Raw genomic sequence first — 67,654 nt, 5'->3', positions numbered from 1 at the left:
AAATTAGTTGCTAGCAACCAATATTTATACTCATCTAACAGGAATCCTGTGAACTCTAAGGCTCCTCAGAAGAAGGGTGTCATGGAAGTAGAAGCTCTTAATGCTATTCTTGCTCAGAACAAGCTTATGTCTCAGCAAATAAGTCTACTTACTCAACACATGGGTGGCATGCAAGTCTCAACTATCAACACCCAAAATCCACCTCAAGAGGTCTCCTATGACATGGCAGGAAATTTAGTGCAAAATGATAACTATGATTATGCTCAATCCTCTTCCGAACAGGTCAATTACATGGGGAGTGGTTCTAGAAATCCCAATAATGACCCCTATTCTTAGACATACAATCAAGGATGGAGAAATAACCCAAATTTTGGGTGGAGAGACCAACCTCAGAGACCTCAAAATTTCAACAATAATTCTCAGGGCGGCTTCCAACAGAACAATTACAATAACCGCCAATCTCAGCCTCAGCATGCTGACCCTAAATCCAAGGAAGATTCTAATTGGGAGATGATGAGGAGTTTTATGTAGGAAACCAGAGCCTCCAATAGAAACTTAGAAGTACAAATGGGCTAGCTGAGCAAGCAAATACCTGAGAGGTCTGTAAGTACATTTCCAAGTGATACAGTGGTAAACCCAAGAGAAGACTGCAAGGTTATTCAATTGAGAAGTGGTAAAACAGCTGGCTCTGAGACAAGGGTAAATGAAGAGCTAGTTAAAAAGAAAGCTCCAGAGGAAAAAAAAGAAAAAAGTGGAGCACGCCCCTCCAAAGCGTGCAGACAACCTATTCCATGACTCTCTAAACACGTATCCTACACTGTCAAAGGCTCCTGAATACAAGAAAAAAATGTCATATCCTCAGAGACTTCAAAAGGCTTCCAAAGAAAAGCAGTTCTCTAAATTTTTAGATGTCTTCAAGAAGCTACAGATCAACATTCCCTTTGCAGAGGCTCTTGAGCAAATGCCTCTCTATGCTAAATTTATGAAAGAACTGTTGACCCACAAGAGGAATTGGAAGGAACAAGAAACAGTGGTGTTAACCAAGGAATGCAGTGCCATTATTCAACACAACCTTCCTGAGAAGATACTAGATCCAGGGAGCATTGTAATTCCTTGCACCATTGGAGATGTCACCATTCAGAGAACTTTATGTGACCTTGGAGCTAGCATCAATCTCATGCCACTTTCAGTGATGAAAAAGCTTCAAATTGAGGAGGTAAAACCCACTCATATTTCTCTTCAACTTGCTGATCTTTCTATTAAATTACCTGTGGGTGTTGTTGAGGATTTACTTGTTAAAGTAGGACCATTCATCTTTCCTATTTATTTTGTTATATTAGACATGGAAGAAGAGGTAAAATCCTCTATTATACTTGGTAGACCTTTTTTAGCTACAGGTAGAGCTCTAATTGATGTACAAAATGGTGAATTGACCCTGAGGGTCAATGAAGGACAGGTGGTCCTTCATGTTTTTGAAGCTCTCAAGCACCCTAATGATTCTGAAGGGTGTATGAAAATGGATGTTATTGAACCACTTGTTCAAGAGGTACTGAAAGCTGAGGTGCTTGATGACATTCTAGATCCTATCTCTGAGTATGAATTAGTTGAAATTGATAATTCATTACCCCAGAAGTCTATGGTTCACACGCCTAAAGCAGAGAAGGAAGCCCCCAAGCTTGAGCTCAAATCCTTACCTCCTTCTCTGAAATATGTGTTCTTGGGTGAGAATGACTCATATCCAGTGATTATTAGCTCTTCCCTGAAGCCTGAAGAGGAAGAGGCGCTTAGTGACTTGAAGGGGTTTAGTCCAACCAAGTGTATGCAAAAGATCCTCCTTGAAGATGATGCTAAACCAGTTGTGCAACCACAAAGGAGACTCAATCCAACCATGAAAGAGGTGGTCCAAAAAGAGGTAATGAAACCATGGGAAGCAAGAATTATTTACCCTATTTCTGACAGTCCTTGGGTAAGTCCTGTGCAGGTAGTTCCCAAGAAAGGAGGGACGATAGTGATCAAGAATGAAAAAGATGAGCTTATTCCCACAAGAACAGTCACAGGTTGGAGGATGTGTATAGACTACAAGAGGCTCAACACTGCTATAAGGAAGGATCATTTCCCCCTGTCTTTCATTGATCAGATGCTTGAGAGGTTAGCTGGTCATGCATTTTATTATTTTCTAGATGGATATTCTGGATATAATTAAATTGCAGTGGACCCTCAAGATCAAGAGAAGACAGCATTCACATGCCCCTTTGGAGTATTTGCCTACAGAAGAATGCCTTTTGGACTTTGCAATGCTCCAGCAACTTTTCAGAGGTGTATGCTTTCAATTTTTTCTGATATGGTTGAAAAGTTTATTGAGGTATTTATGGATGACTTTTCTGTTTTTGGTAATTCTTTTGAATTCTGCCTTAAGCATTTATCTCTTGTCTTAAAACGGTGTCAAGAATCAAACCTTGTTTTAAATTGGGAAAAATGTCATTTTATGGTTACAGAAGGTATTGTTCTTGGACATCGGATTTCAAGTAAGGGAATTGAGGTTGATAGAGCAAAGGTGGAGGTAATTGAAAAATTACCACCACCAACTAGTGTTAAGGCAGTCAGGAGTTTCTTAGGTCATGCAAGATTTTATAGAAGATTTATAAAGGATTTTCTAAAATTGCTAAACCTCTAAGCAACCTGTTGGTTGCTGATATTCCTTTTGTCTTTGATTCTGATTGTTTGCATGATTTTGAAACTCTGAAAGCAAACTTTACCTCTGCTCCCATTATTGCTCCCCCTGACTGGGATCTACCATTTGAATTAATGTGTAATGCTAGTGACTTTGCTATAGGAGCTGTTTTAGGACAGAGGCATGGTAAGCTTGTACATGTCATTTACTATGCCAGTCGTGTGTTAAATGATGCCCAAAAGAATTACACAACTACAGAAAAGGAATTATTAGCTGTCGTGTATGCTGTTGATAAGTTTACATCCTATTTACTTGGTTCTAAGGTTATTATTTATACTAATCATGCTGCTTTGAAGTACCTTCTAACCAAACAGGATTCTAAACCAAGATTAATCAGATGGGTGTTGCTCTTTCAGGAGTTTGATATTGAGATAAAAGACAGGAAAGGGTCAGAGAATCAAGTAGCTGACCATCTTTTCAGAATTGAGCCTGAAGCAGGAGTACAATCACCCACAGTTGTGACTGAGATGTTTCTGGATGAGCAATTGTTCCTCATTCAGCAGGCTCCATGGTTTGCAGACATTGCAAATTATAAGGCCATGAATTTTATCTCAAGGGAGTACAGTAGGCAACAAGTGAAAAAGCTATTGACTGATGCAAAGTACTACATTTGGGAGGAACCATACCTTTTTAAAAGATGTTCAGATGGAATCATCCGGAGATGTGTCCCAGATGAAGAAAAACAGCAGATTCTTTGGCACTGTCATGGTTCTAAGTATGGAGGCCACTTTGGTGGTGAAAGGACAGCTACAAAGGTCCTTCAGAGCAGGTTTTACTGGCCGACTCTCTTCAGAGACTCAAGAGCATTTGTGAAACGCTGTGACAGATGTGAAAAAGCCACGAATCTCCCTGCCAACCATAAAATGCCACAGCAGGGGATCCTTGAGGTTGAGTTGTTTGATGTGTGGGGTATTGATTTCATAGGACCTTTCCCACCCTCACATTCAAACAACTATATTCTAGTGGCAGTTAATTATGTGTCCAAGTAGGTGGAAGCTGTGGCTCTACCTCCTAATAATGCCAAGGTGGTAATGAGCTTCCTTCAGAGATATATCTTTAGCCAGTTTGGTGTCCCAAGGACACTCATTAGTGATGGTGGAAACTACTTATGTAACAGACAGCTGGACTCTCTTCTGCAGAGATATGGAGTCTGTCATAAAGTGGCAACCCCATATCACCCTCAGACAAGTGGACATGTTGAAGTTTCCAATAGGGAACTCAAGAGGATTCTAGAGAAGACCGTCAGTGTTTCAAGAAAGGACTGGTCTAGGAAGCTTGATGATGCTCTCTGGGCATACCGGATAGCATACAAGACTCCCATTAGCATGTTCCCTTATCAGTTAGTCTATGGCAAAGCCTGTCACTTGCCAATTGAGTTGGAGCATAAATCTTACTGGGCAATCCGATATCTGAATCTTGATTCAGAAGCTGCAGGAATCAAGCGAATGCTTTAGTTGAATGAGCATGATGAATTCAGATATTCAGCCTATGAGAATGCCAAGCTCTATAAGGAGAGAACCAAGCTACTGCATGACAAGAAAATTGCCATCAGAGTTTTTGAGCCAGGACAAAGAGTGCTTCTATATAATTCAAGGCTCAAATTCTTTCCTAGGAAGCTAAAATCCCGGTGGTCAGGACCGTTTGTGGTTACCAGAGCTTCACCATATGGTCATGTGGAAATACAGGAAGAGAATTCTGACAGAAAATTTACAGTGAATGGCCAGAGGCTAAAGCACTATCTTGGAGGCGAGATTGATCGCCAGAGGTCCACTCATCTGCTAAACTAGCAGAACTGACCGTCAAGCTAGTGACGTTAAAGAAGCGCTTGTCACGAGGAAACCCGATAAATTTGTATCCTTAGCTATTTTTTGTAGTAGTAGTTTTCTTCCTTATTTGATTTTTACTAAGTTTACTGTTTTTCAGATCATGCAGCTATCTCAGAACAGGAGCCGGACAAAAAAAAAGCAATGATGCGTACACGTTAGATGGGTGTGCGTGAAAAATAAAAATAAACAGAGAGTTGCGCGGGAGTAGTGCCAGAATGAAGCCTTTCGCAGAAACAAGCTCACGCGTACATGTCCATGACGCGTGCGCGTCATTGGTGATTTTGGCACACCATGCGTATTCAAGGATTAAAATTGAGTTACAAAAGATCAGAGAATTCATAATATTATCCGGATTCTAATTCCAGATGACATAACATTCTTCTGATTCAAAGGAGAGTGAGATGCCAAAACTATTCAGGATTGCAGTTGTAAACCCCACTATAAGAAGAGACATGAGCTTAATCGAATTCTCATTCTCATGCAAATTCACATCCTAAGCTTATATTAGTTTTGGTTACTTGAGGACAAGCAACAATTTAAGTTTGGTGTTGTGATGCGTGAGCATCTTTCCTATTTTTTCTAGTGAATTTGCATCTAATTTGTTGAGTTTAATAAAGAATTAATTATCTTTTAGACAATATGGATGCTACTTTGAGTCTTTTGTAATTTTATTTATTTTAGGTAACATTCGGCTGGATTTGATGGAGTTTCTGCAGCACAAGAACAAAAGAAGATAGCAGTGAGGAGCAACGCGTACGCGTGATTGACGCGTGTGCGTGATTTGAAGATTTGCTCAACGACGCATGCGCGTGACTGACGCGTACGTGTGATTTGAAGATTTGCTCAGCGACGCGTGCGCGTGACCGACGTGTCCGCGTGACTTGCAAAAAAGACCATCGACGCGTACGCGTGACTGATGCATACGCATGACAAGCACCACGTGAAGAAAACACAGAAAAACGCTGGGCGATTTTTGGGCTATTATGACCCAGTTTTCAGTCCAGAAAACACAGATTTGAAGCTGCAGAATGGACAAAACATGTGGTTCCCACCCATCAACTTAAGACCTACTGATTATTCTGATTTAAATTCAAATATTATTTTTAGAAAAACATATTATTTTTAATTTTAGATAATTAGATTTTAAATTTATTAGGATTAGTTATAAAAAGGGGTTCCATTAGTTAACTTTAGGGGCCATCAGATTGGAACTCTGTACATTTTATGAGAATCCTATTTTTCTCTGAACCATGAGCAACTAATCCTCCATTGATAAGGTTAGGAGCTCTGTCTACTTGTATGGATTGATTTTATTACTTTTTCTATTCTAATTCATGTATGGATTTATAATTTAAGAATTATTTCGCTCTTTATTTTATGAATTTGGGTGGAATGGAAGTATGACCATCTTTCTATTTGAGTTCTTGTAAAACTTGGAAAATCTCTTTACTTGAACGACAGCTTGAAAACATATTCTCCTAAATTTTAATTATTTGGATTTAACAGAATACGTGACATATAATCCTCTTATTTTTGGGTAATTAGAATTTTTGTGGCATATAAATTGGAATTTGAACTTCACCCTCTAATTGGAATTAATTGACCAAGGCATTGGCAGTCGATGAATTTTAGAGGAGATTAGAAAGGTCTAAGGAATTAGGATCTAGTCACATATAGCTTGCCATAAATTAAATTCTACATGATTAAAATAGTTAGTAAGAAAAGTTAATCCGAAAAAATAGATAACTCTAAAGCCTTAACTGTTTCTCCAATATTTTATTTTCAACGTATTTACTTGCATGCCTGCCTTCTGATATTTTCAATTTAAACCTTTTGAATATCTCAAAACCCTTTTCTGTCTGCCTAACTGAGCCAATCACTTAATCATTGTTGCTTAGTCCATCAATCTTCGTGTGATCGACTCTCACTCACCTGAGGTATTACTTAGTACGATGTGGTGTATTTACCGATTAGTCTGTGGTTGTTAAATCACCACGCACCATATGTGCCCTAAAAACACATGATAAGTTTATCATTAGTAAAAAATTCTAAATGTTTTCATTTAATAAAGACATATAAAAGCATTGAAATCTTAAATTTTTTATATTTTTAATAAAAAATATTTTACTAAAGATAAACTTATCATGTGTGCTAAGACACATGTTAGGACACATGTTACCTAAACCCTTTAATTAATGGTCAAAATAGTCATTTATTAGCCAATCAAGTTTTCACCATCTAATCATAGAAATGTCAATTTGATTCTCTGTTTTAGAAACATCTTTAAAGCGTCTATCTTTTGAGGTTCGAATTGACACATTTTTTTATAGATGAAATGAATATTACCGCTCTCGAATTAATGATGATACTTTCATTTAAAAGATTTTATTTTCAATAGAATAAAGTTCTACATCCAAGTCATAATTTTAACTAAGTTTAATTAAGTATTTTAAATTTGCACATGCACATTTCTTTCTCTTTTATTATTGTCATCACCAACAGTAATATTTTTCTAACATCTTTATTAGTTTTAATTTTTTCTGGTGTCATTATTAAATAATTTTGGTTCCTTTTTAGTTTATTTGAAGTTTATTTGGATCTAGAAATGAATTCAATGTGTTTTTGTTGATGATTGAGTTTTTTTACTGCTTATTCAAATTTGAACTAATTTCAGTTCGTTTGTGAATTAACTGAGATTCACTTGATGCTACTATTAAGTATTAACCAAATTTTTTATTCCTTAAAAGATTTCGATTCATTTCTTAGTTTAATTAGGTTTATTTGGTTTCTTTTCGTTTGAATTTTCTGAACTTGTTCATGTGTGGTTGTTTAATTAGTTTTTGTTTAAACCTGAACTAATTTCTGTTCATTTGTAAATTAACTAAGGTTCACTTGATGCTGCTGTTAAGTATTGACTAAATTTTTTATTCCTTAAGAAATTATGGTTCATTTATTATTTAATTTAGGTTCATTTGGTTTCGTTTTACTTGAATTTGCTAAACTTGTTTATGTGTAGTTGTTTTGTTAGTTTTTGTTCAAATCTGAACTAATTTCAGTTCATTTATGAATCAATTGAGATCTACTTGATGCTGCTATTAATTATTGACCAAATTTTTTATTTCTTAAGAAATTTCGGTTCATTTCTTAGTTTAATTTAAGTTCACTTGGTTTCATTTCACTTGAATTTCTCCTCCTCATCTTCCGCTTTGTCTTCTTCTTTTTCTTCTTTTTTTTACTTTATCTTCTTCTTCTTATTTCATTTTCTCAAAATTCTTTTTGATTTATTCCCTTTAGAGGAATAAAACTAAGAAAAAAAGAAAAAATATTAAACAAAAGAGAAGAATAAATGACTGTAAAAACATGAAAAAGAAGAGGAGAAGAAAAAACAAAAACAAAATGCAGCAACAACATCACTAATAGAAGAAGGAAGAGGAGGCGCGCAAAGAACAAACGCAAAGTGAAGCGTAGTTTTGTTTGTGTTAGTGAAGCGCGTGTGTACATGTTACGCTACGAATAATAAAAGTAGTTTTTGTTGAGTTTAAACCAATTTAGTTAGACTTGGTTGACAAAATTACTTGGATGTGTAGCAACTCTCGTATTGATAGGATTTTCACATTCACATCTTAATGTTACCATAACGACCCTAGTAAGGAAAAGAAAGTCACAAAGACCTTTTGGTAATTTTATTGGATGAAATATGTGGTATTTTCTAGAGCAACAAGGTAATGATGGACATTCTTTGAATTCTAGTTTGGAGTTTTAGCAATTCAAAATTTTCAATTGGTGATGCCTTGATAACCAAGAATTTACCTACCTTTGTGAATCCAAAAGCATGGAAACCAAGATCCCAATGATTCATCGTCACTAATATATTTGTGCTTTTTTGTCACTATCAAGAACCCTAAGGAAAAGAAAAGAGAAAAACACTGAATATTGTGAATTTGAGTACTAGCTAAATAGAATCATCTATAAAGAGATGTACAGAGCTCTGGAAAGAAGAGAGATTACAATAAAGAGATAATCTACCATGATCTATAGCATAGTAAGCTAGAATTTCTAGTAGAAATTTAAAGCCTAGGAAGAATGAAGCATAGAAACTGTTTAAAATCAGGGAATATGCATGCTTTTTGACAAGGACTTAAATGCAAGATTAAGTGGTTCTTATCTTGTCCCACGTCCAAGTTAGAGTGCATTAGAAGGAAGGTAGAAACTGTTTAAAAGATTTTCCAAATACATATTCCCTTTCTCTTTAATGTTGCTATGAATCAAAGAACCACTACAACATTTTGGGTCTATGGTCACGGTTATCCTTTATGGTCACGGTTTTTTAGGGTGACCAAAAAAAAAAACTATGGTCACGGTTTTTTTGGAAATGGTGACCATAGAGTACCTATGGTCACGGTTTTTTAAAAAAGGGTGGCCTAAAAGGGTCTATGGTCACGGTTTTTTAAAAAAGGGTGACCTAAAAGGGTCTATGGTCACGGTTTTGGGGGGTGACCTAAAGGGGTCTATGGTCACGGTTTTGGGGGGTGGCCTAAAAGGGTCTATGGTCACGGTTTTGGGGGTGACCTAAAGGGGTCTATGGTCACGGTTTTTTACAGTGACCAAAAAGGGGCTATGGTCACGGTTTTTCAAAAAAGGGTGACCTAAAAGGGTCTATGGTCACGGTTTTGGGAGGTGACCTAAAGGGGTCTATGGTCACGGTTTTGGGAGTGGCTTAAAAAGGTCTATGGTCACGGTTTTGGGAAGTGGCCTAAAGGGGTCTATGGTCACGGTTTTGGGGGGTGGCCAAAAAGGGTCTATGGTCACGGTTTTAGGGGTGACCTAAAGAGTCTATGGTCACGGTTTTTTACAGTGACCAAAAAGGGGCTATGGTCACGGTTTTTAAAAAAAGGGTGACCTAAAAGAGTCTATGGTCACGGTTTTGGGGGGTGACCTAAAGGGGTCTATGGTCACGATTTTTGGGGTGGCCTAAAAGGGTCTATGGTCACGGTTTTGGGGGTGACTTAAAGGTCTCTATGGTCACGGTTTTTTACAGTGACCAAAAAGGGTTTATGGTCACGATTTTTCAGAAGGGTGACCTAAAAGGGTCTATGGTCATGGTTTTGAGGGTGACCTAAAGAGGTCTATGGTCACAGTTTTTTACGGTGACCAAAAAGTGTCTATGGTCACAGTTTTTCAAAAGAGTGACCTAAAAGGATCTATGGTCACGGTTTTAGAGGGTGACCTAAAGAGATCTATGGTCACAATTTTAATCATTTGAGTTTAAATTAATGAAGATTTTTATATACTTTTTTATAATTTTAAATATTTTATCTTTTAAAAATTTTAATAATTAAAAACTAATAATAATTTATATGATTTATTTTAAATTTAATTTTATAAATAAAAAATTAAGTTGAATATTATTAATCTTAAATTAAAAAAAAATTAAAACTTAATAATATAAAAAATGATTTAATAACTTAATAATGGAAGTGTTATATAATTAAATTTAAGAAATTTTTATTATAAATAAATTATGGTTTATTTATTAAATTGAATTCTTAGAGTTAGAGATTAATTTATTAGGAATGATTAAATAGATTTTTGTAAATACTTTAGATTTAAGTCAATTAATATTTATGTATAAGTTTTATTTTAATTAGTTATTTTATATAAATTGAAATTAAAGTTATGATAGAAAAATAATGAAAGGAAATATAATTTAATTTAGGTAATTGATATTTTAAATTTAACCGTATTTTATAAAATGTAATTAGTGTATTTACTTTATAATTTAAATTAAAAATAATTATTTAAACTCAATAATATTTTGATAAATGAAATTTTATGTGTTCCAAAAATAATCTTCACAATATTATATTTAAATTCTAAATTATTATTTTATCTCAAATATTTTATAAAATTGTTATATTTGTTATATATATTTTATCTTAATTCTAAAATTTTCTAATAAAAACCCTAATTTCCCAAATTTCTCAATGTAATACCCTAAATCCCTAAACACACGCACACAACACTCAGTGAGGGGGGGGGGAGGGAGAAAGGGGCAACAGTGAAGGGAGAAGGGGGAGCTCGAGGGAGAAGAGGGGAAGAGAGGAGGGGACGACGCGGCTGGGTCCTTCCCACCGTCGTCGTTGTCGTTGAGGCGCCGGAGGAGAGAGAGATTTGCTTTGCAGAGGCGTTGAGGGAGAGAGGGAGCCGCGCTCTGCTGCCGATCCGCCACCGAACTGCCGCACGCGGGGAGCCATTGCCATCGCGAGCTGTAGCGCCGCACAGTCCAGCCACCGTGACCTCCGTAGAGCCACCGTCGTTGCGCTGTTCCGCCGTCACCGCTGTTGCCCTAGAGCTCGCCGTCGTCATTGAGCAGGACGGAGATGAGAGAGAGCGCGAGCGAGAGAACAGAGAGTCTTATTGAAGACCTCCCTTTGAAGGTGTAAAGTGTACAACCTTTAGACTCTGGTATTTTACCTTAAACTTTTGATTTTCAGTGCTTCTATTTGCATTTACATTGTAGTTCACAATTAACAAAACTATTATTAGTATTTTTTTTCCAGCTTCTAATGAAAAATTTGAATCTCTGAGACTTAATAAGTATGTTCCATCGTGCATTGAACCTCTGGAAGTCATGATTCAGGTATGGATTTATTCTCCGGCAGAAAATTTTATTTCTGGAAATTACAGGAAATTTGTGTCTATGATTACAGAAAATCTTATTTCTGGAAATTATCTTTTGTTGTTTGAGTATATATTTGTTACTAACTTTATTATTGCTTCTTAATTTGTATGATCCAGTATGGTAAAGATTATGAATTTGATGCTCCAGTGAAGCTCCTAGAGAAACATCTACATGCTATGGCACAATCTGTTGATGAGCAACTTCTTGTTGTTTCTCAGGTCTTGGCTTCTTAATCAATGGTTGATTTGAAATGCTTACCCCTCCTCTTTTTGGATTCATATAGGTTATTGCTTTCAATGATAAGCCTGTGAAGAATTTGAAGGGCTTGGCCACCATGATTGAGAACTGTGATGATGAGTTTCTAAAGTTTGATCTGGAATACCAACAGGTTCTCTCTCATGGACTCAGTCGTGTGAATTTTTTTTTGACTTTCTAAAGTTTTCTGAATTAACATTTAATCTAACTTTCATGTATCAGTAAGCTGCCCATTCTTCTCTTTACCCATTCTTTACATATTTCGTTTAAGCATATATTTTTCTAGTTTCTTATGTGGAATTTGACTTGTCATATCAATTAGAAGTTGTTTCTTTCTCTATCTTTTACATAATTAAATTGAAAGTAAAACTACACTTTAGTACTAGGAAAATTTTCATTTAAAAACTTAGCCTGTAAAAGATTAAATGTACTCGCTTTAGTCCTTGTAATATTTATGTTTCAACACTTTAGTTTGTAAAAATATATCAGTTCTAATATTTACTTCATGATGTGATAGTTACTGCAATAGGCACTTAGCGCATGTGTATTTAGTATGTAATAATACTAATTTCTGTATTTTACTAATTTTCTATTTGTTAATGAAGTTTATCTAAAAGTAATAATACTGATTTTAATTTCTCAATCATTCATTTCATCTACAAAAATTGAATACATGAGTTCAAGCATTCAGGCTTCTATTTTGTTTAGATTCATTAATAAATAATTAAAGGCAATGACTAAGAATAATATCAGTTCTAATAATACATAGAGTCTAAGTTTGTGATACTGACTTATAGTTTGTGATATGACTTATAGTCTAATTAAAGGCAATGACTAAGAATAATACGTTGAGTATGCGAGGGGGTGGATCTAGCTTGATATTTTAAATTGATATTATTTGCGGTTGCTGAAATTCAACCTTTAATGCTTTGATTTGTTAATGCTAAAATTGGATCGTTTAGATTAGTATTCATTTGTTGTTATTATTGTCATTATTCGTCTGCTAATATTGATAGTGTCTTTTGGTGTCGGCTAATAGCTAAGTGTTGGAGGGTTGTTGTTTTAATTTGTCCTATTTTGTGTGTTGATTTTCATATAATGTGCTCCAATTCCAAGATCAACAGCAGTCTTGATCTTCACTAAGGGGGGGGGGGGGGTTTAAACTGAAAATAATATCAGTGCATTTATAATGAAATGCTTCTTGAAGTTTTGGTCATAGAATTTAACTAGCTTCTTTTTTTATTTACCGATGTCATTATTAATATCCTAATTCCTGCTCTCTATTAGGCATTCAGTTCACTGTTTTCACTATACAATCTGCTTTAACTAATTTACTTAAATTGCTGAGAAATTGAGATAAACTGATTTAGTTTTTTCATATTTACACGTTTCCAATATCCACTTGAAAGGCATAATTAATGATACCATTTATGGGTAAGCCACTTAAGGTTCTGTGGTTATAAGATTTGCAGGTAATTTCTATGTTATATGTTCTAGTGTTGGTATTGAATCTGCTTTAATTTTATTTCCCAGGATGTGACAGCAACTAAAAGAAATGAATTTGAGGATTATTTTTTGAAGCGAGAGTTGCTCATGGGAATATATGAGAAGGGTTTTGAAAGGCCTTCTCCTATCCAAGAAGAAAGCATTCCAATTGCTCTTACTGGTAGTGACATTCTTGCAAGGGCTAAAAATGGGACAGGCAAAACAGCTGCATTTTACATTCCTGCATTGGAAAAAATTGACCAGAAACAATCTATCCTGGCATAGTCCAAATTGTATTGCTCTCACGCCTGTGGAACAATTTTGTTAATAGTGTCTACTTAGTGTTAGTATATATATCATTGTATAAAACTAAGATTAAGACAAGTGTATTTACTCAACTATATTGATATGTTAGCTGGTTACTTTAATCACAACTTATCTTAATTGTTGATTATCATTTTTTATTTTTAGATTTATTTTGTAATCATCATCATTTTGGGATGTGATTATTCTTTAAAAAAAAAATTAAATCTCATAAAACAAAATAGATTTTGGTCACAGTAAAAACCGTGACCATAGATAAGGTTATGGTCACGGTTTTGTGGGGTGACCATAGATAATCTATGGTCACGGTGAAAAACCGTGACCATAGATAAGGCTATGGTCACGGTTTTAAGGTGGGGTGACTATAGAGGCTATGGCCACGGCGAAAAACCGTGACCATAGATAGGACTATGGTCACGGTTTTAAGGAGGGGTGACCAAAGAGTCTATGGTCACGGTGAAAACCGTGACTATAGATAAGGCTATGGTCACGGTTTTTACGCGTGACCATAGATTAACCTATGGTCACGGTGAAAAAACGTGGCCTAAAGTGTCAGAATTTGAAAATTGAAACCGTGACCATAGAAACCGTGACCATAGATAAAAAAACTGTGACCATAGACCTATGGCCACGAGAGAATAGACCACGGTAAAAAACCGTGACCATAGGTCCAAAACCGTGACCATAGATCTATGGTCACCCTTTTTACTAGCTATGGTCACGGTTTTTTACCGTGACCATAGGTCTTTTTTTTTGTAGTGAACTTGCTCGTGATTGGGGAGGCAATTAAATTAACATAAAGAGCAAGCACATGTTGATACTCAAGTGGCAAGAACGAATATAACAAATATTATAAATTAGATTTCTTTTAAATCTAAAACTGATATTAATTAATTGAAGGTTAGTTAGATTGCTTCTATATGCATATGAATAAAAAGAAACAAATTAAAAACCAAAGAAAGAAAAAAAAAAGATTTTTCTTATACAGATAATAGTTTACATATAATACATGCTGTAACGAGGGTTAATGCACTTTCTTCTCCTTATTTCTTGCTACGTATTGTTGAGAGATAAATAATTTGTCATGAATAACTAAAGCAACTGAACAATTGATCATCAGTTGTTAAATAATCTGCAAATGTTTTGGCCACCATGTCATCGATATAGATTTCCAAGTTTCGTCCTATCTTTTTTGTAAATACCTTGTCCATAAGACGTTGATAGGTTGCCCCTGTATTTTTTAAGTCAAAAGGCATAATTTTATAGTAGTAATTACCATATTTAGTAATAAAAGCAGTTTTATTTTGATCAGATGGGTACATAAAGATCTGGTTATACCCAGAGTAAGCATCCATAAAACTAAGTGTTGCATAACCAGAAGCATTATCTACTAAGGACTTGATAGATAGTAAAGAGTAAGAGTCTTTTGGGCATACTCTGTTGAGATAAGTAAAATCAATACACATGCGCTATTTACCATTGTGTTTCTTTACCATCGCGATGTTGGCCAGCCATGTTGTGAATATGATTTTTCGAATGAATCCGGCATTGATGAGCTTTTGGGTCTCTTCCAATGACACCTTCTTTTTTTCTGTGCCAAGGTTCTGCTTTTTCTGTGCTATAGGTCGGGCAGAGGAATTGAGTGCCAACTTAGATGATCAAAGGATCAATCCCGGGCGTGTCAGCAGGTGTCCATATGAAAAGGTCAACATGTTGCTGTAAGAAGTTTTGAATTTGATTCTTTTCTTTGGTGTCTAGTGTTGTACCTACATAAGCATATTTGTTAGGATCATTATTGAAATACACTTTTTGTAAGTCCTTTGTTGGCATCGGTAGTTCGAGGAACTCGGCTCGTTGGTCCAAATATGTCATTATTGATACCTCATTGGAACTATGGACGTTATTTACTTGAGCCCCAAAGCTCGGTTCAGTAACTTCAAGCTGATGTTGTAGCATAGTTGCTTCGCGATGATCGCTGTGAATAGTTGCAATGAGATCGTTCTGCACAGGAAACTTAACACATAGATGAATTGTAGATACTATTGCGCCGAACTTATTTAAAAAAGGTTGGCTAAGTATTAGATTATAAGGCCTGAAACAGTTGACAACTAAATACTGAACATAAGATGTTTTGGATAAAAGGTGCTCACCCAGTATGGTTTGTAATCACACAGATCCCAATACCCGAACTCGTTCACCTAAAAATCCGACCAAATCTCCATTGGAAGGTTAAAGTATGTTATCGCTGAGCTTCATTTTTCAAAATGCTGAATAAAATAGGACATCAGCACTGCTCGCTAGGTCGAGCAGGACTTTTCGAACCAAGAGGTCACCCAACTGAAGAGTTATAACAACAGGGTCGTCCAAATTTGTGATGTTCATATTAAAATTGGTGGACTCAAATGTCACTTATGGAAGATGAGGAGCAGAGTTTGGCCCATTTGAGCCTCCTTCTACTGACAACATTGCTTGGTAGGATCGTTTGTGTGCCGAGCTTGATGCTCCTCCTCCTGCAAAACCTCCAGATATACAATTAATAATACCTTGTGGTTGATCAGGGTGTTGGTGAGTTTCTTTATTCTTTTCTTAGAAATATTGCCCTGTAGAGGTGTGTTCAGCGGAGTTAGCGGGTCGTTTCTATATGTGGCCATTGATGTACTTATCCAGATGACCTTGCCGAGCTAATCGCTCCAATAGGTCCTTGGCGATGACACATTCATCTGTGGTATTCCCATGCTTTTGGTAGAACGTACAATATTTAGACTTGTCTGTATTCTTTGCATCTGGGTAAATTCCAGCCTTTCTAGGGGGTTTGATGAGTTTTGAGTTAAGGATTTCTTTGATGATTGATAACGTGAGAATTCTTGTATAGTTTGGAATCAATCAAAACAAGCATCAATTAGTTGGTAGCATAGTCCAAACCAACAATGAATTCTCACGATCAAATGTTAATTCAAATTTAAAGTAACTGAGAGTAATTAAACCTCGGGTTGTTCTTCCCTAGGAGTTGCAATTAAGGTGATCAATTATTGGCTATGAGGGAGCATGGGGAATTGGGAATGCAAGAGAAGCAAGGAATGTAAATGGCACGGAATGTAAATAGACATGCAAGGAATTAAATGGAAGCAAGTAAAAGCAATGAAAATAGAAATTGAATACTAAAAGGGACTCTTGGCAAGAAGTGGGTAATTAAGGATTCCTATCCTAGTTGTGGACCACAAACATGGAAATTGTGTGGAGTTAATCCCAATCAGTTAATCCTACTTGAGAATTAGTCAAAAAGGCATAATTGATCCCAATCCCTAAGTCCTAAGTCAACATTAGTGGGTCACTTAAAGTCAAGGAAAACCAAACTAATTAACAATTCTCACACAATGTGGAATGGACATCCACAACTCAATTTCACCCAAATACCCAATTTCTCAACCAAGAGTGTGAAAACTAAATATGCAAGAAATTAAACATCAAAGCAATAAAAGTCAAAGCAATTAAATGCAAGGAAAGGAAACTTCAAATGCAAGAAAACCTCTTGGCAAGTAATTGAGGGCTAAGGTTACCTATATATCCTAGTCATTGACCACAAACACATGATGATTATGAAGAGTTAATCCTACTTAGTCAACCTTACATTGTAGATAAGTCAAATAGGCATAGTTGATTTCAATCCATAAGTCCCAAGTCAACACTATTGGGTCACTCAGAGTTAATGGAAACCAAATCAATTAACTACTCTAATATATCAAACAAGAATGGATATCAATGACTCAAGGGTCACCAAAGTCATCAATTGCAAGCCAAGAGTATAGAAAAACTAAGTGAAAACTAAGCCAAGCATTTTATCAAACACTTGGTGTGCATAAAAATAAAATAATATTAAATTATATTAAAAATAAATTCTAACTACCAAATGCAAGAAAATCATAACAACAACTAAAGAAAGCAATAAATGAACATAAAACATAAATTGCATTAATTGAAAGTAAAATTAACAAAGAGTGTTCATAACATAAAAATGACAAGATAAAGAAAATAACAAAGGAAATGAAGAAGAATAAAGATGCAATAACAATAAATGACAAGAAAAAGTAAATGAAAACAAGAATTAAAGATAGAAATTACAAGAAATTAGACTAAGAAACCCTAATTCTAGAGAGAGGGGGAGCTTCTCTCTCAAGAAACTAAGAGAAAAACATGTAAAAGCTAAACCTAATTTCCCCCTTCATTCCTCTTCACTTTGGCCTTAAATAGCTTCAAAAAATGAGTTGGACTGGGTTTTGGGGGCCTAGAAATCGCCCCTAATGATTTGCAATTAATGACCTACGTGCATGCAGTCGTGCGTACGCATCCTTGCACGAAGTCACCGTTGTGCGTACGCACGCATCACTGTGCGTACGCACCATTGCAGCAGTTTTCAAACTCCATTTCTTCATGGTTTCTTTTCTTTTGCATGCTCTTTTCCTCAATTCTTCAATCAATACTTGCCTTGAAAACCTGAAATCACTTAACAAATACATCAAAGCACCAAATGGGATTAAAGTGAATAAAAATTGATTAAATTAAGCACAAAAGAGCTTGTTTTCACTTTTAAGCACATTTAGGAATAAATCTCAAAAGCATGCTATTAGATGAATAAATGAGGGTTTATATGATGAAATCCACTCAAATCAAACCAAAATATATCATCAAATATGGACTCATCAATGATGTCATCTCTTTTCGCGTTGAACTGTGTATATGAGTCGTATCGAGGAGTTAGCTTGAAAGTTTTCTTATTGTCTCGTGTTCTGTCCTCATCTTTTGTAGTTTGAGGTTTTTCTGATTTTCGAGCTTTGTAGAGCTCTTCGATATCCATCTGTCACTTGGCCTTTTCGCAAAACTCTGCGAGACTTTGGCTTGGCCACGGCGATCTCTTCTTGGAATTTTCCCGGCCAGAGTCCATTCTTGATGGCATGTAGATGTACTTCGGGATGCAGGTCTGGTATGGTGATAGCTACCTTGCTGAAACGGGTGATGTAATCTTTCAGGCTCTCATTCTATCCTTGCTTTATTATATTCAGATAATTGGAATCATGCAAGTAGATAGAAGAAGCAGCAAAGTGATCTTCAAAAAGTTTTGCGAGTTCCTAAAATGAGAAATAAAATCTACAGGCAAAGAACAAAACAAATCAAGTGCAGGACCGTCTAAAAAAGTAGAAAAATGACATAAAATAGGGTCAGAAGCACCATTTACTATCATTATCGATCAAAATTTTTTGACGTGCTTCTTTGGGTCTCCTAACCCATTGTAAGGAGTTAGGGTCGTCGGCAAAGTGAATCTTCTGGGCATTTGAAAATTCATGATGTCAGCTGTGAACGACCCTACAACATTGTTGGGTTGATTGTCTTCATCTGCTGGCCAAGCTTCTTCGTGCCGAGGAGTTTCAAAAATGTGAGTCAGATCCAATTCATGGTCTTCATCCTCCATCGGTTCGATGTGATCACCATTGTTTTCACTCCGGGCATTAGTAAGATCACCTATATGGTTCACCATCCTTTGATTTTTCTTCGCCATGCGTTAGTTTTCTTATTGCAGCTCAGTTACCATTTGAAGAAGTTCGGAGGGCGTTAGATGGGGTTGATCAGCCATGGATGACAAAGAAATTTTGAGGTCAAGAAAAGGGTAATAAGGGTTTTATTTCTCGAGCCCCACGGTGGGCACCAATTGTTCTGACCTGGGTAACCGAGGTATAAGTCGCTGGTGATGAGTCTTTGTACCGAGCTTGCAGGTCGTTATAACGAACTTATATATCCAGCAGGGATGTGCCTTGGCGCGGAAGTGAACAATAAAAGAAGGAGGGAAAGTACCTGCGAAAGGCACTCCGATGCTTAAGTTAATTCCATGTGTGTTAAGAAAATACCTTACCTTCTTTATATGTAGGGTGAGGTGTTTGACAGTTACATCTGTCATGATTATTTTGTCATTGAAGAGCAATTATATCGTATTGGGACATTGTGATACTTAGTTGAGCGTTTGATTCCGATTTGTACCGTTTGGGCGAATTATAGCTCATTAAGCCGAGCTATAACATACGATGCTGAGTTATGACTTTTGATTGTAACAACCATACCACAAGGTATGAAATGATTGCAGGAATCTCACATGAAGTGGATAAGTGGTTTGTTTTGAAGAGGTCTTGAGGATTGATTACATGCAACAACCTTGAATTTTCAATACATGGTCGAGTTATGACAAATGTACCCAATTTATAGGAACGGATCACAACCTCAAACTTGGCCTGTTTGTCCAAAAAGCTTATGTAAATTAAGTGGTCAAAACTTGGTATAACTAAGCCAATTATGCATATGAGCCCCCAAGGTTAGAATGATTTTTCGAAAAAGAGGGCAAGATGGTAATTTATTAGCGTAGTAATGACTGTGTTGAAGTGACATAAAGTGGTGCGTCTTTTGAGGAATGGTATGCACCATTAGATGTATTTGTAACCAAAGAGTTTTTTAGATCCAATGGCTGAACTTGGTGCATGATTGATCATGGTGTAACCGTTTGAAATTAGTCTAAAAACTACTTGTGATGCAGTCTGGTCAATTTCCTAGAAGAAACTTTGTCAAGGAGAAAGTTAAGAGACATTCAGAGGGAAAGTCATAAGTCATCAAGGTAAGCTAGTTTTGTTTGGTTGAAAATTTTGCTCTTTAAAATAATTTCATTGGTCTGCTTTCCCTTGCTTGCTGTTGTTCTACTATGTCAAAGGGTAAGGAGGTCGAAGGAGGGTAGTGGCTCGTACAGGTGGGTGAATATGAAAGTGAAGTTACGTGTGTGAATGCTTGATGATGTTAAGTTGCTCTTAAAGTTGAGTTTTGGATACTAGGTTAGGGAAGGGGAAAATATCAATGTCAAGTTCTTTCCCTATGAAATAAATGATAGGGTCTATGATCATCGTGAGGATTGTGCTTTCTTCTATGTGTACACATGTCTCCTAATTGAGTTGGGGGTAAGGTTTTCGTTTACTCCATTCAAGTGTGAAGTGCTGACTCGCATGATCTGTGCACCTTCCTAACACCCTGATTCTTGGGCATTTGTAAAGGCTTCGAATGGCTGATGGGATCTTGAGTGCCCTCCATTTGTTCGAGTATTTCTTTCGATGTTTCAACCAAAAGGCATTTGGTGAGGGCTATCGATTAATCTGAGTAGTCACCCTGACCAAGCTATCTTTGCTCTGTATATGTCTTCTTTTAAGGACTTCAAGGAGATGTATGTGAAGGTTAGGAGTGTTGTAAGTGAGTTTCTATTTTACATGAATGAGAATGTGGGGGAACAAATTTCACTCTGTTGGTGTTCAGAACCTCATCAAGCACTAGATATGGAAGATCGTAGTGAGGATGATAATTTGATTATGGATTTTCTAGTAGAGAATATCTTAGCGAAGAAGTTATTGGTTGTGTCTAAAATGTTCAAGGTGAAAGTCGATAGGGGTACGGTCGATTGGCATATAGGTAAGTATGTAATGTTAAGATAGAGGTGTCATTGTGACATGTTTAATTGAATTTTGAATTGAGTTTTCATGCAAGTGAGAAAGCATCCAATGTAACATCGGTTGGACTTAAGGCTTGGATGCAAAAAAGAAAAGCTGTGGAGAAAGAAAGTTTGACTATTGTGATTGAAAAGAATAGTGAAGTGGAGGTCGCACAGCTGAGTACGAGGGTTAAACCGATTTTAATAAAAAGAAAAAAAGGCAGATGTGTCTGGGCATGAAAAATTGGTCTCTGCATAGAAGAAAGGAAAAGGTGAAGAGATCAATGTTAGAGATTCCTTGGCAATTCACAAAAGTCAAAAAGCGTTGCATGGCCATCGCGGCGATAAAGACTTCAAGTCATTATGGGGTGAGCACTACCACTTTGTGACTCTTATTGACCAAGTGGCACAATCCACTGAGAATATTCAACTAGTAAAGGGAAAAGAGAAAGACACCAAACTGGTAGAGATAAAAAGCAAGTTGTTGAATTAAAAGAAAAGGTGAAGAAGGCTGAGGGGACTTCGGATCAACTGAAGCAAGATGTGAAGAGATTGGAGGAGCTCATGACAGAGAAAGAAGGAGGAGTATACAAAGTCTTTTTATAAGGCTTCGAATGAGATGTTTGCCAAGTAAAAATTATTGTTCCAAAAGATGACCTTAGCACCATGGATATCACTAGGGTCATTGTAAATGGAGCTTTGGTTGATGATGATGTGTTGGCCGAAGGAGATGATGAGTTGGTAACCATGGTAGAGAAAAAAGATTGATTCTATATGTATGAGTAGCTTGAATACATAAGTTTTGAATGACCACTAATGCACCAAAATAGAAAACATGCAAGAAGTCCCTAGTTAAGGGAGAATTCATGAAAACCTAGATTCCCTTATGTTGCTATGGTACTAAAGCTTTATCAACAAATGTTCTAGCAAATAATATTCCTAATGGAACCTCTCACAAATTAAAGCCATATAATGAGATCTAGAATAAGTTGATTTTGTTCCCTTAATAATCAATACTTTTATTCTTGGTTTGACTATTTTAGTGTTTGAGTGTTTTATGATAGTTGTTTATGAACCGATGCCAAGGTTTTCGACTATATTTGAAATAGTTCTTCGGTTCAATAGTATGGTTTGAGTATTTATTAATTGCGTAGTTGGGGTTTACCAAGGTTCATAATGCTTAGATTTCACCTGATTGATGGATAGTGCACTATTTCATTGAAAGATATGCAGAATATATGATAAAAAAAACTGAGTTAATAGTGAATAATTGTTTGATCATTATAATTGGAATTTTGATGATTTGAATATGTAATTGAGGTGTACAGAGTATGCAGATTGTAGGATAGAATTCATTGTACAAAAATAAAGGAAAAATAAGGCATGAAATAATTGAGGAAATAATAAGTAGCTCTCATTGTGGGAGGTGTGGGGTGATGTGACTTGCTAAAACCTCTCCCAACCAAAACCCAATATGGGAAAAAAGACTTAGAAGTAGGAAAAAGAGTACATCCTCATCCCTAAATTTGAATTTATAAATATATTCTAACTATAATATCTCCGTAATAATGTGACATTCCATGTATTTGGTAGGTCATTACCTAATAATGTCTGTAAAACATATGTGCTCTTTCCTATAACACGACTGATCCAAAATGGTCCCTCCTAATTTGCTGCGAGCTTCCTATGTCCTGGTCACTTGCATATGTTCTCGACCTTTCTGAGGACAAGGTCACCTACATTGAATGATTGAAGGACGACTTTATGGTTGTATTTATGTTGCATAAGTTGTTGCATGGTCCTAAGTCTGACTAGCGCTTGTAGTCGATCCTCATCTATCAAATCAAGTTCTGCTTCTCTTGCCATGGTATAAATAGTTTCGACGTGTAAAGGTATTCAAAAAGATTCTTGTGAAATTCAACGGGTAACATTGCTTCAGCCCCATATACAAGTCTAAAAGGAGTTTCATGGGTTGTTGAATGTTTTGTTGTGTTGTAACTCCACATAATCCCTAAGATGAGCTCAGCCCATTCCCTTTTTGCATTGTCAAGCTTTTTTCTCATACCCTGCAAAATGACCTTATTAGCCGCATCTACTAACCCATTTGTGTGTGGGTGTCCGATAGAGGATTAATGCTGTAAAATGTGGTATTGCTATAAGAAATATTGAAGTTTTTTATCTATGAATTGGCAACCATTATTGGTAACTATTTCTTTAGGCAAACCAAAACGACAAATGACAGACTTACAAAAAAAAATCTTGTACCTTTTCTTTCGTGATTTTGGCTAAAGGTTGTGCCTCAATCCATTTAGAGAAGTAATATATAATGACAAGTAAAAAATTTACCTGTCCTGGCGCTAATGAAAAATGGTCGAGGATGTCAAGCACCCACTTATGGGACTTGTGAGTATGGCGGTTGAGGGCTATGTTGAGGAGGGAGTTCATATGCATATAGTGGTTATGGTTAACAACCATAAGGAGGTCCATCACATCCATTAGATTGGTATGCATTATGGTTCAGATTGTAATCATAAGAACCCAGAGGAGGTTATTGCCAAGAATATTGTCCAAGCACACATTTACAACTCCCCTGCAACGGCATCAAAAACTTGACGCGAGGATTATCGTCAGTTCAAAATTTTACAAAATAATTTCATTGCAAGTATAGTCCAAACCAACAAATAACTCTCGATCAGAGTTTAATTTTGTTTGTCACAAATTCAAACCAATAAAAACCGAGAGTATTAGATTTAACGTCGTCTCTCAATGGAATTGCAGTGAGGTATGCATGTTATCGGTTATGAGAATCAGGGTTTTCCAGATAAGCAGAGAAGAAAATAAATTGCAAGAAAGTAAAACTAACAACTAAAGAGATATAAATGCTAAAAGGAACTCTTGGCAAGGATTGAGAGTTAAGGATTTTCTATCCTTGTCATTAATCATAAGATAACAATTATCAAGAGTAATTCTACTTCGCCATCTCCTACATCAGGAGAAAGTCAAGTAGGCATAGTTAACCTTAATCCTTAAGTAACATTAATGGAAACAAGATTAACTAACAACTCTAGATTGCCAATCCAAATTGGACATTAATGACTCAAGGTCACCTAATTTCTCAATTCCAAGCCAAGAATGCAAAAATCTACTCTAAAACTAAACCAAGCATTTTATCAAACACTTGAAAGGCATAAAAATAAAACATGGTAAATTGCAATAAAAATAAAATCTATGACTACCAATTGCAAGAAAACAATAATAACAACTCAATTAAGCAATAATAAGCATCAAACAATCAAATTGCATTAAAGAGAATCAAAATTAACAAGGGTTCATGAACATAAAAGCAACAAAATAAAGGAAAATAACAAGTAAAGCTAGGAGAATTGAGGCAATAGAACATGAAAATATAAATGAACTGCACTAAAAGAAGAATTAAAGACTAAAACTAGAGAGAAATTAGCCTAAAAACCCTAATTCTAGAGAGAAAAAGGAGCTTCTCTCTCTAGAAAACTACCCTAAAATATGCTTCTAACCTATTCTAATTGCTCCCCCTTTGATCCTTCTTGAATTTGCCTTCAAATACTTTAGAAATGAGTTAGATTTAATTTTGGAAGGGCTGAAATTGTGACCCATGTGTTGCATTAAATGAACTCACGTGATTGTAGTCGTGCGTACGCACGCCTGACCATGCATATGGATGGTTGTACAAATTTGCAAACGTGCATATGCATGCCTGATTGTGTGTACGCATGATCCTGAAACACTCCAAATTTTATTTCTTCATGGAGTTTTCACTTTTGCATGTTTTTTCCTCACTTCTTCAATCCATACTTGCCTTGTAAACCTGAAATCACTCAACAAACACATCAAGACATCAAATGGGATTAAAGTGAATTAAAACTAGCATTTTAAGAGCCTAAAAAGCATGTTTTCGCTCGTAAGCACGATTTAGAAAAAATTCACAAAACCATGCTATTTCAGTGAATAAATGTAGGATAAGTTGATAAAATACACCAAATTCAATACAAGATAAACCATAAAATTGTGGTTTATCACATCTCATCTCCCACCATAGTGAAGAAGCTAGCTCGGTATTTGAATGTTTGGTGGTCATCTACGATAAGGGGAATTATGCCAGTTTGTAAGTAAGTGATATAAGGTGTTTGCCAATCTAATTCCTGTGAGACACTCATAACAAACATTGAACTAATACTCAGCTCAGCAAGTATTAGTTGCAATAATGTTGGAATATTTTTATATTTTCTTGTTGTTGCTAATTTAGATAAGATATCAGCTCTACTATTATGTTCCCTTATTATATGAATTATGTCATACTTATGAAATTTAGAAATGAGATGCTTAACAAGGGATAAGTATTATTCTAGGAAAGGATATTTTACCTGATAATTACCTATAACTTTTTGTACCACCAGGAGAGAATCAGAGTATACCATTATGCTCATCACCCCAAAGTCTGTTGCTAACCTTAAGCCAGTGTGCAATGCTTCATATTCGGCCTGGTTGCTACTTGCAGAAAATGAAAAGTGTAAGGACTATTCAACAACGAAGCCTTTATCACTCTGAAGGAAAATTTTGGCACCACATCCTTCAGTGTTAGATGCCCCATCAACAAAAAGTTCCCATTTTAGTTCAACACTTGTAGGGTTAGGTATAGTGAATTCATTGATAAAGTTAGCTAATATTTGTACTTTGAGAACTCGGTGTGGTTTGTATTCAATGTTGAGTTTGGAAAGTTCAACGGACCACTTAATGAGACATCTAGCTAACTCGGGTTTGGTTAAGGTTTGCCACAGTGGATGGTTGGTTTGAACTATTATCATGTGACTCTAAAAATAGTGTCGTAATCTTCGAGCTGTGATTAATATATCTAAGGCAAGCTTCTCTAGCGTTGGATAGTGAAGCTCGACCTGTTGCAAGGCCTTGCTCACAAAGGATACTAGCCACCATTCCTCACCTGTTTCTGTAATAATTACCGAGCTCGCGACATAAGTGGAAACAGAAATATATAAGTACAATGGTTTACCCTGTATTGGTTTGTGAAGGATTGGTGGGGCAGCTAGTGTTTCTTTGAACCCTTGGAAAGCCTTTTCACAGTCTGATGTCCACCTGAACTATTTCTACTTCTGTACGAATTGGAAAAAATGATATGACTTCTTAGCTAGGCATGGAAGGAATCTTGAAAGTGTTGCCAACCGATCTATTAACTATTGTACTTCTTTTATCGACCAAGGACTTTGCATGTCTAGAACTGCCTTGCATTTATATGGGTTTGCCTCTATTCCTCTTGTAGCCAACATAAAGCCCAGAAACTTACCACTCTGGACACCAAATGTGCATTTTTTTGGTATTGAGCTTATTGAAAGCTCAGAGTTGATTGAAAGTCTCAAGTAAGTCATTACAGTGACACCCATCTATCGGAGTTTAGTCACCATGTCATCTACATACACATCCATGTTCATGCTGATTTGTTGCCTAAAAACTCTGTCCATGAGACATTGGTATGTAACACCTGCATTCTTAATTAACACCAAAGGGCATGACTTTAAAATAAAAGTTACCATGCTCAGTGATGAAAGCTATTTTGTTTTGATCCTTAGGGTTCATTGAAATTTGATTATAGCCTAAATAGTGTTCCATGAAGCTTAACGGCAAAAAACTTGAAGTGTTGTCCATTAGTTGATCTATGCACGGTAATAGGTATGTGTCCTTTGGGCTTGCTTTGTTCAAATTGGAAAAGTTAACACAAATCTGCCACTTTCCTGAGCTCTTCTTTACGATGACCACATTTTCTAACCATGTGGTGAACCCGATATCCTTAATAAAACTTGCATTAAGAAGTTTCTACGTTTCTTGTATTGCTACTACCTTCTTTTTGGTTCCCAATTTTTTTCTTTTGTGCTATTGGTTGAATTGAAGGATTTATTGCTAACTCATGGCAGATGATATTTGGGTCCGCTGGAGTCCATGCAAAAAGGTCAAAATTCTCACAGAGCAAGGAGATTAATTGCTATTTCTAACCTGCACAAAGAGAATTGCCAATATATGTATATTTATCTATATCATGGTATAAGGGCACCTTTTCTAAATTCTCGGTAGGCATTGGCCGATCTTGATCTTCTTCTTGGGGGTCTAACTCGGATAGTAAAGGTAAAGTTTCCGAGTTATAAACTATGTTGATTTACTGAATTGGCAAAGATAAAGGTTGGGGTGAGCTTGATTTAAGATAGACATTGTAGCATTGCCTTACCTCCCTTTGATTGACGCGAATAATAACTATAACACCATTCTACACAGGAAACTTAACAAGAGATGAATAATAGAAACTATAGCACACAAATTTTGGTGAAGGTCTACCGAGAATAATGTTGTATGGATTGTAACAGTCCACTACAAGGTATTGGATATCGATCACTCTTGAGTGAGGGTACTCTCCTAAGGTGGTTTGTATCCATATGTAGCTAAGGATAAGTACTCATTCTCCTAAGAAGCCTACCAGTTCCCTTGTAGTTGGTTGTAAAGCTTGGTCATTAAGCTTCATTCTTTGGAAGGTTGAATAAAAAAGAACGTCGATGCTGCTCCCCAGATCGAAGAGGAACTTTTTCACCATGAGCTCTCACGCCAAAATTGAAATGACCACTAGATCATCTAGATTTGTCTGGTGATTGAAAATCAGTAGCCTCAAAGGTAATTGTTGGTGAATCTTGTTTGGTCAGTTGCAGAATGAGGGAGCCTTCGACAGTAATCATTGCTCTATAGGAGTGATTTTTTGCAAAGCCACCTGAAATACAGTTTATTATACCTTGTAAATATGTTGGGGTGGTAGAGTCCTTGCCTCGACCCTTGTTGTAACCATCAGACGCTGAGAGGCCTCAGGATGCTAAAAAATTATTACTAGGTGCTCGGTGTGTTTGATCTGTAATGTATTTGTCCAGTATCCCTTGCTAAGCCAACGTCTCAAGAAGATCTTTAGCTACAATATAGTAATCTATCGTGTGGCTGTATTTCTAATGAAAAGAATAGTATTTTGACTTTTCTTTATGTTTCTAATCCTGGTAAGTGTCGGCTTTTCTTGGGGGCATGATAATTTTTGCATTTAGGCTTTTCTTGATGATGCCCTCCCTCTTGTTGTTGAACCGAGTATAGGAATCAAACCAGGGCGTTGGCTTAAAGGGTTTTTAATTATCTCAAACTTCTTGTTGTTGGCCGTGCTTACCCCCATCATGATCTAAGGTTGGTTTCTCCAGTTTCTAAGCTTGGCGTAATTCCTCAATTTTCATTTCCTTAATTGCCTTCTCTCTGAACTCATTCAATTTTTTTGGCTTGGCCCTGCTATGGCTTTCTGGAATTTCCTAAGTTATAGCCCATTTTTCAATGTGTGTAAGTGCACCTATGGGTTGAGCTTTGGAATTTACATAGCTGCCATGTTGAACCTAGTTATATAATCTTTGAGGCTCTCATGTTTGCCTTGTTTGATAGTGCTAAGATAGCATGAGTTGTGCACGTAAATCTTAGATGCTACAAAGTTGTTAACGAATAGGTCTGCGAACTCGTCAAAACTTCATATAGAACCTACAAGTAAACCAGAAAACTAGATTAAGGCAGCACCATCTAAAAAAAAATAGAAAATGTACGGCAAAGTATGGGATTGGATACATCATTCATAAACACCATTAAATAAAACTTTGTGACATGGATGTTGGGGTCTCCAATTCCATCGTAGAGCTTCAATGTTGTCGGTAGAGTGATGTATTTGGACATCTGTAATTTCATGTTTTCTTTTGAGAAGGGATTCATTCTTTTGGTTATCTTTGAGGTAGCCACATTCTTAAGCTCGGGGCCATGATTATCCTCATTGTCATCTTCATCAGCATTCTTAGGGTCCTCCTCTTCACTTCTGCCATTCTGCGTTTCATTCAGCAGCTAAGTCACTTTTTGGACTTTGGCTTGGAGAGCCTCGTTGGTGGCTAACAACTATGACTGAGTGGGAGGAGGGGTAGGAAAATCTCGTGACTCTTCCCTTTATTTTGACCCTACAAAAAAAAGGAAGGCAGGCAAGAAAGACAAATGTGGGGTCCAATCAAATTTTTTGAGCCCACAGTGGGTGCCAAATGTTCCTGTATGGTAATCAAGGCCAAGGTATAATTCCTGTTGTCGACGAGTTGAAGATTCTTCTTTGCGAGTGTTGGAGAAGAGGTACACGTCAGCCACCGAAGGGAGTGGGTTCCTACAAAGACACTTAGACACACAAGTCAGAAAGGTATTTTTTTTCGAGAAGATAACAAATGCTAATATCCAGCCTCGAATTTTTTATGCTTACTTTGTTTACATGACAACCTTATATAAAATCATACCTGACTTGATGTTGGCCCACTTTCACTATCCGAGATTCGACGTATGAAATGAGTACGAGAATCTCGCATGAAGTGGGTAAGTGGTTTGTTTTGAAGAGGTCTTGAGGATTGATTGCACACAACGGCCTTACTTGAATTCTCAACATATGGCCGAGTTATAGCAAATATACCCGATTTATAGGAAGGATCAGAGTCCATTGTACACAAAAGACAATTTTGATACAATATTGTTTTCTTAGTTTAGCAATTGCATAGGGTAAGGTTTCCAACATTTTCCTATCAACTAGTTATGTTGAATAAATTTATACATTTCTTATGAAAACATCAACCAACAAATGATTAAGAGCTCACTTTGGGCACCACAACCAAATATGGGTGTCACAAAAATCCCTCTTGCTAGACACCAATAATTCTGACATCCAAAGTGATTTATATTTGTCCTTAATTTTTCAAATTTTATATAACTTTGTGATTTTGCTATGGTTCACAATAAATTCACATTTTACTATGATTTTTGGCTTGAAATGAGTAGATTATCAATTTAACTTGCACTTATTCATTTAAAATACATACTTTTGTGAATTCCTTTCTAATTGAGCTTAATTGTTAAAACCATGCTTTGTATACTTTAAATTGTCAAATTTAATTTAGTTTTATCTGATTCGATATCTTGATATGTTTGTTAAGTGATTTAAGATTTAGGAAGTAAGAATAGCTCAAAGAAGTGGAGAGAAAGCATGCAAAAGTAGAAAATTCATAAAGAAAATGAGTTTTGAAAATCTGACAGTTGTATGTACGCATTAGTCATGTATATGTATCTCCTCTGATTTATACATACGCATGGTTCGTGCATATGCACAACTCGCAGCACGTGACTCACTTAAAAGAACACGTGGCTCGCGATTTCTGGCCCAATTTTGGTCTAATCCAACTTATTTATGAAGCATTTGAAGCATGGATCAAGGGAGATCAACCAAGTAGTGTAGAAGTAGGGTAGAGTAGTGTAGTATTATGGTTTAGGTGATTCTAGAGAGAGAAGCTTCAACTTTTCTCTAGAATTTTAGGAGTTTTAGGGTTTATTAGTTTAATTTCTTTCTATAGTTTTAGGTTTTGATCTTGTTTTATTTTAGTTTTCTTTATACTTTGTTGTTCTACCATCTTAGTTTACTTAATTTTTATTGTTAGTTATTTTTGCTATTTTTAGTTTATGAATAATTATTGAATTCTTATTTTCATTTAATGCAATTTGATGTTTCTATGCTTAATTGATACTTACTTGAGTTGTAATTATTTTTTTATATTTGGTAGTTATAGATTTTATTATTCTTGTAATTTATTATGTTTTACTTTTATGCATTCCAAGTGTTTGACAAAATGCCTTCCATAGTTTTAGAGTAGAATTTTGCACTCTTCGCTTGATATTGAGGACTTAGGTGATCTTGAGTCATTGATGTCCAATATTGATTACTGATTTAGGATTGTTAGTTTATTTTGTTTCCACTAACGCTATCCTTTCACTAAGCCTAATTAGTGAGTTAGTTAGAATTTGTGGATTAAGATCAATTATGCCTACTTGACATTCCCCCAATGTTTAGGGGTTGACTAAGTGGGATTAACTCTTCATAATTGCCTTGTTTGTGGTTAATGATAAGGATAGTGATCTTTGACTCTTAACCCTTGCCAAAATCCTTTTATTACTTCAGTTTCCTTTCCTTTGTTGTAATTGCTTTTAGTTTAATTTATTGCATGCTTCTTTAGTTTCTTTCTAGTTAATTTCTCATTTAATATAATCCAAAACCCGAATCCCTCGTAGCCAATGATATGCACACCTGATTACAATTCCGTAGGAGAAAGACCCAGAATTTAAAACTCCCGGTTATTTGATTTGAATTGTGATAATTTTCTAAACTTTGATAGTGCTATTTACCGGTTTAGGACTATGTTTACAACGAATTCAAATTTTTAAACTTGTAAAATTCTAAACCGGTATCTAGCCTGCATCAATTCAACATATCATTCATCAATAATTTCAAATTAATTTATCTGTTTTTCTAGTTTGTCACAATTTTTTATAACTTTGTGAATTAGGTGTGGGTTGACATACCATATCATATGTGTTTGTGCTTAAATAGTAATCATTAATTGGTTGTAAATTATAAAATGAGACCCTTTAAAAAGTCATTTCCAAATACTTAGAATTAATAATACAGAGAAAAGACAAAAAATAAAGAAGGAAAAGAAACAACAACTAGAAAAAGAAATTAACTAGTGTTGACTTTTTAGTATGCCTTTTTTATTTTAGATGTGGTTGAGATCAGCAGTACGTTTTTGTGAGGGAACTAGTTTTCCTTTCCAAATTTTAGAGTTGAATCTTAGATGTTATTAGTCTAGATAGTTTCATATGGTCTATTCTGTGTGAAATAAGAAGCTCATCATCAATTTTATTTTCACCTGTTACCCAACCAGAACTGATAGGAACCAATGGACTTATATGCAAAGGCCTCCAATGGATATGCCCAGAAAGATTTTTTCCTATTTTTTTGGCATCTTTTGAATGTTTGGGTGGGTAAATTAGTTGTTTGGACACATATTCTCTATGAGAGTTGGAGACTTCATTTTGGTTCTTTGTAAATGAATATCATTGTACTTGCTGCATCAAATAATATGATCAGCTGAGAGACAAAAAAAAAGAGACAACGAAAAATAACTATAAAAGTAGTGTAACAAAAATTATTGCTGGAAATCATATCAATGGGTTAATAAAATGTTATATATGAAATAAGCAACCAATAATAGTTATACAAATCTACATCCTTTTTTGTGATTATACATTATCTCTTTTTTACATCTCAAAATTAAATAAGAATTGGTGCCATATGACTAAAAAGTTAATTACAATCATAACACAATTAGCATGTGTTACAAATATCTCAGGAGAAAAAGCATAAGATAAATATTTTTGTTGACTTTAATAATAATATCAGGTAAATAACTGCATATCAAACAAATAAATTTCTTTATATTTTACAATGATTCATTTTCTATATATAAATTTGTTAACTGAATCAATAGAAAGTCCAAAGAATGATAACCTCTTCCTTTCCCTAATTTCTTAAGTACTATACTATACAATATTTTCTTGATTCAAGAGGTATCTAATAAAAATTATTACAATAAAAATTGAATCTTTTTTTGAATTACTTGAATCAACATTATCTTTTATTGTGACATGTGTCCTTGATATTTGTCTAACTCTTGAGTCATCTTTTTTCTCTCTATCTCCAACATAACACTGTCTAAAAAGATATTAAAAAATAGATATGTATTAGTTATATTATCAACAATAGACTTATGTAATAAGGAACCCCTTTTTAAAAATGAATTGATCAAGTGACTTAAAAAGTATGACAAGAAATAGTAATTGAATTATTAGAAGCATACAATTGTGGTTGCATTTGCAAAATTGTTTAGGTTAATTAGCTACGATATAAAATAATATATTCAAGAAGCCACCAAAGTCATTTATTGATCTTCTCCTAATAGTTTAAGTATTGAAAAAAATTTATTCATGAGATTAATTCAAAAATTAAATAATTACAAAGTTTAAACTTTCATATCAGTGTGCAGCAACACTAAAAAAGAATGAGGGATTATCATATTTGCTATAAGTACATGCAAAATCCTATCAATAATTTTTTTGTTCACAGAAGAGGTTTAACATTCAAATTAACAATAAATAAGAGATCAACTTAGTTAACCAATAATTGTTTATATTAAGACGTAAAATTTATACTAGTAGTTATATAGAAAGCAAAAGAAAAAATCTACCATGTATTATAAAATGTAAAAAAAAAAGAGTATACATAGTGCTGAAATAAAAGAATGACTACTAATAGTTATTATAATCTAAGGACTTTATTAGGGGTGAAATATAGCTAATAATATAAAACACTAATAAAATAAAAGGATAACAAAAATTTACTATTTTAGTTTCAATTTTGAGAAAATCAACTATTCAAGTACCTTTTGTTTGCTTCATCTTACAATTTGGCGTCAATTTTTTTGCTGGGAGGATATTTTGGTAAGCTTGATGGATCACAAAGCAGAGGTTCCAATGTAAAGAACTGTCAATAATAGAAAAAGAATCACATACCTCTAATATAAAAAGGATCAAACAATATTACATATAACTCAAAAGTATGAGTAACAATTATTATTTTCTCATTTAGTACTTTCAACTATTATTATTTTGTGAAGTACTAAATGAGAAAATAATAATTATTCATAATATATATATATATATATATATATATATATATATATATATATATAGGTTATATTTATTTGTAAATTACAAATTAAGCTTCGGTAAATACTGGTCATTGTGGGTGTCATTTTTTGTACACCATAATAAAAAGTTGTTATTTAAACACATAAAAAATTATAAAAAATAAAAAAATAAAAGATACTTTACAAAAATAAATTGAGAACAGTACATTGTTTAAGGGATGTCAAAGTTATCATTACTCCTCTAAGTGTAGCATGCATGATCCACAACGGATAGGATGACATAAAACACATATAAAGAACACTCAAATTAAAATTCAATTGAAATTTTTATGGCAAAAATTACATGTAGAATTGTAAAGATATCTCTACATATCCATCAAATATCTCATCAAATAAATGTAATTTGGATATTTTTATTATCAAGAAATTCCTTTATGTCAGGACAAATGTTTTTGCACAGCTGTTGAAAATTCTAAAAAAAAAGCATTTATGAGTTAAATGAGCATAAAAAAGCATCAATTTTTCTATGTACACTAGAGAACCTCGAGTTAAATTATTTATCAAACAACACAATAGCATTGAGTGATTGAATACATTTTCAGAAAATTCATTAGCTTCCTAGTTATAGTAGAGTTTTGTGATATGAATAAGATGATGAAAAGTTCATGTTATAAAGATTAAGTAAATGATCCTCTAAATATCACTTAGGTTAGAGAAGAGAATGATGAAGCTAGCTAAACTATATCAGATAAATTACTTGCTAAAAAGAGAAACCTTCATACCTCACTTCTGAGAGCAGTGGCAACTGGTCCTCGATGTGTTGGATCAATAGATAGTAGAGTCTCTATGAGCTTCACAGTAGTATGTGGATAATTCTTAAATGTGTCTGCAATACATCTCTTATAATGGTGTGGAGACTTGAATACCGTTGAAAGTGGCAACAGCAATTTTAGCCAATAATCATCAGATGAGAAACCACAAAGTTTAAAAATTCGATGTATCTGCTCAACCTACATGAAAGGAGTTTTAACCTTTAGTTACCTCTTATATACCATCAATAACATGGTATATTAAAATTTGGACTCACAGCCAATAATAGTAAATATGAATTTAAAAACTAGGATTGTACATAGAAAAGTAAAGTTCACTAATATTTCAAAGAGGGCTAAAGTAATTCATTTTAATGAAACAAGATCGATTTGTTAATGTAACAACATTAAGAAAATGCTTTTTCTTGGTAGTTCTATTGGTCATGTTAAAACTATATGTATATGTAATTTTGATAGATCTTAGTTTCTAAAATTGGTAGGCATGCAACAAAATATAAAGATATCATATTAACTATTAACAAAGATAAATGGGCTAATGGAGCATTCATAATAATCAAATGATGGACACTAGAACATCACACCTCTGTTTTTTCTGGCAATATAGGTCTATCACTATATAGTTCTCTCAATATACAACCAGTGTTCCACAAATCCACTGCAACTCCATAATAATTTTCTCCAAGTAAAAGTTCTGGTGGTCTATACCAAAGAGTCACAACACGGCCTATCAATGGAACACTATGATGGGGGTCAAAAAAATTTGTCAAACCAAAATCTGCAATCTTTAAGACATTATTATTGTCAATGAGAATATTTGATCCCTTTATATCACGATGGAGGACACCATGACTATGGCAATGATCCAATCCACTAAAAAGTTGTTGCATGTAGCATTTTAGCTGACACAAAAAAGTATTGTTAGAAGTTTTTCTATCAAAAGTGATATAGAAATATAGTCAATAATCAAAGTTTTGAAAAGGAATAATGCTTCCTATGTTGCTTCCTACCTTTTCAATACACGTATACATAAGGATCTCAATTCTAAGTAAAACAGAAGACATAGAATGGAAAAAAAATACGACTACCTGTGGTTCAGAGAATTTAATGGCAAGATTTTATGCAAGTCCTTTAAGATCATATTCCATATACTCAAAAACAAGGTATAAGCTATGGGATGTTTGTGATGTTATCAAGCTGTCCAACTTTATTATGTTTGGATGGTTGAGCCTACGTAGAATAAGGATTTCCCTTGCCATAAACTTGATGCTCTCAGAGTTAAGACTGTCAAAATATACCTTCTTCAGTGCAACAATCTTTTAATTAGTTATATCATGTGCCTTATAAACAGTACTATAAGTTCCTTGCCCAATCTGCACAATAGAATGTCATTAAAAGATTCATTCAGTGCCATAGACTAATATCAGCAGTGATAAAAGCATCAGTATACAATTTATTTCACAAGATTCAAAGTATACAATTTACAAAATCAATAACATTTTAACCACAATAAAAAAAGAAGGGTCTCTTTGTCATAGTAGAGTTCAAAAATGCTTTGCAAGAACCTTCACAAAATAGCATTAAGAATTACTTAATAGTTGAATCATAATGCTAACATAGACAGAGAAAGCAAAAAAAAAAAATAGGAATTAGCATCTTATTTTATGTAACCTTTCAAAAGTATTTGCGCTCCTTGGTATCCATCCCTTAATAGCTTCACCAGCAATAGAAGAAAGCCAATCCGGCCATCTTGCTGAAATTTGTTCTGCCTTTACAGCCTTTGGAATCCTTCCAATAGCAGGATGGTCAATAATAATTAATTCAGGTTTCTCTATCTTCTTCTTCCCAGTTTGATCATCATATGGCTGAACTGAACCATTGTCTTTCTTATCAATTGATGAAACTTCCACATCATAACCATCAAGTGACTTATCTTTAATTCGAACATCCCCAACCCTCTACGAGGAATTCAAATGTGAAATATTTAGGTCTGATGTCCCGGTACAATATGATAATTTGTTTGTGATCCATTTCCTACAGTCTTCTATGGTTGAATTCTTTGAACATGTACAACCCATGTTATAGTAACAAAATCTATATATAAAATTTATAAAATAATAACTAGGATTAACACCCACCAACTAATACTCCATCATCTTCCAACTGCAAACCAAAAAATCATGAATAGTCACAAATTCAATAAATTAATATTTTAATTTTATTCTATATAAAATCAAAGTTAGAACATTTCCTCTATGAGTATACAAACATTTTTTCCATCACAACACATACCATAAATTACAAATCACAAAATTCTACAATTTTGGAGTCTAATTGAAGATTTTAATTTGACTCAATTAAGTCAAATATACAATTCAAAACTCACACACTACACCAGTAATAGTTAACTACCATAAAGAATAGCACTTTTTACAAAGAAATCCACAAAGTTTAACAAAGAGAAAAAAATACTAGATAGCAACGACAACAAAAAAATTTAGCCATCAAATTAGAAAATAAAAAATTGAAAACCAATTAATGAATAAAAAAATACTTTGGATGGTAAAAACTTAGAATTGAGATTAAGATGTGGTTTAAGGATAGTATCAGTATCAGTATCAGAAGCATAAACAATAAGTGTGAATTAAAGTTGAAAAACTTGTATTCGAAAAAAATTAAAATAATAAAGAGAGAAAAGAAAAATAGAGAAAGAGAATTTGATGATGAAGCATAAAACAACAACCATATATAAATTTTATTAGCTATGTCTATAATCAATCAAAAGAAATCACTTTTTCTCTCTAGAATGAGTGGTGCTATGGTCTGAGTAAATGAGTGAGAATGATGACTTCATCTACAATATTTTTATTCTGACAAAGAATGATTAGTGTTGAATCTATGTTCAAAGTTCAAACTTCAAAGCAGGTCACCAAGTTTTGTTGAGAAGATAAATATGATGCAAGGGCCACATTAAACACATTTTTATTGCATTTAATCTTTTTGACTAATTAAGAAATCGTTTATATTATTCCTTTTTTTAACAAATTAATAGTTAATTAACTAATAAATTCCTAACAATAAACTATCATGAAAATAATCAAGATAATAGATTATTGGTTTAATAAAAATTTTGAATTTTAATAAATAACAAAAGAATTAATGGTTATCCTAAAATTATATTTTTAGAAAGCCAAAATAATTTTTAAAAAATATTTTGGTTTTAAATTATAAATAATTAGTAGGTATTCGTTTAAAATCATATTCTATTATATTTTAGGTATTGTAAAAAAATAACTTATTTGTTTAGATGAAACCTTTAAGAATCGGATTTTCAAGTAAACTGCTTAGCTAGAATATAATAATAATTTAATTATCCAGAATAGGTTCGAGAATATAGAAATATTTTTTTATTAGCGGTGAGATTTGAGTTTAGTAGAATTTTCTAAGTGGGAAAATGTAATTTTTTACAAAAAAAAAATTGCTTAAAAATGCGTACCGATAGATTAGCCAGCAGTACCGACTTAAATCTGTCTGATACTATGTAGGAGTAATAAAAATTGTAGAGAAACTTAAAAAAATATTTGGAATTGAAAACTGTGCGCTAGTCTTAAAGATTTTGACCCAAAATTAGGTCAAACGAACAAAAAACGCTAAGCAGTTGGATTGGGCCCAAGTTGGGCCCAAACCCAATATATATATATGCACATTAATGAAGCCATTCAGCTTCGTAACACACACAAACACACAAGTGAGGTTGCAACAGAGAATTGGGAGAAGGGAGAAGAAGAAGTTACTATTAACTTCCATCTTTTTTTGCTTATAACTTGATCTACAGAACTCTGATTGACGAGTCGTTTGCGGCCACGCAAAGCCCTCGCGGAGCTCTTCCTTTCGAATCAATCAAAGTTGGTAAGTAACTCTTTTTCTAGCTCCAGTTTCCTGCCGTAGCCCAAAACTCGAAAATGGCTTTGGATTTTTTAGTTTCTTTGTGTTTTTGTTATTTAGGTGTAATCTAGTTTGGTGAGTAGTGGGTTTTATCCCAAAACTCATTGGACAAGGTAAATATCACTAAATTCTTGTGTTTAGTTGTATGTCATAAATCCTAGCTTTGATTCTTGTTGTTCTTCATGATCTAGAGTGTTCTTGGTGTTGTTTGGTGTTGAGTGGAAGTTTGGAAAGCTTGTGGTGAAGTGGTTTTGTACGTGAAAGATAATCCACTAAGGTATAATTTCATTTTCCTTTATTTAATATGTAATATTTCGTAAAACTTAGACTAGTCGACTTTAGGGTAGGATTGGATTGATTGTTGATGATTGTGGTAGATTGAATTGTGTTTGTGGTATGTGAATTTGATGAAGACTTCATGAATGGTATGAGTTGGGGGTATGTTTATGATGATTGTTGATAATGGATGATGATTATGATGTTGATTGATGTTGATAAGTATTGATGGAGATTATTTATATTGATGATGTTTGAGGATAATTGTGATACTTGATGATGATAATAATTGGTGATAATGATAGTTTGTGGAATTTGTTGAGTAATACATATAGGTAATTGTGGAATACTTGGATGGTTTGGGAGGTGATATGTTATTGAGAGGAATGAAAGTGTGTGGATATGTGTTGAATGACTTTAGTGTTGTTTTGTGTTATGAACTTTTGTTTAGGACTGAGAATTTGGTAAAATTGAGGTTTGGTGCTTCTTGGTAAAAACGTGATTTTTAACGAACTTTAGAAGATCATAACTTGAGTCTCATATTTTGGCTTTGAATGAAACTTGTTTCAAGTTAAGGATATGTTCAAGAGGTTTAAAATGGTATAAATTTTGTGAAAAACAAAATTTTGTAGAGAAAGTTATGGGTGTCGAAAGTTATGTGCCAAAAACTAAATTTTCCTAAGTTGCAGAAAAATTAGGAATTCTGGTGTGTGTGCGTACGCACACTAGTGTGCATAGTGTGTGCATGCACAGACCAGGGAGTGCGTATTGGCTCGTGCATACGCACGAGGGGTGTGCCTACGCACACCCTGAGGACTTTGCAAGTGTGTGTACGCACACTATGATGCGTACGCATAAGCATGGGAAGGCTTGCTGTTGCGTGCATACGCACACCTTAATAAATTTGAGTGGTGCGTGCACATGCATACATGCATACGCACAACACTCTGTTTTATACCAAAACTCTGTTTTTCACTGTTTGACCTTTCCGACAAGCATGTAAACCTCCGAAATCACTGTTTTGATGAAAATTTACCATTTTTGAACTATCGACCATTCCTCTGATTTTCCAAATCTCTAAAACTCTGTTTAGGGTTTGTTAGTTAGGTTTTAGGCTACAAAGTAAGCGTAAGTGGGTATGTTCTATTTTGTATTAGAGACGGTGACTTAGGCTTGGGATGAAACGTGGGTGGAATAGTTATGTGAGTTGATGGGGTGCTGAGTTGATGATGAAATTGAGAAGTTGAGAACTAATGATGGTTATGATGTGTTTGGAACTTGGAAAGAAATGATGAACTTGTTGGATATTGAAAGTGATCTCTGAGACTGATTTTTATATTATTGATATGTTGAATTTTGGTAAGTCGCTATGTACCTCAGACAAGGACAGTGGCGAATCCCATTTGTCGAGGTAGCAGTGCCGGCGTAAGGGTCGTGGCTGTCTCCTGCCTACGTTCAAATGTGAGGGTTGTGGCAGTCTCCCGCTCACATAACCTTCTCTACCATAAGAGTTAACTCGGGCACTATAACCCAAATGAGTTTGCTAGCCACTATATCCACGAAATTGAGAGTGTGCCGGGCACTATATCCACGGAACGTGCACAGAGTGTGCCAGACACTATATCCCAGGAACGTGGCAGGAAGGCTACATCCGAAAGGATGTTTCGGGTTAGCAGTTGAACTAACAAGTGATATCACGAGTCAATAAGACAGGCATTCATCATATGCATCTTCTGTGTGTTTGCTTGCTTTGCTTACTTGCATTTAGTGGCCTAATTATATAACATGATTATTTTGCTTCTTGAATTACTTATTGTAAATGTATATTACTTGTGCTTTTCTTGCTTGTATTACTTGTGTCTTTCTGCTGGGATTGAGGAGGTTAAGTAGACGGTGGTGATGGGATCGCATAGAGGGTAGGTTGGTGAAGGCTGTGGGACAGCGGTGACTGTTAGTTTAGAAATCCCTTAAGTTAGATTACCTTATTTATGGCTTAAGTTACTTATTTTATTAAGCTTGAATATTCTATTGCGGAGTAAAGTTCTAGGATTGCCTTTGGCTTCTCAAAACATTACATCTTATCTATTGGGCACTATTACCATACTGAGAACCTCTGGTTCTCGTAGCATATGTTGTTGTTGTTTTTCAGATGCAGGTTGCAACCCACCTCGGTGAGTTTGTGGATGGTGACAGAGCGGAGGATGGCTCTCTTTATATTTTGTTTATTTTGATGTAGTTATTCTCTCACTTTTATATATTGAACTTGTTGTCTTAGAGGCTTAACTTTGAGAGATAATATGTTGCTATTTTAATTCTAAAAACTCTGTTGTAGTCTATTTGAGCTAGCTGGCCTAAACTCCACAGGCTGTGACTAGTTCTCTTTTGTATACTATATATATATATATATATATATATATATATATATATATATATATATATATATATATATATATATATATATATATATATATATATATACCTTAACTGTCTTGTATCTATGATCCTGCTCTTCCTTTACGCATTTAGTTATTGTGTGTGAATGCTTTGTATTTTGTAATTCTGCTTTATGAGACTCTGAGGTTTTATTCCTTCATCAGGCTTCTAGTTATATAAACTGTTATTCTCTTTTTTTAACCTAATAAGAGGTTATATATACCTCCTAGACTATTGTTGAGTTGAGTGATTAGAAGAGTGCCAAAGCACTTTTTGATTTTGTGATGAAACCACGGTATGAACAAGTTATTGGAAATTAGACTTTCAAAATAATATTTTAGCTACTTTAAATATAATTAAACTTTTTATAGGCAAATAAATTAAAAGAATATTAGAACGAGTTTACTACGAATCATACTAGGCACTATCCTTAAAGATTTATTACCACCCTACCCATAGGTAGAATGGATTCGATGAAAATCTTCCAGAATTAGACGTGGATCATCAAGAATATAGTCCATACCAATATTCTTGGAACACTTGGAGCAGCACAACATTGTTCTTCTTAATTGAAAAATATATTGCAAGTAACTCTTGTTAATATTTGAGAAAGCTTAATATTGTTGAGAGAGAGAGAGAGAGAGATATTAAAAAATTGAGTGTTTTGAGTTATATATATATATATATATATATATATATATATATATATATATATATATTATTGTATCTGATATTTCTTCTCTTATATAATTCAATTCATGCAACATTAATAAAATAATTCAATTTAATGCTTTTCTTTTTAATTAGCAATGGTCATATTTTCAAGAAGATTAGCAATGATCACAAATCAGTTTTTATTTTTATTAGAGTGTCTCATGTGGTACTAAATTTGAAACACAATCTTAAAAATACAACACAAGAAAGGTTGAGTGAGTTCCTCTCTTGTTGCATTGCGAAATTGGATAAAAGGTTGAGTAAATCCATTCAATTCAATTCCCAAACTATGGTGTGAGCAAGTTAGGTTGATAAATCTCTTTCTTATTGCATCAAGATATTAGATAAAAAATTGATTGATTCTCTTTGTATTCAATTTTAACCTATCTTTTTTGTTTCTATTTCAATTTCAATATATCTTTTTATTCAATTTCAATTCATATCTTTTTGTTTATCTTTTTTTATCATTTGGTATCAGATTTCATGTATTAAATTAATCCTTATTAATCTATGTTTATCCTTCTTATGTCTTAAAAGAAATAGTTCAATGTCTCTCGCATCCGTCTTCATGTTGTTGTTGTCCTTATCTTTTTTATTTGTGTTTCATTATTATTGTATCGTTCTTGTAGATTTCATTATTTTAAAAAAAATATATAGTGCAAAAAAAAGAAAAAAAAAACATAAAAAGTATATCTTTGTTATATTTGTCTTTTTCATATACTATTTTTTCAACTACAAAATTCGAGGATAAATCTTTTTTAAAGAGGAAGAGGATGATACATACTTCAAATATTCGTGATATGAAGAGTATAGAAGTTATTAGTTTATATTTTCATAATATTCAATTTAATTTGATGTATTTTGATTTTATTTATTTAGTTACTAGATTGAATTTTATGTTTGTGGGCTTAGGGTTTTCTTTGTTTTAACCTAATAAGAGGTTATATATACCTCCTAGACTATTTTTGCTGTCATTGAGTGATTAGAAGAGTGCCAAAGTGTTTTTTGGTTTCATGATGAAACTATAGTGTGCACAAGTTATGTTGAGTGAGTCCCTCTCTTATTGCATCGAAAAATTGGATAGAAGGTTGAGTGATTTCCTTCAATTCAATTCTCAAACTATGGTGTGGATAAGTTAGGTTGAGGAGTCCCTTTCTTATTGCATCAAGATATTGGATAAAAAGTTGAGCGATTCTCTTTATATTCAATTTTAATTTATCATTTTTGTTTCTATTTCAATTTCAATTCATGTCTTTTTTTATATAATTTGGTATCAGATTTCAAGTATCAGATTAATCCTTATTAATCTATGTTTGTTCTTCTTATGTCTTAAAAAAAATAGTCTGGTATCTGTCGCATCAAGGGATTGCAAAAAACCCGAATCTGCGGAGACCTGCAGGAAAAATCTGCAATAGAGAGCAAAATGGGGACCCGCAAAATTCCCATGAGGACGGGAATCCATTTGTAAACCCAGGGTAATTAATAAATAGTTAACCAATAAATTAATTTTTATTTAAAAAATTAGAAAATTAAATTTGATAAGTTAGAAGGGTAGAAATAATTAAAATATAAATGTTGACATTAATTTTAAAAATTTTGGTCCAAAATTGAGCCAACAGACTAAACCGATTGAACCAGGCCCATATTGGGGCCAAGCCCAACCTATATATCATCATCATCACCTTTTCATTCAGCCACAAATAAATCTTACCTCGCGCCGTAAAGTGAAGGACAACAAAGTGTCACGACAGTTCTAAGGCTCATATAATATATAATATATATCCAAGAATTTATATAACTAGAATCCCGATGAAGGAATAAAAGTTCAAAATCACATAAAGCGGAATTACGAAACGCAAAGCGTTCACACACAATAACTAAACGAGTAGGTACGAACAGAACAAGACATAATACATAAAGAACCTTGTAGATAGCTCCAAGATACACAAGGTAATAATTAAATTAATAAGATATATATAAATATATATAAGTATGATGTACCAAAAATAGGACTAGTCACAGCCTACGGAGTTTAGGCCGTCTAGTCAAACTGAAATATAAAAGAGTTTTGGAAGTTTAAAACAGCTTATACAACTTATCTCTCAAAATCAAACATCTAAGGCCATAAAGTCTAAAATAAAAAGGTGAGAGAAAGTACTACAACAAGTAATCAAAATACAAAAGAGTGCATAAGATCCTCCGCTCCGTCACCATCTCACAACTCCCCGAGGTAGGTTACGACTTACATCTGAAAATAACAACAACATATGGTATGAGAACCGGAGGTTCTTAGTATGGTAACAGTACCCAATATGTAAGATATAAGGTTCCGGGATGCCAAAGGCAATCATAGAACTTCACATCACAAATATTCAAGCTTAACAAAATAAATAAACTTAAACCATAAGGCTTAAACAGGGTTATCTAAACTTAGAGAATTTCTAACTAAAACTAGTCACATCGTTGTATCCCACTGCCTTTGCCAACATAACCTCCGTGCATCCCATCGCCACCGTCTCCCGATCCTCCTTAACGCCAGTAAAGCACATGTATATACAAGCAAGTAACACACAGGTAATATTCATGTATAGCAAGTAAACAATTAGCATTTAAGCATGTTATTCAAATAAGCATAACTCAAGTAATCAGAGCAAGCAAGCATGTAGAAGATGCATATGATAAATTCCTGTCCTATTGGATCGTGATATCACTTGTCGGTCAATAAATGCCAACCCGACATCCTTTCGGATGTCGCCTTTCCTACCATGCCAAGGATATAGTGCTCTACACACTCATGTAGCAGAGAATCTGCTATGCCAGGGATATAGTGCCCTGCACACTCCTGCAACAGAAGATCTGCCACGCCAAAGTTCACCATCTTTTCATCTCCATCTATTCTCAACCTTATAGCCTCAGAATCCCAAGGATATAATGCCCTGCACACTCTTGCAGCAGAGAATTTGCTATGCCAGGGATATAGTGCCCTGTACACTCTCATTATCCAACAGATTCATCATCCTTTTCCAGGATCTCAAGTTCTAATCTCATCATCACCATCATCAATTCTCAAGTTCCTCAAATACGACATAATCATTCCAAATCTCAAAGTCTCGTCAAAGAAATACCTCACCACACGGCATTCACTAATATCTTCCACAAACCTTCCAAAGCCTAAGTCAGCGGCTCTAAACTTATATCACAGAAAAATCTTGAATTCAAATTAATTATCCCATCTTCACTAGTCTTAGAGTCTAATTGCTAGCCACAAGTCTTAAGGAGAAGTTAAAGAAGTTTAGAAAGCTAGAGAACCCTTAAAAGTGAAGAAAAATAATTTTTCAGCAAAACAGGGTGTATGCGTACTCATGCCCAAGTATGCGTATGCACACTTCAGTTTTGGACCATCATGCGTACGCATACCATAAGTTCGCGTATGCAAGGGTGCTAGACAGAAACCATCACCCGCGTATGGCGCAGGAGGCCGCGTACGCATACCTGCCTTTTGGCCTATCTCGTGTACACATACATAGGGCCGCATATGGATGAAGGCCTGGCAGAGATGCACACCCCTGTATAGGGGCACTCGGGGACCCATGCCATTCCAGAATTGCGAAATTCTATAAAGTTGCAGAAATCAGTTTTAAACACCAAACTTTAAACGTTCATAACTTCCTCTACAAAAATTCATTTTCATCAAACTTTATACCAATTTAAAGATCTTTAAATGAACTTTAATTTAAGACAAATTTCAACCAATTTCGAAAATAGAGGCTCAAGTTATGATCCGTTAAAGTTTACCAAAAATTGGTTTTTACAAAAAATTTGCTAGGTTCTCAAACTTCCAAATTCCATAACCATAACATACACAATTCATCACAAAATACTACCACATACTACACTTTACCATTTCATTGCATTTTAATCAACTCAACCTCTATTTCACTCAATGTCTCCACCATACCTCAACAAAAATTAACAATTTCCAACTCAAGATCTCAATAATCAACGCCATTCACCAAAAACAACATCATAATTCAACAATATCCTTCATCAATCATCATAATTACAAACAACACCAATACTCATCATATTATCATCATAATTCATAATTCACATATTCTAACACTCTATATCATCCTCCTCATCATCAAACATAAATTCACATATAACTAATCATGCACCAACATCATTCAAACCTATATTAGAATCAACTAGCCTAAGTGTCCAGAAACATTACATATTACATAAAGAAAACCGAAATCATACCTTGGATGATTCCTAAAATGCACCAAACACCAAAACAAAGCCACCAAGCTCGATCCACAAGCCTCAAACCAACTCCAACAAACACCAAAATTCAATATAACATCACATAACATACAAACATCAAACCTAGGATTCATAAAAATAACTAAACACAAGGGTTTAGTGAGACCTTACCTTACCCAACGAGATTAGGAGCAAAACCTAACAATATTCCAATGCTAGATCACCCCTAAACAAACAAAATCACAAAATCTACTCAAAAACCAAACATAAAAATGTAGAATTACTTAGGGCAGAAAAATGGAGTAGGCGATGCAAGTTCTTACCAGAAAGGCTTTGTTATAAATGAAGGGCTCAGTGAGAGCTTCGCGTGGCCGTAAACGGCTCATCAATCGGAGCCTCGTAGCTCAAGTTATGACTAAAAGAAGAAGAAGGTGAATAGTGCAAACGCTCACCTCCACTCTTCTCACTTCAGCAGCGCCCCTTTCTGTTTTAGGGCTAGAAATGAGCTGAAATGCTCATTAGTTGTATTTATATATGTTGGGCTTATGCCCAACTTGAGCCCGATTCAACCCGTTAGCATTTTAGCCTTTTAGTGTTAGAGCTGGTACTGTCGACTTAAGTGCCGGTACTGCCGGCTTAAGTGCCGATACGCATTTTTACAAAAGTTTTCTGTAAAAGATACATTTTTCTACTCAGAAAAATTCATTGAATTCAAATTTCACCTTTTTAGTTTCAAAAGACTATTTCTATATTTTCGAACATATTTCGGGCAGTTAAAAAATTATTATTTTATTAAAGCGGTTATTCCATTTCTTACAGAGAGAGTGCAGAATGGTGGTGGGGGGGAAGAAACTTCGATTGACGAGCCGTCAGCGATCACACGTTTGTCTCGGAGTCCTCTTCAATTCTATCTGAACAAAGTGGTAAGAAACTTTGTTATTTGTGCTCATTTTTCTTTCCCTTTTTGAATTCACATTTTAGTGTGAGTATTGAATGATTTTGGTGATTTTGGTGGTTTAGGTTCAATATAGCATTGGATAATTGTTGGGTTTTACTCCAATTTTGAGTTGATAAGATAAGAAACTATTTAATCCCCTATGAATCATAAATTAGCAAATCCTATGTTAATTAAAAATTGGGTCCGTAAAGTTTATATTGTTTGAAAAACGAATAAAGAATCATCTAAAACGAAAAAGTTATACATGTTCAAAGTTAGGTGCATAAAATTGGATTTCTAAAAACTTAGCAGTTTTTTACCAATTCTGCAATGGATGCGCACGCAGAAACACTCCTGCAATTGTTTAGGAGGAAAAATTCATAAGTTAATTCTAAACTAAAATTGTACATAAATCGTGATAGAATAGTGTGGTTTACAAAAATATATAAATCGTCATATCCTACCACTATTTACTCACAAATCTAATAATGTCTATTAACACATAAATCGTGATAAGATAGTAGACTTTTAAAATTATATATAAAATTCACTAGCCTAACATGATTTATATACAAAAAGACAAACACCGAATACCCTGTCACGGTATAGGTACAAATAACCAAGAGTCTTATGCATCAAATTTTAGAGTAAAAATCAAACAAAACATAAAAAAATAACTTATGAATAGTATTTCAATAAAAAATAATTTTCATAAATTTATAATAATTAAATATTAAACAATAATGCAAAGTTTAAATTGAAAATATAAAAATCTTTCTAATAAAACATGTAATATATTTGATACAAAAAATTATATATATATATATATATATATATATATATGATTTTTATAAATAAATAAATTAAATATTTTGTTTACTAATATATATATATATAATTTATGAAAAAATTATGGTTTTATATCGTATTACACATATTATTTATAGCGGAACTGAAACAAGTGTATTACATGATAAACAAAATAAATGTATATCTATATTATTTATACTATAAATGAGACATAAATATTTGTAGATATAAAAATATAATATTTTTAAAATTTAAAAATAAAAATCTATTTATAATATCATATAGACTGATTTAAAAAACATAAAATTAAAATAATTCACTGCAAAAAAAATCGGAAAATAGCAGCATTTTTTTAGAGAATTACAACGATTATAATACAATTAATAGAAAAAAATATTATAATTACTCGAAAACTAGTATTTTAGATATATTATACTTTGTCTAATTATTTTTCATAAGACTAATTATCATCGGATTGTCTTTGAGTGTATTAATTTTTATTCGGATTAAGAACACTATTGTAGAAAGATATTACTATGATACTAAGTTGTTATTGTTATTAGAAGAATTTTATGATCTTTTTAGGTTTAATTATTTTGTTGGTCCTATAGTTTTGTAAAATTTTTAATTAGATTTTTATATTTTTTTTTAATTGAGTCCTTATACCAAATTTTTTTTAATCGAATCTCTATACTTTTTTTTTATTTGAGTTCCTGCACCCATTTTTTTTAGTTGGGTCACTATACAATTAAACCAATTACCGCTAAAAGAGACCTAATTTAAAAAAAAATTGGTGTAGGGACCTAATTAAAAGAAAAAAAATATAAAGATTTAATTAAAAATTTCGCAAAACTATAAAGACCAACAGAATAATTAAACCTTTTTTTATTTTATAAATATGGTCTAACATATTTGAGATATTAATTACTGAAAGATAAATATTTTCAAATATTAGTTTATAAGCAATTATAATATGTTATTCATAACATATATTTTTATATTTGTTTAATTTTTATTCGATAAAATTTAATATGATAGGTTTTTGGTTATTTTTACATAAATCGATATTAAGTGTTTGGCCTTTTTTATATAAATTGTTTTACGCGCGTGATTAATCATAATTTATGTACAACTTTAAAAGTTTACTATTCTATCATAATTTATGTATTAATAAACAGTATTAGATTTGTGAATAAATAATAATAGTGCCACAATTTATATACTTTTATAAAACATCCTATTCTATCATGATTTATGTACCATTTCAATTTAAAATTAACTCATATATTGTCCTGCTTTACTACGATTTCACTACAAGAAAAATGTTAAATATCGTTGAATTTAACGTTGGACATTAGTATTAACTTTGCTCACAAATTTAGTGATGATTTTGTTGTAAAATTTGTCATGCCAAATAATTACCGACGGATAACCTCTTCCGACAATAACGTCGCTAGTAATCTTTGGCGGGAAGACAAGCCAAATAGGCACTAAACTTAGCGTCAGAGCTACTGTCGGATTTTTCTGAGGATAGACACTTTTAATGAAATGTTGTGTTTAGGTGATCCACATTACCGTCGGAAATATCCGCCGGTAAATTCGACGGTAACCGTACCCTAAAAGTAAATTGCGAACCCCTCCCCCTTCATTTTGAATTTGCTTTCTCTCTCTTACCTCTCACCTTTCTCTCCCTCTTTAACCACTCACCCTCCCACACACACTCTCTCTAACCTTCTCATCTCTGTTAACCTCCGCCACTGCCACTACTACAAACGTCGCCGCCGCTGTTTGGAATGCTGCTACTGCTGCTGCAAACACCACTGCTGCCGCTGCTACAAACGCTCCTGTCGCTTCTGCTTCTGCCACCACAGCATCTCCACCCATGTTCTCCGCTTTTCACTTGTTCTGCATTCAAAATTTTTTTGTTGAACTCTGTTTCTTTCAAATTCTATTACTTCAAGTTAATTAATTAGTTAGTAGAGTTTAGTTAATTTTATTTTTTGATTTAGTGGATTTAGGTGGTTAGGATAGGTTAGAATATGTTAGATTAGGCTCTGAAATTGCTGAAAAGTGTTGAATTATTGAGTTGTTTGCTGATTCACCATGCTGAATTGTTTGGAAAATTCTTGACTGTATTAATGAGTCACTATTTTACTGTTGATTTTGATTAATTTTGATACTGAAATTGTTTGGATAATTTTAATTTCGTTCATTCACTGCGTTAAGGTCATTTTTGCTGAAAATTTACTACTGGACTTGTTTGTATTATGCTTTATAGTTGCTTGTTGTGACTGGACATAACTGGATTAATCCTTGTTTTGAAATTGTCGCTTATCAATTCCTAATTCAGTGCATCAACTTTGTATTAATTTTGCATATAATTTTTCATCTTCATCACATTCGTGAGTGAATTTTGCTTCCAATGTATGTTGAAATATGGAATCTGGCCACAACATTGCTATTTTGAATGTGTATCTGTTGCATTGCATCTTCAGTTTTATGCAATAGCAGTAATTGCAGTGCAATGCCAATTTAAAAAAACTTAAAGGCAAAGAATCATAGAATATATGAAAGTGCAAATATTTCTTGGACATTTTGTATCTACTCTTGATGCTATTGGTCTTGTAATGTATGCTTTATAATTCCATCAATGTAATTAGCTTTAGATATATGGAAGTATACTTCTGTTGAGGGGACTATGATTTGGATTGTTGTAAAGGTGTGTTGATTTGAAAGAAGAGTGTATACGTAAGATGGGCCAGAGTTTTTGGAAGTAGTGTATATTAGTTTGTTTGTTTATTATTGTCAGCATAGTTCTCATACCATTAATATACTATTATGCTTTCTTGTGGCTTGATTTGCCTACTTATCTTTTTTTATTTGTTTGGTGATAATAGATAATCATTTGGAACTTGAAAGTATTTACCTGTGGGGTCTCATCGTCTTAGTAAAGGACTCTCATGCTTTTTTTTATGGATTATCCTGCGAATGATTGAGAAGGGTTGATAGATATTTGGTAGCGATGGAACCTTTGAAGAGTAGAGGAATCCGAATTTTAGGGGAGACTCTCACGAAATTTTATAAGATTTTGAGTGAAATTTGAATCAATTGTTTGATTGTGTGTTGATTGATGCTATGGATTGAGATTTATTGGATTTGTGTAAATAATAATATACGCTGATTATCGTGAGTAATATATTCGCTGTGCAGATGTGACGACAGGTAGAAGAGGTAAGTCGAGTGGGTCACGTGGTCGTGGTAGAGGGCGGACTTCCACCGAATCCCTAACGACTGTCCAGTCATCACCCTCTACCTCAACTACCCCATCGATCCCTGTGACATCACAGGCGGGTCCAGTAGACTAGTAATTCATCATGCCCCAAACCCGAACTATGTGTCTCCTTATGCTATACCCTCTGCAGATCCAGCAATGACAGAGACCGCGGTGGGTGATATCTCCAGTGCCACCAGCAGGATGTCCCTCTACTACCGCCCGTCATTCGGCTGAGGATTTGGCCCAATGGCATGCAGTCATGAGTATATACAATTTTTTAAGTTTATTATGCGTTTCTATATGTTTGTTAATCTTAAGTTTAGTATTCATTTCTATGTGCTTGTGAATGTTATGCTTTTTCTTTACAAGATTTGCACCGAACCCCAACGCTTGCACACAGGAGATCATCGACGTCATTAAGTCGATGTACGACCACCCATGGCTGACCTACACGCAAATCTCGACTGAGACCGGAGATCGATGGTTTCAGAAGTGGGCGGTAAGAATCTAATAATGTTGAATTAATTAACTGTATTTGAATTGTATCTTATTCCGACTAACTTTTGTAATGGTGAATCACTTTTTGCAGTTGAAATTCCTATGAGATGCGGAGCATAATCTCATTATCCGGAAGATATACGACCATTGGGCAGCCAAACGACTTCAGCAGATGATGAGTGACATTTGGCGGGGTTGCGACCACCTAACATCGTAGATCCGTCCATCCATCAAGAAGGAACTGGAGACCTATTTTGCTAATGATGAGGGGTTTAAGTGTCGCTGTCTAAAGAACGTCGCTAACAGGGGTTCACCCAGGTCGTCGAAGTATACAGATGGGTCGGCAACCTTCATGAAGATGAAGAGCAGACTGGTAGGTTTTTTGTCATTGTTTAATATTTTGAGTAGTTACTTGAATTAGTTGTTTAATTTGTTCATTTATTTTATTGGTTGATATATTAATTTGTAGTCTAAGTCGTTAGACCGTGAGGCGACACTAGCGGAGACCTTCAAGTATATCCATACTTTAAAGGCCAATAAGGAAGGATTTGCTAACTAGCGGTCAGTGGCCCATTATATGAGTTTAAATTAATCCTAAGTTTCAAATTTATTTGGTTTTAAGTCATTTATTTAACTATTATCCTAATCACGACATGTGTGACACAGGAGGGCTACACACAGAGGTTGGAGGCCGCAACACAGCAATCTCAGCCGCTTAGTGGGGGACGAAGTCTGCTCTGAGACCTCAATGGTAGATCTGATAGGGTTCGGCGGGACACCGCCTCTGAACCCCACAAGAATCGCTGCTTCGGATTGGGTCGTTCTTTGCCAGTGGCCTCCGCTCCTCCGCGTTGGCGGCTTTCTCTGCCTCTACCACCAGTCCTACCAATCCCCAAGAAGTTGTCGACTTGAGGGAGGAGGTGCAAAAGCTGGCGCAAAAGCTTCACCAGCAAGTGGAGCAGTCTAAATAAAGGTACAACAACCTTCTTGCACGCATGGGAGGAGTCATTGTCATCAGCTCATACCTGACGGAAAAGTTGGAGCAGCTCGATCAGTTGCGAGAGTAGATGGAGCAGTACAACCATTAGATGCACGTTGGAGGCAGCAGCACTGCTAGTTCCAGCGGCAACGCTGTTAGTAGGGATCCGATGTTAGCACCCTTACCGCCGCCTCAATAAGGGGACCACGACGACGACGACGACGACGATTATCGGGATCTGTATTCTACCTTTGTGACATTTTATTGTATCCAGACCATTTATTTTTAATAAAATAATTTGTTAATTTCTGCTAATTTTAGATTTCTGCCGACAATTTTGTTAACAAGAATTCTAATTTGACTACCACTTGCGACTTAGCTATGCTAAAAAAATATATAAAAAATACTACCGTCAGATTTACCATCCGATTAATCCGACGATAACTTGGCGCCTAAACTTGTGAAATGGCACCAAAGTTACTGTTCGATTAATTCAACGGTAATCATCAACTCAGTTTTAACAAATTCATTGAAAATACCGACAAAAAATCTACCGATAATTAGCGTTAAATAAAAAAAATCTGCTGATAAATAATTTTTGGTATCAATAATACTCTCAATTCTTGATCGACTAATTGTAAACTAATTATCGACAAATTTATTTAATAAATTTAATGGACAATATTTTTTTGTAGTGTTATTTTTTGGTACAAAGTTCTCTTAGAACGATATATATTATGAAAGGATTTTTTGTATTTCATTTTTGTTCGGAGAAATCATGTAAAATTAGTTTCTTTTTGTAATTTATTTGGGTAAAAAAGCCGAAGGTACACTATAGTAAAAACAAAAAATAAAACTTACTCTTGTGTGAATCGATATATTATTATTGTATTCTATGTGTGTATATATAGATAATCTTAAATCTTAAAAATATCTTAGTACACACGTATAAGGTAACCGGAGATTCAGACATGCGCAGTGACCAGATTGCGACACAGAAAAGAACCACAGAAGAATAACGAAAGAAAAAGGGGTTTTTTATTAAAAAAAAAAAGAAAAAAGAAAAGAAAAGTTGTCTGTTTGGTTCTGTTCTTTCTCTGGGTTTTGTCTATGGCAAAAGTAGAAGATGAACAACAACAACAACCCCCAAATTCTTCATCCATGGAGCCACCTTCCTCGTACATCTTCCTCCTCAACATCATGAGCAAAAGAAGAACATGGGCATGTCTCTTCTTGCTTGTTTATGGCACCCTCTTAACATCTTCATGGAACTTTCTGAAATCCATGCTCTCTTGGTACAATCTCCAAGCTCAATCTTCATCATCATCTTCTTCATCCTCATCTGGGTGGCCAGCAATCTACACCTCAGTGATTCTTGGCACAGTTTTCGGGATCCTTTCAATGGTTGCAGCTTTGGTTGTGATGGTACCTGCGATTCTTGTGACATGGATAACTATAGTGGTGCTCCTTGCTTTCTTCGGTAAGCCGAAAAGAACTTTGGTTGTTGAAGGTAGGAAGATTACAAGGGAGATTTTTGGGTTTGTGGTTAAGATTCTTTTGAAGGAAGGGAATCTTGTTGCTGCTGTTTGTGCTGTTTTGGGGTATTTTGCTTTGGTTAGGAGGAATAATTATGATGGACAAGCCTCTGCTGCTGTTGATTGATATTTTGGGGTTTCCAATTTGGTCATGATTGGATTTTGGGGTTTGATCATGAAGATTCATAGATTGGGGTTTTCCAAAATCATGGAAGGTTGGTGTTCATTTGGTAAAGTCACTTAATCTCTCTCTCTCTCTCTCTCGTTCTTTTTTTTTTCCCCTTTTTGGGAAGGTATAGAGTAGGGAACTAGATTAGAATTAGAAAAGTTGGAAACTTTGACAATGTTACTGAAATGTATTAAGTGCTAAATATGCTTAATTATCTTGGTATATGATCTTGTTGATTCATTAATTCCAAAACTTAGAAGCTAGTTGTTGTGTTGGTCACCAAGATTGAGCTATTTATTGTTTGTATATACTTGATTCTGAACCAACCTGAAGTTAGTTATTTGCAAATACTCTAATCTTTAACTAGAAAGTGAAAACTAAAGCACATTTGTGTTTTCATGTGAAATTTATAGTTGAATACCGTTTGACGAAATTATATCTAATTGTTCTTCGCCGTCAATTTTATACGCAGACAACTGCATAATGTTTATGGATAGCTACCATTTGGTGGAATCTTAGTTAGGCCAAGTTAGTCAAATTATTGGTAAAAAGACTCGAATGTGTGTGGTTCGGTTTAGAACTTAGAACAGGATAAAAGAGATGTGATTCAGTTGTTATTGTTCCGTGTCTGTTATTTTAGTAAATTGTATCTTTTAAAACCGCAACTTAGAATCCATAGAAATGGAAAAATTATTTTTTATGAAAGAATTATTTGATGACTATTCAAGTCAAATTAGGCTGTTGAGTGAAGATTAGGCCATACTTTTAATCTTATTTTATACTTGTTGATATTGCAAGGATTAAGTGGTTCCCTACCTTTCATATTTAGCCATCAGAGATATCATCTTGTCTCAAGTCAAGTATAAATTATTTCAATATAAAAAGTATAAATTTATTCCGAAATAACTATAGTTACAGGTCAAGTTCTGGTTGAAGAAATTTCTTAGGAAAGGCAACATTAATCATTGAACTTCAGCAGATAACAACCTTTGGCACCAATGAAGTGACTTTGTACTTGGTGCTAGTGTCTTATGATCGATCCTTTTGGATCTTTTTGGTTCATCTTAGAGAGTGAAATGACAAATATACCCATAAAAATAGATTATATCCGGATGGAATTATCTATAAAAGAAAAGTTTGATTTGGACAACAAATCTACCCAAAAAAAAGGTATTTTTTCAGATCTTTAACACCAAGTTTTTGCGGATATCAAAAGAATTTATCTTTTTTTTTTCCTATTATTATACAGGTAAATTAGTTCGTACATAATTTTTCCTTAAAGTTTTTCGTAAATAAGTTTGTTTTCTAAATGATTTTTTGACGGTATATTTGTCATTTCATTTTACACTTACACCTATGGAAGTATATTTGGATTGAATAGTGGCAATTGAAAAAGAATGTCTATTCAAATACAACAATTGAAAGTTAAAAGATTATAAAGAAAATAATAGTGATTAACTGATGATGTAATTGATTAATCACCAATCGGTGTGACTGTATATGGTGTTATATAATCAATTCTCTTTTGCCCCATGATTATGTCAAAGGGACAATGAGGTTTGCTTAGTAATTAGTATAATATGCCGGTGATGATAGTAAGGACTAGATTGAAACTACAATAGTAAACTCTTGTTTTGCTTGTACTTCTTCCCATAAAGGGTCAAGCTTCAAACAGATCAAATAATAATAATATAAATGAAATATTTCATTTGATCAATTATTAAGCTCATTGAAGTTTATTTTGAAAGATATCAGCCACCTTATTGATATCTCCCAATAGTGGCAAACATTATGGAGAAAGACCTCCCATCTCTTCAGGTTATAATTTTCTTGGGTACTCTATTGCCTTAAAAATGGTGTTAAAGGAGAAGCTACTAACCAATAAAATAATTGGGAAATGGTATTCAAATCCCTATTTGAAGGAAAATGCTAGAAGATTTGAACCCTCTTTCATTTTGGAATATTAATCTTGATTAAGAAGTGATGTCCCATGAATAGAGGACATTTTTGGAGAAATTCATGTGAAAGTGAACTAACACTTAATAATACATATTTGAATTTTGGAATGATGTCATGTTGCACATGCCAACTGATCCAAGTCTCTTTCAGATTTTCTTTCTCTTGAAAGATCCACTTGCTACCTACAAACCGAACTTGGAATTAATCAATTACTTTTTTAAATGTATTTTAATTTGATATATATCTCTATAATTTTCACTATTTAATAATGTAAGGATTCAGTTTGTATATATTATAGGGGTGAAATTAAAATGTAACTTTGTAATATGAAGAGCGCTTAACAAACTAGATTGCATTAATGATTGATATAGTTTTTGAAAAAACAGAGTTTAGTTAATATGATCTTTATATAATTCACATGAGTTCTTTTGTTATCTTTTCTCTTGACACCATGATTTCATCTTAAGAGCATCACGAATAAGTATGAGACATTGAAACTTTTGAGATTAAATTGACTAAATTGTAAAATTTTAAATGCCATTTTGAGTATTAAACTTAGCTATATAATATACTTTCAAAGGTAAACTAATTTGGATTAGAAGAGACACACTCTTAAACGGAATTCAGATTAGAGACAGATTAGTTTTTAACTTATCGGTTTAGAATTGTAGGTAACAAACAAAAAAATCAAAGTAAAATATATAAATAGAGATAGTATATACAAAAACTCATTTGTTTGGTAGAAATACAAAACTTTTTGTTTCATAAATAAAAAACTCTTCTATTTTTGGTATTCATAAATTATATTGTTTACATTTTTATATTTCTATTTCAGAGATAGAATCTATGTGCAACTTAATAATATAAAACTGATCCATAAAATTTTGTAACAGAAAATGATTGTTACAAAAAAAGTAAAATAAAATAAAATAAAATATTATATAAATATTAAAAATCAATTACCAAATCAGTTATTATTTATTTATGTATGTTTATACATATTGAATCATATATATTTCTAATTAAATAACCAACCACCAAAATATTCAAACCTGCTATAATAGAATAATCAAACCTACAATAAACATGTAATCAAGATTTTTGCAGTAGCATAATAATTGAAAAAATTATAAATCACCAATATATATTTTAATAATAATAAAAATTAACAATAGAGATCTGATTGCGTTTCGTGTAAAAGTGGTAGGACTCATGCAACCAAAATCCAGTGAAATTAAAATTATGGACAAGTGGTTGTATTCTTTCCTTAATCACCTACACATGTAGAACCTTTACGCACATTTTTGTTTCTTCTTGCTTCGTTTTAGTGGAAAAGTGGCACAATACCTTTTGTGGCCAGCCACTATAATACTAACATTAATGGGAGTCAGTTGAAAAGTGAGCATGTAGTGCCTAGAGCTAGATCCACCCACCTTTCCCTTTCATTTTATTTATGCAATTTTCCTTTGTCATTATATTTATTAACAATAGATTTTGATTTGGGTTAGGAAATCAGGCCTAATGGAACTTGAAAAGTGATATATGGACTCGTATATATAATTAGCCCATTTTCATGAATAAGTAAAGTTTGGACCTTTGATTTTTGGTTGCTTGCATTCGGATTTGTAAATTTGCCCGTGGTTTCTGCTAGTAGAAAAAGTTATATTAGATTCAATTTGAGGAAAATCCACTTGGTTTGGTTGAGTAATTAATTTACTTATTCACTTAAGTAAGTATTAAATATTTTTTGACTAAAAAAAAAAAGTAAGTATTAAATATTTAAATTCTGTCTTGTAAAATGCCTTGAAAAGCTTGGGGTAGTTTTTTGAATAAGGAGTGCTACACATACAAGTCATTTTGGCTTTACAAGTCTTACAAGTTGGGTCAAATCTAATACGCGCATCACTGAACCATCTTCGCGTGTTTCATCTTCGTTTTCTTTTTCGAGTTTCTTGTCAAATTTGTTCGATCTCCTTCGTGCGTTCTCTTTTTGCCTTCGATCTCCTTCTATTTTTTTTTCCGATTTTCATGGTTTCTGAAATCAAGCTTTGAAATTGTTTTGAATATTATGGAACTTCAGAAATACACCCGAACGATTACAAAAATACACCCAAACGATTACAGAAATACATCCAAAGGATTACAGAAATACACACAAACAGTTACAGAAATAAACCAAACGATTACAGAAATACATCCAAATGATTACAGATGTACAACCAAAGGATTTAAAAAATACACCCAAAAGATTTAAGAAATACACCAAACATAGGAGGGAGACAGTATATTTCTTCTTGAAATCTTTTAATGTTTTGCTGGTTAAGGATGAGGCCCATGACAGAGACAATCTAAAAAAAATCTAGAAAAACAGTAAAACAGTACCTTGAATAATGTTTCTTCGTTTCTTCTTGTGATTTTGATGAAGGAAAAAGAGAAAACGAAAAGAGGAGAAGAAATTTCAATAAAAAAAGAAGTAAGAAGTGGTGTTGATGACAACAATAACGAGAGAGAAAAATTACGAAAAAGAAGAAGAGACACGGCAGTGGCGGAGCTTGAAACAAAATTTTGGGGGGCATATAGAAAATAATTGTCAAGATGTTTTTGATATGAATCCCATTTAAGATAAACTCGTCTAACCTCATCTCTCTGATTTGGGTGATATTGCCAAATTTAAATCCGTTTTCCATGGTCTCGTTCTAAAAAATTAAGGTCAAACTCATCAAATGCAACTCTTTGAACTTTTGGAGGTTATATCTCACTTTTTTCGTGATTCATTAAAGTAGAAGAACTATCTACATGTGTTCTCTTTCTTGAATATTAGCTTTCTTCTTAAAAAATGCATCAATTCTTTGATTTTTCATGATTATTTTATATAAAAATTTGAATATATATCCTCTAAAATATGTAAAAAAAAGTTAGAATTACAAATATTAAAATTTATAATATTTATTGAATTTTTTTATCAATTTATACAAAAACAATAATATCAATACTTATTGAATATTTTAATATTTTTTATCATATAAAAAATTAAATTAAATAAACAGTAAAATATAAAATAATATTAAATAACATAAATAAAAAATACCTAATTTTTTATATTTGAAATCAAAGGTAGAGATAATGTTGCTTATTGAATAGAGAGTTGCGAAATGCGAATACATTCAGTTCAGTCCAAATCCAACATGTTTTGAATATTTAAAACTAAAAATTATTATGCAATAAAAGCAAGAGATGAAGATTGAACTTTGGTATTTTAAGTCATAGCAAAATATTTGAACCAATTGAACTAATTTTTTATTTTTTGAAAAAAGTATTACTAATTTTTTTTATCAAAAGTTTGGGAGGCCATGGCCCTCCCATGTCTTAACTAAGCTCCGCCCCTGAGACACGGTAAAAGAAGAAGAAAAAGAAAAAAAAGAGACACAAAAAAATGTAAAAATAGTGTGAGAATAAATAACTTGTATGACTTGTATAAAATAGTACTTATATGTGGAGAATAATCCTTTTTGAATATCTGTCCTCTATCGTTGGAGAATCCTATCCGAGATTCCCTCACTTGACTCATACTACAAAACTAGTTTTTCTGCGGGCTATTACATTCACTCTATTTTTTTTTTTTTTTTGGGTTAACGCTAATTATGCTCTTATCTCCTACTCAGGAGTCAAGAGCTATTTTCAAAGCAATGTCATATGTGATTGTAGAAGGGTTGTCTTGGGTGTGACCAGAAGATTATAGGAACTGTTTTGATTTTTGTTCAACATATTATGTGCCAAAAAAAATTAAAAGTGAGGTGGATAGTCTTGTTCTTTGCCATGCTATGGAGTGTGTGAAGGATAACAAACGAGACAGTGTTTAATGAAAAAGTCCTAAATGTGGACATATTGAAAAGTTAGATTGATCGTTATAAAGAGAAATGGCTTAAGAAATGGGAAGAAGTACATAGATTGGTAGACACAGGTGTTATGTATTTTTTATTGTTGATGTAATTGTAGTGCGTGTTTTTTTAGTTTTTGTGCTTTTATTTTGGGTTGATTCTGTTGTATCTCACTTCCTTTTCAGGAACTAGTGAGTTGTTAGTCATCGAAAAAAATTCAAAGTCAAAACAGATCGCACACATGAAACTTAAAGTGTCTTGGAAAGAGACAAATTTTAAGGAGTTATTCGTATTGTGTTAGACTAATGAAGAATAGAAATTTTTTTTTTTAGAATTTTTTCTCATTCTTTTGTCTTTGGTTCCTATGCATTTAGCATTGTCTGGAAGAATATTACCTTGTGCTGATATGTTAACTTAGCTTTAACTTATTTTTTTTATTATTATTATTTCCTCTATTATCTTGTTCTCCCTTGTATTAGCCAGCAATTTATTAGTCACAACAAACGGTTAAATAGAGTTTAGATTTGTAACAGATTAGTTCTTAATTTATCAAAAATTAACCAATAATTTGTGAACTATTTTTTTTCTTTCCAAAATTATTTTATCCATTATGGGTAAACTACCAAAATCGTTCCAAATTTTTTAAAATACTGATAAAAATATCTTCTATTTCTATTAATTAACGATAAAAATGTCTCTAAAATATTTTAAAATATGATAAAGCACACAACATTACATATATATTCTTAAAATTGCAAACTTGATTAGAAAAGTGAGACAATTTTATTTTTAAAATTTGGTGATTTTACGCTAACTAAATTTTTTGTAATTTTTTATTAATGACCAAAAATATTCTGAAAAATAAAAAATTCTAGAGATCAAATTTTTATTCTATTTTTTGTGTATATTTTTTAAATATTTATTTAAATATTTTTATAAAATTTTAAATCAAATACTTAAAATAGAAAATGGTTTAACACTTATAAAATAATAATATTATTTTTATCATATTTTATAATATTTTAAAAATATTTGTATCCTTATCAAAAGTGAGATTTATTTTAGTAGTTTACGTATTATTATATTATGCACCTTTAAAAATATATTTGAATATTTCTATAATATGAAAGCCGATTAAATAGAATTACTTATAAAGAAAAACAAATAATTACCGAAAACCACGTACAAAAACAACCAAAAAAAAAAATGGAAAGCTGGGGCGGGGGGAGCCAGCAAAGGATTACAAAAACAAAACAAAATGAAAATTTGTGGGGCTATTAGTAAAGAAAACTAAACGATGAAAATGGTATTAAAAATATAATTATTTATATACTTCTTTATATTAACTTCAGTTTTTTTTTTAATTTATGATATAGTATCAAAAATTTTATGATTAAAAAATTTAGAATTTAATCTTTATTAAACCTTAAAAAGCATAAACTAAAAATAAAAAAAATATGTAAAAATTTTATAAAAACCTAAAAATAATTTTGCATAAAAAAAATATATTAAAAATATAACCAACTTAAACTTTTAAAAAATGTGATTTCATCACAAACCACATCAACAATACGCAGAACAACATATATACTACAAAGAAGAATGAGAGAAAACGAAAATCATTTTATCTAAATTTTACATATGCGCTTAATAAACATTACATGAGTGAGCCTCAACACGAGTTGTTAGACCAAGAACTGTGTCAATCAAGTGTGAATGGAAGAACAAATTTGTCTACTAAGTAACAAATTAAGGAGCAATTGGCTGCAGCGTTATTGTCATTCTAGGTTTGAATGCAAGAACAAACAAGTGAGCTTTCTTGACTGAAATAGAAGTGAATACCATAGTCAAGGCAATAGCCATGTCATCATGTCTCTTGAAGATAATTGTTGAGATCACTATTTTTGGCTTTTTACGTAAATAAAATAAAAATCCAAATTATTACCAGAATTTTTTAAATCAAAATTAATTATCCTATTTTAATATTATATAAATCATATCAAAATATTATATATTATTTAGATTTGTACATAAATCATTGAAAGGTGTCACGATTTATATAATAAATTTTTAATATATTATGTTAGTTATTAATTTGGTGAAATTAGAATTATGTTTTAATTAATTGCATTGTTGAGTTTTACTTATTCCTTCTAAATTAGTTTTTGAATTAGTTTCACTGTGTGAATTTAATAACTTGTTTTTTTTAGGACGATGTTAATTTTTATGAGATTAATTGGAGTTCACTTCTTTTGTAGTTTGTGCAATCATATTTTATGTTAATTTTCTATCTTTGAATATAATAAATTATTTAAATTTTATGTCGGACTTACTTTTCCTAGGATAGAGTTTTAGGACGGAAGTGGAAGAAGGTTGCTTAGTAGCGCCTTCTCAAAACTCTTGTTTGTTGGAAACTTGTGGAGTAATAAGGGGTCGCTCACTAGAACGACTAGGATTTGACATTTTATTGAATATGTATTTGTTCTCATTTATGCCTACAGCTGTTTTCTCTATGAAAAGTGTTATATTTATTTGGTGAATGTCTCTGAATTAAGGAGAAATACTGTCGAAATTTTGTTTAAATTGTTTAAAACATGTTTAGTTTGTGAGAAAATAATAATTAGATTTGGTGGGAGATTCTAATTATAGAAGAAACTCTATCGAATTTTCTAAAAATTTTAATAAGTTATATTGTTGGTTGAATTTTAGGATGTTTGTTGCAAAATGATTCCAAATCATCGTCTGTGGATGTATAACGGTGTACGAGGGCAAGGGGGTTTAAAACCTGAGTTTTTTGAGGGGGTTGACGAGTTTGTTGTGTATATCTTTAACATGAAACCGTTTAGGTCTCAAGGGATATCTAGGTGTCCGTGCTATAAGTATTGACTGACTAAGTGGTTAGGACCTTTATATATAACACTTCACCTTTAACGTTATGGGTTCAAGGATAGGTATTGGATGTAGACGGAACACAGAGAAATGGATGAGCAAAGAATCAACTGGTCTACCTCGAAATCCAATAGGTCTAAAGATCGATCAACAAAAGTTCGGGTAGTTAGAGAACTAAACATGGAAGAAATGAATTGGGAGGGTAGCCAAGAGAGATACAACGAGATAGTGTTTGATGCAGTTGGGTTACCTATATTGGAGATGCTGAACAAGAACCTAACCCAAAGACAAAAAGATTTTATCATCTGTTAAAATCTGCGACGAAACTTTTGTTCGAAGAGTGCGTTCATTCAAAATTGTCTGCGTGTGTTAGAATGATGAGTATTAAATTTGAATCAAATTATAGACAAGATTCTTTTGATAAGTGGGCAACCTTTGCAACAAATTAGTACTTGATGGCACTACTGGCATCCTCCGGGGCCACTACGAAGCAAAGAAGTTATTTTTAAAATTAGGTCTAAATTTGGTAAAAATCGATTGTTGTTTGAATGGTTGTATGCTGTATTACAAGGGGGCATAAACCTAACTGCTTGTAGATTTCATGATGCACCAAGGTTTTAAGTCGAGAGAGAACGGATTGGTAAACATCGTTTAAAGGGAGTTCCAAACAAACAGATGCACTACTTATCCCTAATTCATAATCTAAAATGATTGTATGCATCGATGAGTTCGGCCCCTCACATGACCTGGTATAGTAACAACAAGAGAGATGATGGTTTATGACACACCCGTCACACGGAGATGTTTGAAATCACTTTTATCAGGTGCACCCTACATTTGCGAGCGAGTCTAAAAATGTTAGATTAGCTTTGTGCTCTGACGGATTTACACCGAACTCTAATTTCGGCAACGCATACTCTTGCTGGCTTGTTGGGGTAACTCCTTATAACATACCTCCCGAAATGTTCATAGAGGATTCATACATATTTCTAACTTATATCATACTTAGTCCAAGCAACCCAAAGGTCAAAATAGATGTCTTCTTGCAATCCTTGGTGGATGAGTTGATTGAGTTGTAGATTCATGATGTAGAAATATATGATATTTCAACAAACACAAACTTCCAACTGTATGTTGCGCTGATATAGACCATCAACCACTCAAGAAAAATGCTGAGTACTATCAGATTTATTGGCGAATTTTTCATCGGTAGTATATCTACCGATGAATTTTTGTTAGAAAAAATCTGGTAGTAAATTCTACAAAGATTCTTTACCTAAAAATATTGAATTACTAACAAAAATTTTTTCCGACAATTTTGGCACTCCACTATTTTTTCCCCCGTCTAATTACTGTAGGATTTGTCCCACGATAAATTTGACTATAAATTCAATTTTTTTAAAATTTTTATTTAAATTTATTTTTTGCACAATTAGTAGTCAAATTCTAAAAAATAGGAACCAAATATTGTAAATTAAATATCAAATGTACAAATAAAATAAAAAGTCAAATAAATAAGATACAATAAAACACTCTAGAATAAAACACTAATCACTAAAGATTCTGATAGTTGTCGTTGTCGTCGTTTCCCAATTGGTCGTGCTGAGGTGGTAGACTAAGCAGTGATGTCAATGCCCCTTCAGCAATGCCGCTACCATTGGCGTGCATCTAATCTTGGTACCATCTGTTGCTCCATCTACTAAAGCCGCTCCAGCTCTCACCTTCACTCAGCCTGAAAAAATATGTGTCTGACCGTTAAAATTAGAGACGAATTATAGATTCTGATGGTAAGTTTTTTGGGAACAAATTTTCACTCGTGACCGTCAGAAAACCGCCGCTAAATTCGTCGATAAATCTGACAGTATTCAGCATTTTTCTTGTAGTGAACGACTTTTTTGCATATGGGATGTTATCAAGTTGGTCCACTCTGGCCAGAATATCATGTCCCATTTGTATGGAGGATACAAAGGCATTTTGGCTGACGAATTGGGGTAAGAATTCATGGTTTGATTGTCATCGAAGGTTCTTCGATATTGATCCTCGTTTTTGGCTCAACAAGGACTCGTTTAGGTAAAATAAAACTGAACAAGAAGAGGCACCCGTTAAGTTAGTTGTTTACAAGTTTTGTATCGTATCAATAGAATCCCAAGGATCGTTGATACCGGGCAGGTTTAAAACCTCCGAGATATGGTAAGGAGCATAATTGGACAAAACTGAGTATATTTTGGGAGTTTTCTTATTGAAAAGACAACTTGATTTGTCATTATCTTGACATGATGCACATTGAAAAAAAAATGTGTTTGATAATATCATGCACATAGTAATAGACAATGAGCGAACCAAGGATAACGATAAGGCAATGTTAGATTTAGTGAACATTTGCAGGAGGCCAAATCTGAACTAAAAGAGACTTGAGAATGGCTGGTGGGCTAAACCAAAGGTGGTGTTCACTCTAATGAAGGACTAGAGATAAAATATTTGTAGGTAGATTAGGGATTGAGGTTTTTCGATGGTTACGCCTTTAAGTTGGGTAGGTGTGCAAATGTCTCACAAGGTAGGCTTGCTGGATTGAAGAGTTGTGATTATCATGTCTTTATGGAGTCATTACTTCCCGTCGCGTTCAAAGAACTTCCTACCAACATTTGAAAATCCCTCATAGAAATATGTGAGTTAAGGAGTTATGTACAACGAAACCTAGTATTGAGTCTCATAATCATGGAGAAGAACATTCCCATCATATTTTGTAAGCTAGATAGGATATTCCCTATAGAGTTTTTTGATGTTATGAAACACTTAGCAATTCACCTGCCATACGAAGTAAGAGTGTGTAGGCTGGTCCAATTCATGTAGATGTACCCTTTTGAGAGGTTGATTGGCTCATTCAAGTGCACCGTAAATAACAGAGCTTGGATCAAGGGTAGCATATGCCAAGCATTCCTAGTTAAAGAAACATTCCTAGCTAAATCCTGATACATCACTCAATAATTTTTTACATTGGTTCAGAAAATATGTCAAAGTGAATCTAATTGACACAACAGAATGAGAACTAGTTGTACTTAATTAGGGCCTAATGAATAAGAGCACAAGCTACCCAATATACAATGTTAGTGAATATAAGTTTCATTCTTTATAAAGGTTGGTGGAAAATAAAACAAATAACACCGGAGTCTGGGTTCCTAGGGATGCAGGCAGTGGTTATTCTGATTAGTATGGTGTGTTGTACAATATCATTCAATTAGAGTATTTTTGTCACACTATGTACAGTGAATGGTATGATATAAGTTTGCGACTAGGAACACGAAAGAATAAAGACTATAATATCACTGAAGTAAATGTGATCAGAAAATATCGGCACTACGATCTTTTTATTCTACCTCAAAATGCACGACAATATTTGCCATAACTGGAGTCATACAAGTCTAGTTGGGTGGTTGTGTTAAGACTAAATCAAGAGGTCGCATCGAATTTGATGGGACAAAGGATCAAGAACCTTACCAAATTGATGACCCAATTCTTTTAAAAATGATGGTTGATATTGGTGATCTGATCACTCTTAGGTCGGCTGTTATAGATGATAACATCATTATTCTTAGGGTAGATGACGAGACACTACCACTAGAGGACGATGATGTTCAAGAAAAAAAGGGGGTCGATAGAGACGAAGAAGAAGAAGAAGAAGACAAGTTTGATGATTAGGAAATTAATTACCTCAAAAGAGGAGGAGGATGAACTAGAGAAAGAAGATGATAATAAATTTGAATAAGGTTAACCTAAATATATCTTAACTAGCTTGTTGTATATTTAAACTTTATTTAGTAAGATCATATAATTATAATGTATGTTAGCCTTAGTTCTATCTATATTTTTTTTATCAAACTTTGATTAGATTGTAATATAATTACATTGTTTTGGATAGGGATGACGACAGATTGACGTGTCATGAGCAGACCTTGTTTTGAATACGACAACGATGGCTATTAGGCTCCATAGTCATTAGGGCTTTGGTTAAGGATTTGTTTTGATTAGTTTAGCGACATCTTATTCCTTCATGTTTTTAACCGTATATTTGATATTTCACATCATTTATAAATCATTTTTTTCACATAAATTACTTATTTATTCTTTACTAATTGGGAGTTTATTATCAATTTTTAACTATCAAAATTAAATCTATCATCGGAATTACTTGACGGTAACTGGCATTATATTTTTATAACCTTAGCATTATATTCCGACACTAATTTCACTACAAATTATCATTGAAAAAATAAATTCGTAGATAATCAGTATCGACAAGATTTATACTGTCGAATTGTATCCGATGCAAAATCCGACAGTAATTAATTTATCAGCGAATTATTTTAACATTTTTTTGTAGTACCTCTAAATGTCACCAAAAACTTGTAACAAATGAAAATTGAGTTAGAGCCAAACTCAGAGTAAAAAAATGACACTAAAAATATCGAAAAACTTAACTAATTAAAAAAATTAAATCAATTAAAATTGAAGAAAAATTCACCACAAATACAATTACAGTACTGAAATTTAGATCGAAGATACGAGGAGGGAAAATTTTTAAAGAGAAGGCCTGGTAGAGTGAGAAATAGAAAGGTTAGACAAAAGAATGGAAATGAGAAATGGGGAGGGAGAGGGAGGAGAAGGCTGTATAAACATACAGCGATGACACAAAAAGCAATATTTCATTAATCCACTTTTATCGACAACTCACCGACGACTTGAATATATAAACACCCAAAATATCAAAATTTAAATTATTAATTTACCAAATGTTA

The 67,654-nt window shown here is 33.6% G+C and overlaps 2 protein-coding genes and 1 pseudogene across 5 annotated transcripts; 2 read left to right on the top strand and 1 right to left on the bottom strand.

The window, feature by feature from the left end:
- Window positions 1–10,511: 10,511 nt before the first annotated feature.
- LOC112789799 (DEAD-box ATP-dependent RNA helicase 8) lies at window positions 10,512–13,413 on the top strand. 4 transcript variants are annotated; one of them, XM_025831845.3, is made up of 5 exons: window positions 10,541–11,022; window positions 11,118–11,197; window positions 11,356–11,445; window positions 11,523–11,627; window positions 13,028–13,413. In XM_025831845.3, exons 2-5 carry the CDS (start codon window positions 11,189–11,191, stop codon window positions 13,262–13,264), a joined length of 441 nt encoding a protein of 146 aa, XP_025687630.1. In that variant the 5' UTR covers window positions 10,541–11,022; window positions 11,118–11,188; the 3' UTR covers window positions 13,265–13,413. The 4 variants fall into 4 exon arrangements, with proteins under 4 accessions (XP_025687632.1, XP_025687630.1, XP_025687629.1 ...); XM_025831844.3 differs by having other exon boundaries at window positions 10,572–11,022; window positions 11,104–11,197; XM_025831847.3 differs by lacking the exon at window positions 11,356–11,445 and having other exon boundaries at window positions 10,512–11,022.
- Window positions 13,414–28,346: 14,933 nt separating this feature from the next.
- LOC112774380 (probable serine/threonine-protein kinase At1g54610) lies at window positions 28,347–44,665 on the bottom strand (annotated as a pseudogene).
- Window positions 44,666–53,363: 8,698 nt separating this feature from the next.
- On the top strand, window positions 53,364–54,483 carry LOC112789798 (uncharacterized). The gene has a single exon (XM_025831843.3). The coding sequence runs from the start codon at window positions 53,542–53,544 to the stop codon at window positions 54,091–54,093; it is 552 nt and encodes a 183-aa protein (XP_025687628.1). The 5' UTR covers window positions 53,364–53,541; the 3' UTR covers window positions 54,094–54,483.
- The last annotated feature ends 13,171 nt before the right edge of the window (window positions 54,484–67,654 follow it).

The sequence above is a fragment of the Arachis hypogaea genome, chromosome 3, assembly GCF_003086295.3.
Source record: "Arachis hypogaea cultivar Tifrunner chromosome 3, arahy.Tifrunner.gnm2.J5K5, whole genome shotgun sequence".
Taxonomy (NCBI): domain Eukaryota; kingdom Viridiplantae; phylum Streptophyta; class Magnoliopsida; order Fabales; family Fabaceae; genus Arachis; species Arachis hypogaea.
The sequence above is the reverse complement of the archived record's forward strand: the minus strand, read 5'-3'. Positions and strand labels throughout refer to the sequence as shown.

What these genes read in the sequence shown, in the direction of transcription:
- LOC112789799 (XM_025831845.3), top strand. An exon ending in CTGTTGATGAGCAACTTCTT is followed by an intron (nt 11,446 to 11,522) that starts GTTGTTTCTCAG and finishes GGATTCATATAG; the next exon opens with GTTATTGCTTTCAATGATAA. An exon ending in TTGATCTGGAATACCAACAG is followed by an intron (nt 11,628 to 13,027) that starts GTTCTCTCTCAT and finishes TTTATTTCCCAG; the next exon opens with GATGTGACAGCAACTAAAAG.
- LOC112789798 (XM_025831843.3), top strand. Translation starts at nt 53,542, where the DNA reads ATGGCAAAAGTAGAAGATGAACAACAACAACAACCCCCAAATTCTTCA.